The sequence below is a fragment of the Cupressus sempervirens genome, chromosome 8 (genome assembly GCF_028749045.1).
Source record: "Cupressus sempervirens isolate cs-2001-9-10 chromosome 8, ASM2874904v1, whole genome shotgun sequence".
Lineage (NCBI taxonomy): Eukaryota > Viridiplantae > Streptophyta > Pinopsida > Cupressales > Cupressaceae > Cupressus > Cupressus sempervirens.
Genome location: NC_143125.1, coordinates 16429676 through 16501764, shown reverse-complemented (window position 1 = coordinate 16501764; position 72089 = coordinate 16429676).

Sequence of the window (72089 nt, the reverse complement as noted above, 5' to 3'; positions counted from 1 at the left end):
TTATGCCATGATGGAAACATTTTTAAAAACTCCAATTCATATTGAGAACTCTCTACCAAAGGAAGTATCTAATAGAGTTGAGGAAAAATGACAATATAGTCTAAACATAGAAAGAAAAATCAAAGAAACTACAATTGCTACAATGATGCCAAAACTAGATAGAGAAACTATGGCTAAGGCATTAAAGAAACATACTAGAAAATTTGCATCAAAATATAGGGCATTCAAAATATTGCAAAACAAGGTTGAGGATGTTGTACAAAAGACCACTTTGATCTAGAAATCATTATGTGGTTTGAAAAGACCCAAGGAAATAATGCAGACACCTATTGAGGTAGGTGAGGACAAAGAAGAGAAACAAAAGGTGATTGAGGTAATCACAACTGGCACTGAGATAGTTACACAAGAAGAAGGCACTGAAACAAATAAAAATGCACAGGCCCCAGTTGAGGATGAGCAACAAACAGAACAGAGTGTACCAAATACACTAGTGTTGAGTGTTAGTCCTCCACATGAGGTTAACATAGAAAATGATACTATAAAAATTAAGGATGTTTTTGATACTATCACTCAGAACATCAATCCCATTACAAAGGATGACTTGAAGAAGATATTGGTAGAATCCACTACCCAAGCCAAACTTTGTGAAAATCTTGTACTGGTAAGTGTTGATGAAATTGAGAAGGTAGATAAAGTATCTGCAGTGGAGGAATTATAGAAACAAGTTACACCTATAGCCCCTCCTCAATTCATATTTTTACAACCTACATTACCCCTTGTGGTATATCAAAGGAAGGAGACAACTACTTTTACCATCATTATATTGGCACAAAGTACTCTAGTCTTAGCCCCTATAAAGGAAAGTGAAAATGACAAGGGTGAGACAGTTGGAGAACAGAAAGATGAGACAGAAAAGACTGAAGGAACACAAGTTCAAATAGGTCAGATAGATACTCCTACACCTACAACACAAAATCAAGGTGCATATGTGAATATAGAAAAGGAAAAGGATAAGACTAAAGAGCTAGGTATGACTACCAAACTTGAGGAGAAAATTGCAATACAAACACTAGTAACCTTACCAGAACCTGCTACTCCTCCTAGTCAAGCTCTTGATAGGCCGAGTATAGAAGCTATACCCCTACAATCATCATGGTTGAGTCCAAGGAAATCTAAGGAAGATAAATTTACATCACTTTTTGATGTGAACTTGGATGAAGTGATTGAGTTTCCCAAATTTGATTTTGAAACCATCACCATCGAGCAAATGAGCATACTCTAGGATGCTCTTGCAAGGAAGAAACAACAAGAACTATTAAGACAAGAGCAAAGGTAGAAGTAAGCTTTGATAGATATCAAGGACATTTTTCTAGATGCATTTAACCTGCCAACACTAGAAGAAACTAAGTCAATCTTAGAGCAGTTAACCAGCCTTGTTGAGAAAGTAAATGATGCAGACCCAGATACAAATGTCAAACTACTTGAATGGTCTAAAAAGAAGTTTCAACACAAGGTTGGTGAAAAGCTATAAGGTGATATTGCACTATCATAAGTTGAGTTAGCAACCAAAATTGACAATGTGAAGAAGGTACTAGAGAACATTTTCTCTTTGTACACCAAATTGTGTAATCCCACACTCTTCACACAAGAAATAAGGAGTCATATTTTAAGTTTGGAGAGTCATTTATAGTCATCTGGTATAACTCAGGCAAAATCTCTAGCTCAGAGTGAGAAACATTCAGGAACCTCCTTAACTCCCAAAGTCAGTTAGCAGTGTTACACACAGATGAAGCAAACATCAAGGCTAAACTAATCAACATCCAATCTATTCTGACTCCACATATGGAGATATTGCACAAGGAACTGGCCTTTTCTAAAATAATCATGAAGAAAGATCCACATCTTTCTACTCATGAAGGCTTAGTTCACCTTGCTACCGAGCTAGCCATCTAGATCAAGTCATTGTAGGTAGCTTGTGATAACTGAGATACAACATTGAAAAACATGCTTGAGGTCCACAAATAATTTCTAGACAAACACATTATTAGTGTATAACTCTTTGACATTAGTTTCAAAATGGGGGAGAAATAAGATGGGAGAAATAAAGATGGGAGAAACAAGAAGTATGGGGGAGATAATATTTTTGAGCGAGATGACAGACAAAGAGTACATAGATCAGTCGATACAAATCTACTTAGCAGGAGGAATGATTTTGATTTAGATACCGAACAACACAATCAACTCAGGGAAAGTTATTAAATGTTGAGGTATAACTGATGAGTCATAAGCTTTTGCAAAATTTTGAAGTTTTAAAATTTTGTATGAATGTAGATTTTATTTGAGTTATGTTCAAAAGGCTAAAGGTTATTCATACATGATCAAGTATTTTTCCACTCATGTAAAAGGAAGAGACTATTAATCTTATATTGGTTTTGACATATGAGTGACAATATAATTAAGTCAATTACTTAGTTCATGTCGGACAAGTAATACATGTCAAAAATAAGTTATCAGATAGTATATGTTGAGCGACAGATATTTAGTATGAGCCGAGTATCTAGTAAGTGTTGAGTCACTTAAGTGCCAAACAAATAGTATCTATCGAGCTATTCAGATGCTGAGTGATTAGTGGATGCTAAGTCATTTAGAGGTCGGGTTACAGCATTGAAGTTGTAGTTGATGCTGACCATTAGGGACTTCAAGTGTTGAGTTACACGATTTTGATATAGATGTTTGTAATGGCACAAACTTTTATGTAAACCATTTTTGGGCTGACTTAAGGATTGTTTTACCATCTTTGATGATAAGGAGAAATCTTAATTGTGAATCCCTATGCATTACATGCATCCAATTAGAAAAAAAAGGGAAGGTTTAAGCAGCGATATGGGTGAATCACTACCATTGATTCATACCTAACCCTAAGTCACCTAGGTCTTCTTAAGGATGAAAAGCCCTAGAAATTTTATGAATTCTTAAGGATAATTGAAGAGAGTTTGCATGTGCAAACTAAGTATTCATGGTGATTAAGGTGTTATGATTGAGTTACATTGCAGAAACAGTTAAAGGAAAATAGAGGAAAGGAATCAAAAGACAACAGTGACACATCTAATCAGAAAGAATCAAGTACACTCAATATAGAGGTGATTTGACATCAAACAACATAGTGCTAACTGAAGGATCATTGTTGAGACATTCTAACAGGTGAATCAGTTAAATCTCTTAATAGAGTAGTCTTGATAAGTTGTTATAAATCCTTTAACGGGGTAAGATCTAACAATCTTGTAAGCCTTTAATAGGGCATACCTTTCACAGGGTAGATCATGTTTCTTGTTCAAACATTATAACCTTTATTGGATACAATTTATTATTGTAGTAGTGAAAATTTGTGGGTGTCATCCCCAACCCATTTCTACCTTCTCCTTGGAGAGTTTCTGGGTAACCAAATATCTAGTGTCATACATGTGTTGAATATTTTACTTTCATGCTATGGATGTATATGTTTAATTTGGTATTTCAGTTTATATGCATAGATTATGAGATGGATGTACGATGAATAGTTTTAGAGGTTGAAAGTTTTAAGTGCTTATTCACCCCCACCCCTCAGAGTTTACTTCCCTATTGTATTTCCAACATTTGTATCATTAGGATAGTAGAGAGTGGATTACCCATGGGTTCTACTAATGTGGCAAAAGGAAGGGCTTTGTTATCTGGTATCTAGGGGATTTGGACCTTGGCATTAAAAAAACTCATGTTGAGGGAGATTCTCAACTTATTACTTTAGGTTTATCCACTGGGACGATTGTCAACTGGGAAATAATATACATCCTTTGCCAAGTTTCTAAACTTCTTTCCGTATTTGAAGACTTCAAAATTTCTCACTGCTATAGGGAAGCTAATTGCATGGTCGATTGGCTTGTGAATAGAGGTGTGCTCTGGGATTGTGGGTTAGTGGAATGGGATCAAATTTTGAGTTATTCGGTGCTCATGATTTGTTGGATTTGTTCGATATGGAAGTACTTTTTTCGTAGTCTTCCAATTGTCCCAAAAGTTAATGGGTTGTTGAAGCTCACGATAAGATGGTATAGTTGGTAGTCCTTTGTATCGTCTCATATATGTGGACATTAAAATTTGTTTTTTGTATCACAAAGAATGGGGGTTTTCTTCATGCTTCTTTCCTCCTAGAGTCTCACCAAAGTAGTTAATAAATTATAATGGCGATGCCATTTTTATCAAAAAAAAAAAATTAATTTTTAATTAATATTTTTTTTAATTTTTAGAACTAATAAATAATTCCAAACAATATTAAAAATTAAAAATAATAAATCTGAAAATTTAAATTTTGAAATTAATAAATAGTCATTTATTTTATTTTATTTTAAAATGATATTGAAATAAATTCAAAAATTGAATTTTCCTGAAAAGAATAAAATAATGTAATTTTCTGTTTTCACATGGCTAAGATCTTCTAAAATGAGCAATCATATTGTTTTTTATTAATTCTCTATCTTGAATGGATTTGTTTTCTAGAAAGATTCTCAATGAACAATTTTGTTTAAATCAGAGGCAATTATACATTTTGCTTGATGAATCTTTACGAGGGTTTCTATTGAAGTTTTCAGATAATTCTCTTTTAAACCCTAACTGATAATAATCATTATTCTTTAAAATTATAATTATTCTTTAAAATTTAATATTGAATTTTCTTTGGTTGCTTAGATCTTAAGTTTTCTAAATTAATTTTCAACATCACGATTCTATAGTTTACATCTGAATGTTGTTTTGAAACAATGCATGAATCAATGATATTTGTTAATTGCAAATCAAAATTCTCTTTCATATTTTATCCTATAAATTTTACCAAATAAATTTCAATAATATGGCAGACACGATATAGACAGATCTTACAATATAATTTCAACAAATGAGTTCTTAGACCCTACATCAATCTGATAGTTGAAATTCTAGACAATCTATTAAATGAATGCAAAACCAAACCCTCTAAAAATTTCAACAATTCTTTTGTTTCAATTCCAAAATTTTCTCCCCAAAACTGTGTAGAAATGAGCTCGAATCTTCTAATAAAGAGTTTAACTCTACTTAGGGTTTCTAGTTTTCAAATATGCAAAGGCCTCTCCTTAAAATAAAATTTAATTATTTAATCCTTTCATGCACACTTAAATGCAATTTTTAAATTAAAATATTGTTTTATATTTTTTTTCCTCCACTTCATTAATTAGTACAAGTATTATTTAAAACATAATCTATTATTTGAATTAATAATAATAATTAAAGATCATTATTTAAATGCAATTCTAATTTAATTATTATTAATTAAATAATTATAATAAAATAATATTAAATCTTTAATCTTTTAATATTCTAATTCTCAATTCATCTAGCTTCTTAAATTGAACTTTTAAATTAAATCTTTTAAGTTGAGGTACATATTTAATTAATTTCCAATTAATTAAATATCATCATATTCTAATTTCTCTCTAACCAAATTTTCAAATTAGACTTCCAAATTAAGTCCTTTAAATTAGAGTATATGTTTAATTAATTTTCAATTAATTAAATATTCTCATATTTTAATTTTTTTTAATTAAATAATATTTAATAATTCAATAATATATGATTAACCCAAATATTATAATTAAATCATTTACCCTATAAATCACATAGTCAAAGCCACATTAAAGTGACATTACCAAAACTAACCAAAACTCAAAAGTAAACAACATGACCAAAGATAAACTCATGGGTTTGAAATGGGTGGAAAGTCAAATACGTGTCCTTCTCAGGATGAGTAATTAAACTATGGTTGCAATTGGACCTGAACATTATCCCCTCATTCTTATTATTGAGTTATTGCGATAGGGCATGCTCATCCTGGCAATTCAAGGAATTTGATGCCCACTACTTGCAATCTGCATAAAAGATGAGCATGTATGTATACATATATGTCTAAGCTAAACAAGAAATGGAAGGGAGTTGTACATCATATAGATCTCGACTAGTAGGAAACTATGACTCCTGCCCTTAACCACATCAGACACATCAAATAGAAATGTAAAACAAACATGCACACCATACATATGCAAGTATGAGGTAAGTACTATAATAAGTCTTGAGTACAAATCATCACATATTCAAACATGGAAACTCATCATTGTGAATATAAATTACTCATCATTTGATATCATCATGAAAGCAACCACATTTATTAACTAAGGACAATTAAAGTATAATTAATGTGCTAGTAATCATAATCATCAATCAATATGTGCAATATAATCAACTAAGTAATTCTTTGCTGATATACATGTAATCCAAGTCATGAAATAATGTCATAATTATAAAGTCAATATCCTTGAAGGTAACACATGCATGGAATAGGCGTAAAAGAGTTTGGTAAATATAACAGAAAAGAAAAACTATGGGTGGGCATTACACATGGTCATGTATTGTTTTAGGGTAACCCGATGGACATTTTATGGGATTAAAAATGTGAATCTTTAATATAGGGCCCTCTCTACCAAATCGGATAATTTGTAGAACACTGAGACTAATGAGTGTGTAGTTGGGAAGGATAATGTTCTATGGACTACTCAAGAAAATAGATTCATCATGGACTCGGTGGATTTGGAAGGGTTTGTAAGGGGGATGCTAGAGAAAAAAATTAGATGATATCACTACCAGAGTCCATTAGACTAGGTACACTCTTAAATAAATAATGGAGCATAGCCTTAAGATCACAAGGTCTTTTACTAAGAGTATGAACACCCTAATAAATAGACTAGAAGGAAACACATTGTAATGATTGATGCAAATAAAGAGCAAGATGAATCTGTTGGCCTAGGCAAGCATACTAGATCTAACAAGAATAAGACTACAACCATTGCTACTTTGGATGATCTTGAAGACCTAAAGAAATTGGCAAGGATCATGGACAAGGTCAAGAATGAGTGTTGCACACCTTGAAGGAACTGTTGTGGCCTTTTTGGGTCTCTATGTTCTCTTTTTGTTGTCTCTAGTTCTTATTTCTTGTGTTTTGTTCTATTAGGTTTTATGTTGACCTACTGGCCTTTTGAATGTTGGACTTTTGTTTTTTATAGGAAATATGTTTGTAATGGACTTATCTTCTATAATCTTTCTTTTGATGTAATGTATTCTAGGTCCCTATAAAATATGGTTTTCCCATTAATAAAAAATAATATCATTGTTCCTAATCATCCTTAGGAATCTTTTAACTACATATTTTCTATTAGGTGATTATGATCCCCTAATATTCTAAGAAGCATGTTTTACTTCCATATAAAACTAGAGAGTGAGTTATTCATCTATCAAGTCCTTGAAGCTTTTAAAGCATCCATTCAATTTCTTTTTTGGAATCTTAGCTAGTTTGACAACTCTATTTAGAAGTCAGGGTCTCCCTACCTTCCTTTTTGAAGATTTTCCAACATTCCCTCCATTATTAGCATTAGATGCAACATGACTATATCCTTTGGGTATATTATATTTTTTATATTTAAAGGAGAATATGTCATTATTGTCAACCTCCAATTCCATACTGTCTGAGTCTTTATGCATCCCTTTAGATGTGTTGTCACTAGTTTCGTGAATCTCCTTACCTTCTTCCAAAATATTTGGGATAGAAGAGGGATGATTCCATTTGAAATTCATACAGTACTCCCCTCAAGATTAGTGACAAGGGATTAATCACCTACTATGAACTATAAGTTGAGTGGTTGTATTAGGAATTGACATATTGCTCTTTTGGTGCAACAAAAACTCTAGCTTGTAACAAGTGGTATCAAAGCTTGGTCACATGTTCACATTCTTAAACCCCCAGGTAATGCTAAGGTGGAGATTTTTGAAAATTCATTCAGCGCTCCCCTCAAAATTTTTGATAAGGGCTTAATCACCTCCTTTGTACTATAAGTTAAGTGGTTGTATTGCGCATTGACAGATTAGTCTTTTGGTACAATGACAACTTTAGCTTGTAATAGATTCTTGTCTACACTAGGTTGAACCCTTAATAGTTCCAAACAGGGGGGACAAAGTCGAGCTTGGCCTACAATGACTTCCAAATGAAATTTATTGATTTTTTCACAACCAACATCCTTATCACCTAAATTATATCCATCATTATAGTTAGTCTACCCATCCTCACCCATACTACTTGATGACTCCTTATTTGGAAACACTATTAGCATAACTGATTAACGATGTTGATTTATAAAGTAATGATGATACATTACATAAAGGGACACAATTTAATAGCAAGATAATCAACTATATTGTTGTCATTAATGTCAAACTATCTGGCATATTGTTTTGAATTGTTAGTGGACCTATTCATGAGATGAAAGTGGGAGTTACATAATGACTTAAGTATTGCTATTGTACATAGATGTTAAGTGATGAGTATCAATGCTAAGTCTATGATAGTATCTATTCATGTAAATAATTGAGAAAGTTATGGATGTTGAAGTTGGTGAACAAACAACCCCATTGCTTCCAATAATCACCTACATGTAAACACAGTCATAGAAAGAGAGAAGCAAAAGCTATGGAGGCTAGAATTCTCAAATCCATAATTGAGACTTTCTTGATGAGCAAAAAGAGAAATTGCTATAATCAAAGATGAATGAATGTTTAATTGCAAAGACATATTGTCCTTATAAAGGAGATCAAAACCCTAATAGGTAAATAATCTAGGTTGCATCATAATAATTAATAAAATAATTAATTTAATTATTAGATACCTAAAGTTTAGCTTGAGAAAACTAGAGTTAATTAGGAAATATCGAATTACTCTAACACCCCCCTTAAAACTTAGGCAGTAGCTAAAAACCAAGTAACTACCATCGAAAATAAATTTGGGTCCTGACAACAAAGCTTGATGAGGTACCCAAGCACAACCAAATATCTACAAAGAGAAGAAATAGAGAAAACCACATGGAAAAAACCCTACTCCAAAAAGAGATGAAAATAATGCTGAAAAGAACTAGCAAAGGACTGAAGAATCCTCAAAACTAGGGAATGTTCCAAAAGATAGGAACAAAAGATGATCATGAAGAACACCATTGAAGCATGAAGCTACGGAGCTCTGTCAAAAGTAATTGTTGATCTGAAGAACCTCCACTAAAATAGAACTTGACCAAGTAGAGAAAACTATAATCTACATTGAATCAGGAGGCACACAAAGGCAAACAATTGAACTCAAAGATACAGATATCATGAAACACCAAAGCCTAAAGAGTTGATCAATCAAACATGGAAGGTTGAAACCAAAGTAGGAATAAAAAGAAAGGTGTCTATATGGTAAATGATCCATCACTAAAATGCATAGGTACCCAGCCATTGCATCCACCTAGTACATAGTAGAAAAAACTAAATACATAGTTCACTCCATCGAACCAAGGAAGCATGAGAAACAACAGAAAAAAAATTCTAATGTAGACAAGGGTGAGGTGACAGGCAATTGAAAAAGTGGACCAAAAGAGCTGCATGTCAAGGAACCATGATCAAGATGCACAAAAGAATACATATCTATGTACTAAGGTGATCAATCTCAGACATGCTATGAGGCTAATTTCATAAAAGGAAAACTCATTGGACAAAGGAAGATGGAAAACAAAGTCAAAACATCAACCCCCCATGACACTTTAATTACAAAAGTGCATGTCCAATAAGGTATAAGGTATGTTAAATCCCAACAATACAATAATCTATACAAGTGCCCTCAAATGACATTGCTTGAGTTATAAGGAAAAACAAGGCCAAACAATTGAAATGAAAATACAGATGTAATATGGCACTTCATCTTAGTGTGTTTGTAAGAATGCATACAAATGATGTCTAAATAGACCAAAAGAGACATAAGGCTGATACAACATATAGTACAACCCATGACAAATCATCTAAAGCAATAAAATTGATCTCCAAACCTGAAACAACCGAGATATCCACTAAAATGCAAAAAAAATTTAAAAAAATGGTATGTGCCTAGAGCAGAATTTGGAAAATAGAATGTCTCAAGATATGTCTCCCTAAGTGAAAAATAGAACCTCTGACTTTGACTGCATAATATTGTAACCAACAACATCAAAAGTTTAAATAAACTACACCATCATGATGGGCTCATAATCATCTTTCTGACAATATCTTGTTTGTGAAAAATGGAGTTTGGATGAGCAAGTTATGACCAAAAAACCACAGGTAGGTCAAAAAAGAGCACAGGATTCGTGCCATACCACATTGATTTTTGTGTCAAAGTGCCTCAATTTGCATACCAAAAATCTTGATTTATGCCCCAAAAATCTTGATTTTCTAAAAACTCAAATTTTGTGCCAAAAAAACTTAGTTTTTGTGCTAAAAAAAACTCAATTTTCGTGCCCAAAAACCTCAATTTTCATGCCAAAAATCTCAAAATCGTCACCTCAAGAAATCTGCTCAATTTGGGAGCAAAATGTTTTGCCTCAGATTCAACTTTGTCCAAATTGGACATATTTTATATGAAAATAAGGGGTTTGGAGCGCACTAAGCTCAATAGTGTTGTCTATTTGGGCTCAAAGTGACCCAAAAATTAGTAACCCCTGATATCCAAAAAAATCGTGCTGAAAAGCCAAAACTTTCTATAAAAAAAAAGATCTGAAAGCCAAGCCAAATTTCTCATGAATAGAACAGGCGAATGAAGATCTGGAGCTTTGATACCATTTTGAAGTTGGTGAAGGATCAACTCCACATCTCGCAAGAATCACTTGCATGCAAACACTTGTCACAAAAAGAGAGAAACAAAAAGCTATTGAGGCTGAAATTCCCAAATCCATAGATGAGACATTCTTGACAAGCAAAAAGAGAAATTTCTATAATCAAAAGTGAATGAATGTTTAATTATAAAGAGAGATCATCCTTATAAAGGAGATCAAAACCTTAACATGTAACTAACCTAGGTTGCATCATAATAATTAATAAAAGAATTAATTATTAGATGCCTAAACTTTAGCTTAAGCAACCTAGAGTTAATTAGGAAATATCGAATTAATCTAACAATAGAAACATGAATTAATCTGGTTAACAGTTAAGATAGTCAATGAAGAAGAGTTGAATGTTTTGAATGTTTATCAGTAAATATAAAGGAATCAACTGATTTTATTTTTGGACATGTTACCTTGATGTTTATACCTAAGAAACTAAAAAAAGGTTATTTAAGGAATGAGAGTAAATTGAAATGTGAAAACCTTCTCTCTCCCCAAACTAAAACCTTTTTTCTCTGCAAACTTTCCTCTCTCTACGTACCATTTTTTAAATATTTGTACGTACTAAATTTTACTCTCTTTCTATCAACCTTAACTTCTTGAAAGTTAAGGTTAGAAAGTTTGACTTTTGAGAGTTTGAGTTATGCTCAATTTTCCTTACTCTCTCTGGACCTTTTTCTTTTTCTCTCCCTAAACCTTAACTTTTGATAAGGTTAAGAATAAAAGGTTTGAGTTTGGATTTGAATGTTATTTAAAAGTATTTTCCCTAATCTAAACCCAAACCCCAAAGTTGTATAACTACCTCTGAAATACAAAGTGAATATACTTAAAACCATGACAGGAACACTCAATCTTAGTAAATGAAACACAAAGTCCATCTGCAGGGCTCGAATATTGCGAAGGTGCACAGAATGAAAATCCATTTTCAAAGTATAATAAATTTGATTGCATGTGGTATAAAGATTGATGCCATTGATGAAATGAGCTCTCTCCGAATTGAAATACGAAATGTGAAATCATAGGTACCTGTGATATGTTTGATCAAATCCCTCAAGAGACATCAGTGCTGGAATGAATTTGAATGACTATATAGCACACACATAAAATGGAGAAAAAATTCAAATATTTTGACCAAAGGCCATTACAACACATGCACATTATTGAAGAAAAGACAAAAGAATGCACAGTTTGCAAAAGAAAAACTAAGTGTAATCCAATGGTCCCAATGAGCGTGTTGGCATTTCAACTGAAGAAAATCCAAACCGTAATGTGGCAAATGAATTAAACAATAAACCTGGATTACAGAGGGACTCGGCCTATCTTTCTATCCAAGAAAGGTGTGTAGCTAATATTTTGTTGTGGCTAGTGCATCCATGATACAGGGGGTCCAAACCGAGAATGAAGCACTATGGAATGCCTTCAAAGAACATGAGCAGAATGACGGAATTCATCAATGAATATCTTCTCAAATGCATACAACCTATTTGACACAATTACCGTATCTTCTCTCTAGCCCAGCGTACCCTTGCAAGATGTAATCTGACATGATTAAATCTGAGTTATGATGTGTATGGAAGGAAAGAATAAAAGAAAAAAGGAGACAATTTGATGGAATGTTTTTGTGCTTCATCCTGAGCGTGCGTGTGTAGGAAAATCTTCAAGAGTGTGCAATAAGTATTCAGGACAAGAAAATTGGAACCAACTATCATACCATTAAATGGGTAATATCCATTGGAGTTTATGTTTGTTTTTTCAGCTGAAGGCAAGCAACAGATGTGAAAGTTGTCTTCATATATACAGATTGTCATCTTGGTCAAACATTCAATTATGCTCCATGCTGAGTGAAGGAAACTTTTCATGAGATGTTCACTCCCTGATGGTCTCAAAAGATGCAGAGTTTTGCATTTGAAATACATTGTAGAATAATGTTGATAAGGCATATAACGGTTTGAAAAAATAACTCGAGAGATTTCAGTATGTCAAATCGATGGGTTTTTGCATGGAACATGTTCATGGCTCCTCTGTACAGTCATGTGCGCATCCGAAGGTAGAACATTTAATGAGAAAGATAGCCAAATTAGAACCAAGCAACTACGTCAAGGGAACATAAACTGTGATCTCAAATGCCTATGAACAATTTGACAAAATGCTTCAAGTAAATATTGGAGCCTATGCACAAAATAGAGATCTTGATAGTGTTTTATCATTACCTCAAGGAAATGGAATCCGTAGTTTGAAAATATGAAGTGAGAAGAATCTTGAATTCACATCTGACATCTCATCGAAACAAAGGGTTTTGTGAGCAATACAATGAAGTACAAATTTCAAGGCAAAGAACCTCCTGCCATACTAACAAGCACTCTTCCCGCGATATCAGATACGGAAATTAGACATATCGATATCACATATTTTTGGCAAATGATGAGCAGAGAGGATAGATCACCTTTGGTTGTACAACAAACATTGGATAGTGGGTTGGCTCATGTAGGAGGACATCCATTTGTAGTTCAGTATACCAAAATAGTTTTGGAATGTCAAGGCATATGATTAGACTTTTAGAGACATTAAGACTTCAGGAGGTAATGTTGTGGTGAGGCCAAATCTGGTATCTATCTCCATTTCATTCAGATTGCCAGTGAGGGAAAAATTCACAAGATGTATAGAGAAGGTGCTAAATGGTATTTCCATCAGAGTAAAAAGAAGTGTCTAAATGCTATTGCTACAAGTTGGCTGGATCAACCTAGGAGAGGATAGGAACAGTTACCAAGAGCTCTATGTAGAAGACATTTTAATGAAGACATTTTAGATATGATCATTCTTCTCAGTAGAATAGTGGGGAATCAGAGAGTTGAGAACTTTGAGGATTGGATGTTTTGTACATCAATACCATCACCACTAGAAAATGATTTATCAATTTAGGAGAAAAGATTAGTGATGCCCTTCATCGTTAGTTGATTGAATTCAATACGAATGAGGGACTTTACATGTCCTCGTACCTTATGAATGCAATTAATAATATGAAGTCATGCCCTAGTCTCAATCCATATGAGGAATACAATATGGCTACACAAATCTATAATTACTACCCCTAGTTGCAATTAAAACAAAGCAATACGCACTTCCGTAGGGTGAATGATGTTTTTTCTATGCTCATAGCCATGGAACTACAGGGGGACATAGGACTCCAAATTTCTTCTGAAGTAGCTGGTATCATCAGTACTTATGGTAGCTTCTTCATACAATATCATCAGTTCACCTATATTCTCATTGGATGTTTTCAAGATTGCCCTCTTATGTTGCCTTGCTTTGTAGATGACAAGTTGGTGCTTTCAAAATTTTGCAGGCAGATTTGTCAGGTAAACAAGAAATGTAGGAACAAAAGATCCATTCCTTTCCCAATCGGTATTGGACACTATAGTTGTCTTTCTTCCTCAGATGCCCAAAATATTAAAAGATCTATGGTGAAGATAACTTTGAGGTCTTTTCAAATTCATTTCGCATTTGATGGCAATGGGTACATTAAAAACAACTTGATACTAGGACCTAGCTATCTTCATTTTCCTATGATGGAAGATTATTGGGAAAACTATGAGAATGACTTTGAGGTGAGAAAAAGAGATTGGATGAGATTTATAGTGCAACAAATCATTGATTATAAGATGGGGTGGGATGTGATAGGCATAAAGGAAGATGGATCGAATCTATAATTGATCCCTTATTCTTTGACTGAATACAATTGTTGGAGTTACCATACATCAATTGGTCCTTATCAAAATTTAAAGATCTCAAGGAGGGAACCTTCTTTGTGATTCAACAAATAGAGAACTGGTTAAAAAGCAAAGTCAAAGAAGCCACAATCACTGGACCAACAGAAAAAAGCAATGCAAAGAAAAATAATAGCTTGCAAGAAGGTATGTCTATTTCAGCCATTCCATTTTCTCCACCTACTACTTTTGGTTCTTTACATGGCACACAACGTGAAGATGATAATGAAGATTCAGACAGAAGAATTGATCTAGTTTTAGCATGTGAGCTCAACACAGTCACTAGGAAGAAAAGGTCAAAACTCAAAGAGAAAGCTTTAAATCTGATCTTGAAAATGATAGATGAAGCTCATGAGATGAATGCTTTACCATCATTATTCATAGATGAAATAATTCAATCCATAGCATCTCCTACATGCTCTTTGTCTCCTAAAAGTGTGGAAGTGACTCAAGAGGTGTCATTTATGGAGAATACAAATAACCAGGATTTCTCACCTATAATCCTATAGGTGCCTTCAATGATTGATTCATCTACCACTATCTCAACATCTTGGTTACAAAAAAGTTTGGAGAGAAAGATGAAAAGAGTGATCCAATTGGAGGCACCAAATCTAGTACACAAGGGTGCGAAGGTAAAGAAGACTAGAATAGATTCTATATTGGCAGTGAATCCTACTTTAGGGAATCTATTTATTGAGATTGCACAACATGTCATCAAGAAGAACATAGATGAGATGAATGAGGTTGATTTTAACATAACTCAAGTGGATTTGGGTCAAACTACTCATGGAGGTAGGGAGCATAATTTCCAAATTTTAGCTATTGTCTTAATTGAATAGTAAAAGAGAGACAAGCATGCTAAAAATCAACTCAAGCATCAAGTTTGAGCCTTGTCCTCATGCATTTGATCAATGGTAGGTGATTCATTACCAAATCCTAGTGCTTCTACATAAATAATGGAAGATCCCAAGAAGATGTTTGATGAGGATCTCATTCAAAACATAGGAGAGTGTCATGTATACAGTAAGATGGTAAAGACATGGATAAAACACATGAAGGAGCAAGCCTCAATCCTATTTTAGGAGGTAAACGTCACATACATTAAGGAAAATCACATACAACAAAGAATTCAAAAGAAGCTACAAAATCTTAACGAACAACAAGCATTCTGGAGAGAAATTGATGGTAATTTAGTAGAGATTAAAGGAATGGACAACAATATAGTCAAATCTTTGAAATTATTCACAAATGGAGAAGAAAAGAAAATTGACATATGGATGGAGAAAATCAAATGGAAGCATGATGGAATGAATCAATAATTAGATGAAGAAGATAAGTTCTTAAACACTTGCAAACAATTGAAAAGAAAAACCTTGGGGAGTATACCGATAATTGTGGAAGGTATTCCTATCAGTGAACATACTCAGGATCCAGAAACATCTTCCATTTTGGAATGCATAGAATTAAAAATCAGCACTGAACTTGGTAATAAATACTATTGGATGCAGACATCATGATGAGATTGAGCACTCTCCCAGTGGCACTAGACTCTTGTATTCAAAACTTGATATTTTACACCCTAGACTTGGATGAAATCAGGAGGAGTCATGATCTAAGCAAGCTGAAAATGTAGAATTTGGTCATCATAAACAATAAAGCTTTGGCACAGGTAATTAAATCATTTAGATCATACAAAGAAAATTTGACTCAATTACTCACAACACCTCCAAATTAAAGAGGAAGCGTGGGAGATATAAGTGATCACAATTTAAAGTTAAAGTATGAATATATAAGGTTGTCTTAAATGTTTTACTTGTATATTTTACAAAGAAGTCAACTTTAGGATTGATTTTGGTTTTGGTCAATGACTTAGCTTTTTCATAGCTGTGGTTAAGGATTAAAAAGTTAGAGTTGTAGAAGTTAGAATTGGTTATGAACCATCTTCAATGTAGTCCAAACTCTAACTTTTTCAGTAGTTATGAACTCAAAAAGTTGGTTATGCTAAGATACATTATAAATTCATGAATAACACATGTAATAGGTGATGGAATTCTTTAGAATAACTGGGGGGGTGAATCAGTTATCCAAGGTCTAGATGTACAAATAAAACTTTTCACAGCTTAGTGAACCCATAATTTTTTTTTCCATTATGCATACATCCATAAGATTATGCAATAACTTCAAACTTGTAGCTTACTGTCAAATCAATTTGCAAAAATGTAAAGCATGAAACATAACATATTCAACAACACACATAACACAATTATTTACGTGGAAACCTAATTTGGGAAAAACCACCAGTAACATGCTACCACTTTTTCACTCTTCTAAAGTGATGCCCTATGAAAGGCCAACCCTGTTAAAGGTTACAATACACACTATTAAGTGTGACCCTGTTAAAGGATTTCAATCACCCTATTAGAAGTGAGCCTTGTTAGAGGACTTTAGGTCATTCACTTGGAATGCTACCCTATTAAAGGATTTACAAATGACTGTTGAGTCAACCTTAATCCAAAGGATTTACCTAAATTGATTACAATTGCCAGAGAGTAACAGTAAGGCTTGATCTGATACAAACTTACAACTATACTTGCAAATTTCAAATCTCAGTGTCAGTCCTCCATTCTGCTTGGCTTAAACTCATTGTAGATCTAATAGCTTGTTCGCCCTTCAAGCATTCATCTCCTTAAGCCTTCTTGCTTAACATGCCATTGCAGACTCTTCTCTTAGGTCACTTGATGAAGCAAAACCTTTTATCGCTTCTTCTTCCTTAGGTTCTCGCTCATGACAACCTTTGTTGCATGACCAAACATTCCTTATAAAGGAAATTAAGAAATTTTGCGGCTCATTCTCCATCATCCAAATTAGGGTTAAGATGGGTTAGGTAGGATACAATGTATCTACCCCATATCTTGTCTATTCTAGAAACTTCCTCTAGAATCCATTTTGAATTCACCTCAAAATGGTTTACCTAGAATTTTGTGCCACTAGCTCATCATCCTTATCTTCCACCTAGTTCACAAAATCTAAGAAAACAAACTTGTCGGCTCAGATTTGCCAAATTCATTATCTTTTAAATAATGCAATAGCTCAACACTATCTCATTTATGATGCTCAACACATAGTGGGTTACTTGACATCCACTATGAAATCACTCAGCATCAACTAAAGTTTACTGGTTCTCAATACCTACTAAACTTTAATTAGTACTAACTAACTTGCTTGACATCCACTAGAATTTTCATTTACTTGGCACTAACTGGATTTTTGCTCAGCTTGCACTAACTTTGCTCAGCTCCTTCTATCCACTCGGTCAAGCTTAGTAGACAAATTTTGTATCACATGTTCATCTTTTCTTTCTAAGTGTAGCGAACATTTTTAACCTTAAGTAGATAATCACTACATCATGTTACCACTATCTTAACTGATCCTTGTAATTCATTATATAATAATAACTCAACCTTTCCTCTAGGTGTTGTTGTTACATCTATTGATCAAATCCTCTTCATCAATCAACTAAGTGATAGTATTTAAATCTATAAGAAATTGTCTTACCAGAAAATAACAGATTTAGTAGATTTGACCTCAGTGACAAAATAATGATTGAAACATATAACAATCTCCCTCATAACAATTTTTTCCATCATTGATCTTTTCAAACAGATTTCAACAATCTCCCTCTTTGGTATTGATGGCAAACCAAACTGATCAACGCAAAAACAAATCAAATGATGAACATCTTATTCAATCAATCTAACTGGGTTAAAATAGTAAGACAATACCAAAAATAAATTTTGTATCATCATTACTCCATCTATCAAGAACTTCCATCTTTTGATTAGGTTACAAAAACTCTTACTTATAACTCCCTTTGGGTTTCTTCACTTGCATCTCCCTCTTACTAGGTAGATCAAGATCTCTCCCTCTTTCTTGTACTGTTCCTTCTATCTCCCTTTCTAATCAACATAACAATAAATTCTTTGTCTATCAATAGCCTTTTGATATCTCCCTCTTGTTCCTCTTCCATTTGATCAGTTTATGTACTATCTCCCTCTTTGACAACAATGCCAAAGACATATATCATCTTTACATCTTATCATGTAGATATAGATTTGTGCAATGTCTCCAATTTCTCCAATGGCTCCCTCTATCACCTTACAAATGATTGTTGTGGAAATTTTAACTCTTTGTTTTCTTTAGGCATATGCTAAAGTAAGATCCTCTACATCAATGTGTAACATATGTCAATCAGCTGATTTGATGCAGGGCATTTCCTTTGTTATTTAGATAGCCTTAGATACAGGTATCACCCCTAGTTTACCTCTTAGATACTCATGAACATCCTTAGGTAATGCTTTTGTGAAGATATCAACACTTTTTTCCTTTGTGTTAACATAGTCCATCTTCACCTCTTTATCTTCAACTAATTCTCTTACATAATGATACATGATTGCAATGTTCTTAGTTTTGGCATTCATAACTGGATTCTTTGATATGTTTATAGCACTTGTATTATCACAGTAAAGTATCATTGGCTCTGTGATCTCCTCCTTCATTCCTTTGAGTAGTTGTTTGATCCATGTAATGTTTGTACAATTTACAGCAGCAACAACATATTCAGCTTCAATAGAAGATTGTGATGTGTAGTTTTGTTTCTTACTAGTCCATGTAACTAGTCTCTTGCCTAAGAAAAATGCTCCTTCACTGGTGCTCTTTTTGTCATCAATGTTTTTAGCCTAGTCGGCATTAGTGTAGGCTCTCAATTCAAATTTCTTATTTTTATTGTAGTATAGACCAAACTCCTGTGTTCCTCTCAGCTATCTCATTATTCTCTTCACAACCATTAAATGATTCTCCCTAGGATTAGTAGAGAATCTTGCAACTATCCCTATAGATAATCCAATGTTAGGTCTGCTATGTACAACATATTGCAATTTTCCAATCATAGACCTATATAATGTTTGATTTACTTCAGCTAAATCATCATTCTTTGACAAATTGTGTGTTGTCATCATAGGTGTACTTACTAGTTTGGAATCCTCTAATCCAACAGTTTTCAATATCTCTTTCACATATTTTGACTGAGTGATGTATACACCATATTTCATCTGATATACTTGCAAACCCACAAAAAATTTGATCTCCGCAAACGTAGACATTTCAAATTCTTGCTTCATCTAATTTGCAAAATCCTTGCATAAAGCATCTTGACCTCCAAATATGATATCATCAACAAAATTTTTAGATATTAAAATACCTTTGCCTTTATCTATCTTCATGTACAAATTGTTGTTATCATCATTCCTTTCAAATCCAATCTTCACAAGATAGCTATGAAGTCTCTCATACCATGCTCTTGGTGCTTGCTTTAAACCATATAAAGCTTTGTGAAGTCTACATACCATGTTCTTATTATTAACATCAACAAAACCTTATGTCTATTCAATGTAAAATTCTTCCTCCAATATGCCATTCAGAAATGTAGACTTAACATCCATTTGATAAACCTTAAAACCTTTGTATGCAGAGTAAGCAAGTAGAGTTCTTACTCCTTCCATTCTTGCAACAGGGGCAAATGTTTCTCCATAGTCAATTCCTTCTTCTTGTGCATATCGCTTGCAAACTAATCTTGCTTTGTTTCTTGTCACTTCACCATTCTCATCTAGCTTGTTTCTGAATACCCATTTGGTACCAATCACATTCTTCTCTTTTGGTCTAGGAACTAGACTCCATGTTTTGTTCTTCTGAATTTGTTCAATCTCTTCTTCCATGGCCTTGTACCAATCATCATTTTCTAATGCATCTTTTAACAATTTTGGGCTCCTTCATGGTTAGAAAGCATGTATCACTTCTTAATTTGTTTCTTGTTATTGGCCTAACATCTTTGTCTCCACTGATTTAATCAGCAGGATGATGTCTCTTGACATATTTAGACAATCTTGGCTCAGCTCTTGTTTCTTCATTTTTTCTTTCAACTTCAGAATCACTATGTACATCTCTGTCAGATATCTTACCATTTCTCTCATGTATACTAACTTTAAAGTCAAAGTGTGCATTCACTTCATTCTGTAACTTAGCGTCTGAATGTAACTCAGTATTCACAGGATGTGACTCGACAGTCACTGAAACTTGTTCTTGATTTCCAACTTGATTGTAGCATCTTCTTCAGTAGGCATACCTTCATAAAAATATACAAATGATTTGTATACTTCTAGTTCTTTCATAGGTTCAGCTTCATGTACTTCTATATATTCATCAAAGTTCACATTTGCACTTTCCACAATTTTGTTAGTGTTAGTATTTAAACACTTATAAGCTTTACTTCTTATGGAGTAACCAAGGAATATACCTTTTTCAATTTTTGTATCAAGTTTACCATTCTTGAAATCTTTAAGAATGTAACATTTACTTCCAAATACCTAAAAATATTTCACATTGGGTGAGTGTCCATACCATAGTTCAAAAGGTGTTGAATGAGTACCTATCTTGACTTGCACATGATTCAAAGTATAGACAATTCTGCTTATAACTTCTCTCCAATATTTCAAAGCAATATTCTTCTCCATCATGAGTATCCTTGCATAGTCCATTACAAACTTGTTCCTCCTTTCAGCAATTCCATTTTGTGGAGGGGTTCTAGGTGCAGATGTATATCTTTTGATTCTTTTGTCATTACAGAACATCTCAAACTCATGTGATGTAAATTCTCCTCCTCTATCTAATCTCAAGCACTTCAAACTCTTACCTGTTTCTTTCTCAACTCTTGCTAAGTACCACTTCAACATTTGGAAAGCATCAGATTTCTATTTCAGAAATATAACTGTCATCATTCTAGAATAATCATTAATAAACAACATAATGTACTTATCTCCTTTGTAGCTTTACATGTCTATTGGTCCACACAAGTCAGTATAAAATAATCTCAAGTATTTCTTTAGAGGTATAAGTTTTACTCTTAAAAATTGACTTTGTCATTTTGCCTAGCTGACATTGTTTGCACATTGTATTGTCAGGTTTCTTCAATTTAGGAAAACCTCTTACTTTCTTCATGGTATTGATACTAACCAAGTTATCAAAGTTAACATGATGTAACCTCTTGTGCCATAGCCATACATCATCAGATTTAACAATTAGACAAGTAACATCATCTATATCAAGGTAGAATAGATTTCCTCTAGTTTGATCACTCTTTCCAATCAACTTTCCATTAGTATCAAATATCTTAGTAGTCTTATTCACAAATTCAACCTTACATCCCAAATTTTTCAGTTGAGACACACTCAAGACATTATAATTCAATCCTTCAACATAGTAAGCATGTCTATGGATTTGATGGAACCTTTTCCTTTTATTAAACATGGTGCATCATTACCAAATCTTACACTACTTCCTTCGTAATAATTTAAGGTAATGAACTTACTTTTGTCTCTAGTCATGTGATGTGAGCATCCACTGTCAATGATCCATCTGTCATTCTTGTTCACATATGTCACAAGTGCAGTTGCCTCATCTTCATCAGATTCGTCTTTCATTGCAACATACACGACTTCATCATCATGATCATTAGAATCACCCATAGTATCCTCTTCAACAATGTAGCATGACTTCTTTCCTTTTTCTTCGTAATCTCTGTTGTCATCATCTCTTCTGCTCTTATATTTATCACAACCTTTATATTTCTTCTTCAATTAACATCTAGTAGAAATATGACCAACCTCATTATAATTAAAACAAATGATAGGTAACTTACCTTTGAACTTGCCTTTTCCTCTGTAGAATCTTCTTGCCAAAAATGCTTCAAGATTATCAACATCTTCCTCATTAGTTTCACTGTGACTAGATACACATTTTTCCTATCTCCTCTTCTTCTACTTGTAGGGCTCTTCAGAATCCTTCAACAATAGTTTAGATTTGCAAGAAAATTCAAGAGCTTCAGGTTTGTAATTATCAAAGTTAGATAGCTCAAAAGCAGTGAGTCTTCCTACCAAACTTTCAAGGGTTAGATCATTTCCTGGCATACATCTTAGTTCTTGAATTGCAGAAAATCTAATATCATAGACAGGCAACAATGTCCTTAGGACCTTACTTAACACAGTATCATCATCTATTTTACCAGTAGCACCTCTTATTACACTCACAACTTCTTTTTTCCTAGCAACATATTGAGCAATATTTTTACCTTCTTCCATTCTCATGTCATCAAACTTACCTCTAAGACTTTTAGATTTGGCTCTTTGAACATTCTTGTATCCTCCATAGATAGTGATTAGGGAATCTGAAATTTTCTTTGTAGTGTCATAGTCTTTGGTATCATCAAATTTGGCATAGCTTAGGGTAGGGGCAATCTCCAACATCGCTTGGTTGTGCTCTTTCTTTTTCTTCAAATCCCCAGCAGTTAGGTCACCTGCTAGATCAACATGTTCAACATCAATGGTAGTTCTTGCATGATCTCCAATACCTCCAAGGTGTAGCTTTAGTAGACTTTTCCATGTAGGAAAGTTATCTCTATTGAGCTTAGGTACATCTCTTTTTGACATCTTGATATTTGTGCTCCTAGTACCTTCAAATTAGTCCTCTTAAGCATATGGCTCTGATACCAATTGTTAGAATTCTTTAGAATAACTGAGAGAGGGGGGGGGGGTGAACTAGTTATCCAAGGTCCAAATGTACAAACAAAATGTTTCACAGCTTAGTGAACCCATAAAATTTTTTCCATTATGCATACATCCATAAGATTATGCAATAACTTAAAACTTGTAGCTTACTGTCAAATCAATTTGCAGAAATTTAAAGCATGAAACATAACAAATTCAGCAACACACATAACACAATGAATTACGTGGAAACCCAATTTGGGAAAAACCACCAGTAACATGCTACCACTTTTTCACTCTTATGAAGTGATGCCCTGTGAAAGGCCAACCTTATTAAAGGTTACAATACACACTATTAAGTGTGACCCTATTAAAGGATTTCAATCACCCTATTAGAAGTGAGCCTTGTTACAGGACTTTAGGTCATTCACTTAGAATGCCACACTATTAAGGGATTTACAAATGGCTGTTAAGTCAACCTTAATCCAAAGGATTTACTTAAACTGATTGCAAATGCTAGAGTGTAACAGTAAGGCTTGATCTGATACAAACTTACATCTATACTTGCAGATTTTAGATCTCAGTATCAGTCCTCCATTCTTCTTGGCTTAAACTCATTGCAGCTTTGATAGCTTATTCACCCTTCAAACATTCACTCCTTAAGCCTTCTTGCTTAACATGCCATTGCAGACTCTTCTCTTAGGTCACTTGATGAAGCAAAACCCCTTATCTCTTCTTCTCCCTTAGGTTCTAGCCCATGAAAACCTTTGCTTCATGACCAGAAATTCCTTATAAAGGAAATTAAGAAATTTTTTGGCTCATTATCCATCGTCCAAATTAGGGTTAAGATGGGTTAGGTAGGATACAATGTAGCTACCCCATATCTTGTCTATTCTAGAAACTTCCTCTAGAATCCACTTTGAATTTGCCTCAAAATGATTTACTTAGAATTTTATGCCATCAAATCATCATCCTTATCTTCCACCTAGTTCACAAAATCCAAGAAAATAAACTTGTTAGCTTAGATTCATCAAATTTACGATCTTTTAAATAATGCAGCAGCTCGACACTATCTCATTTCTGATGCTCGACACACACTGAATTACTTAGCATCCACTATGAAATCACTTGGCATCAACTAAAGTTTATTTGTGCTCGATACCTACTAAACTTTACTTAGCACTAACTAACTTGCTCGACATTCACTAGAATTTGCATTTACTCGAAACTAACTGATTTTCTACTCAACTTGCACTAACTTTTCTTGGCTCCTCCTATCCACTCGGTCAATCTTAGTAGACAAATTTTGTATCAAATTTTCTTTTCTTTCTAAGTGTAGCCAACATTTGTAACCTTAAGTAGATAATCAATACATCATGTTACCACTGTCTTAATTGATCCTTGTACTTCATTACATAAGCATAACTCAACCTTTCCTCTAGGTGTTGTTGTTACATCTATTGATCAAATCCTCTTCATCAATCAATTAAGTGATAGTACTTTAATCTATAAGAAATTTTCTTACCAAAAAAGCAACAGGTTAAGCAGGTTTGACATCAGTGACAAAATAATGATTGAAACATATAACAATCTCCCTCATAATAATCTTTTCTATCAATTATCTTTTCAATCAGATTTTAACAATAGGGAACTTTTTGGATTTAAAAATAAGGGGACACTTATGTTGAAGTTTGATAGAAAAGTAATGTTTGGAAATTGTGTACAATTCTTGCTCTTGTAATCATCAAATTTTCTTATGTTCTTGGTGCAAAGAAATAAAAGGAAATGTATTTTGTGTTCTCTCTTCTACAAAATCTGAACTATTTGGATGTTGATTCCTGTTGTAATTAATATTTTCATGGTATGGTGTAAACATTAAGTCATCCATCAAATCACCACTGAGCTAATGCTAGCCTTCAAGCGTAGTTCTTGATCGTTCTTGTTAGCAAGTGGAGTTTATTTAGGAAGGCTTGAAAGTATTTTGGTGCATTTATTTTCAATAGCTTTCTTCATATCTTTCTAAATTTGAATACATCTTTATTTGAAAATAAAAAGTCGCATCTTACGAGGGATTTGCCCCTCTTAATGCAGAGGGAGGTCATGTACCTAGGGCCTATCCAACTATTGGAGGAATTGATTTTCCAAACATTCCATTGGGAAAAATTATGTACTTTCCAAGTGACAAATCTATTTACCAATAGGACACAATGCATGAGGATGTTGAGAAGACATAGTCAAGATAACAACCTATAATGAGTACAGGTTAAGGTGATTTGATCATTTGGAAGTGATATAGATAGGAAATGTTAAATAGGTAAACTCAAAAGTGGACAGGTGAAATAGAGGTCTTATCAATAAACTAATTCTTATAAATAAATTAGAAAGATAATTTTTATTGGTATAAAGGAATGATAGATAAACAAGAAAAAGACTTAGCATAAATAGTCGAGGTTTATTAGTATACGATGAATAACTAGTAAAGATTTGAGGCATGGTTATAGACTTTGAGTTATTATCGAAAAGTGTGGATTGTGTTAGACAAATGGAAGGCTAATGTGTGATTTAAGAAAAGAGGTGATGACACAAGGATCAAGGAAATATGTTTGAGGAATATTCTTCAAGAGATTTTTTACAAGGTCAAAACAACCTATGGAAAAAGATCGAATAGAAGGATGACACAATCAGAGGAAAATAAATGTGGATGGTCAGGTTTTTTATGGTTAATCTGGATTATTGCATTTAGGTTTAGGTTTTATAATTGAAGTGTTTCTATCTAAGACTGAGACATAGAAGAATTTTGTTGTGTGATATTGTGGCTAATATTGTAGCAAAGCAGATTATTGGAGAATGTTGTGATCATAGAGGAAAATATGAAGTTGAGTGCAATCATAACAGAGGATTACCTATGGTATGTTGATTTGAAGTAGAGCTTTATTAGATCTAATTTAGCAAAGATAGTGAAACTATAGATCATTTCTTATTTGTTACTCTCTAACCACTGTAGCAAAGAAAAATCCCTTAATCATGTATCCCTAATAGGTCTTTTGTAAAATTCTCCAACCAAGTGATATTCTCAAAAGAGTGTTTGAAATCATCTTAAAAGGCTACTTCTAATAGGGTATAAGACTTTATGGGTCTCCAGGAAAATCCCTTAATTGAGTAGCACCTAACAGTGTTGTTGTAATCCTTAATTGGGAAAGTTCCTAATAAATTATATTCTAGAAGAATACAAATTTTTTTAGAATCATTATCATACAAAAATTTTCACCCTAACTGAGGTTCCACAAGATATATCTAGTGTTATAATTTTTATGGATATTTTTCATATGTTCTATGTTAATTAAAAAATTTCTTTACCAATAGTGTTGATAAGAGATTGAATAAGTTTTAAAGGTTAATCTATTTGGTAGAGTTTGTTAGGCCTATAAATTTTATTGGGTTGGTGATTAATAATCCACCCCCTCCCCCCCTCAATAATCATTCATATACCCATAACCATCAATGGAATATCCTAGATAGATGCTTTGACTTCTTCGTCCTCCATCCCAACTAGAAGAGGGACAAAGGGTTTTGGATTGGAGGAGTTCACATTGGGGATGAGGGGAACAAGAGAAATTTTTATGAGTTTTTCCACTATTACTACTATCATATTTTCTCTTGATACTACTATCTAGTGCCAACTTCTAAGCATTCTTGATCCTAGGATTTCTATTGTGAGGGTTTTGGTTAAGGCCAAAATCAATGTTCAATGTCTTAGGGATTTTCTTTTGTTTAGACAAATCTTATTCTAGAATGGTTGAGTCATCAAGGACAAAGTTAATCTAAAGAGCATTGAGAGATGAACAAATCTCCTCAACATTCTCCAAGAAGAGAGGGGGATAATGGGGAGAGTTTTATTATTGGTTTTAGAACATAAATTTTGAACCTAGGAAGCTTGTGCTTCAACACTATGGAGACCAAATTCTACCTTATGGAGGTTAGGAATTTATGGGGGTTTCTTGCCAAGTAGAGTGCAATTTTTCTTCTTGTGACCCTCTTTCTTGCAAAAATAATAGATATTTAAACCTCTAAACAAGGTAAGTGACAACATATAAGGGCACCATCTATTTCAATATAGAGTTATTAGGTATATCCTTCCCCAAGTTGATAAATATTGACACTCTATCATTTGTGTTAGAAATAAGGGTGTTGGATCTATCTACATAGACTACTCTACCAATTGGTTCCAGTGCTTGTGGAATAATGTTCCTGATGAAGGGTACTCCCTTAATACCAAAAATACACAAAAAAAAAATAGAGAAACAATTAAGTTTTCCCAAGAATAGAAGATGGGTTTCTTATTATCTCCACAAGTGCAAGATTACATATTTTTATAAATACAATATGCAAAGCCACATGGACATTTTCTTTACAATATTCTTCAAGATAGAGCCACAAACTACCACTCTGATTGGCTATTGTAACTAATTTCAAGAAACAGAAGCTTATGATCGTCTTTGACTCATTGATGCTCCAATCAACTGAGGTTTGACCTCATTCTAGAGGGTTTTAGGCCTTCAAAATTGAGCTCAAACTTTTTGTACCCAAAAACCTCAATAACTTAAGCAATACATGTGGTGTGATTATGAAGATCCTTTGGTAGGATGATATGACTAAGATGAACCTCCACTTGTGAAAAAAAAACACTCTTAGATTGTATGACTAACATAATAAAAATAGTAAGTTTCCACAAATAGTAAATATACACTAAAATAACCCTTATTGTAAAGACAAAAACATCAAAAATATTTTTGGGTTATGCAAGATTTACCTTACACCCAAGATGCTCCTTCATCAGACACCCAAGATAATTTGAGAAGTGACCTTGTCACATCTCAGGTTTTCAAAGGAAAATAAAGATGGTCAACCTCCTCCCTTGTCAGCCATTGTGAAATTCTATAGTTCATCCTTTTTTTTACTAGATATTCTTCATATGGTCTATTCCTTGTGCTTCTACCAACACAACTCTCCAATATATCCTCAATCTCTTTTGTAGTTGAAGTAGTTACCAAAATACTCTACTGCATTTTTTGTGATCTCATCTTCAACACGTCCTTCATGAACCTCTATCAAATCTAAAATGTTAAATATTGGTGAAATATTCAATTCAATGGAAAACTCAACTTCATAAGCATTCCTTGAATCATGTTTCAATAGTATCTTTCATGGTGCAAACTTCTTCATTTTTGACTTTTTATATGTACCTACTGGAAAATATCCTTACTCAAATGAACCATGACTTCATCCCCAAGGTGAAATTCCTTATACCTCATTTCATCATCTATCTTAGCCTTGTATCTTGGGTGAGAAACTTATGTATCTTTTGATGCCAAAAGGTTTGGAAGTGATGGAGGCTAATGGATACTAGAATTCCTACTAGAGGAAGTATTAGGACATGATAAGGAAGTCAAAATTTTATTATGTGAAGAAGAACATACATCATTTTTGGCCTCAAAGCCTACCTAATGTGGATCCATACAATCCCTAATTAATGCTCAATAACAACATAGATAGGCTATGCACACAATTTTCAAAGCCTGCCTCTCCCCTTTTAGGAGTTTAAAGCTTCGGTGAAAAAAATAAGTGGCTTACACATCAAGGTATTGTGATCTGATAGAGGTGGTGATCTAGTTCTAATGAATTTTTTTATTTTTGTAGATGTCATAGAATTAAGAAACAATTTACCACATAGTACACAACACAAAAAAATGGTGTAGCATAGAGGAATAACAAAACCATAATGGGAATGGCGAGTATGTTTGAGGTCAAAAATTTATCCAATAATTGTTGGGTAGAAGCAACACCATGCATTGTACACATATTGAACAAAATTCCTATGTAAAACATATTATGAACATAACACCAAAGGAAGCATGGAATGGTAAGAAACACAATGTAGCTTATTTTATATTTTTTGGTTGTGTTTCTTATTCATTGGTGTCATTTGAATTGAGAAGAAAATTAAATGATAAAAGTGAAAATTTTATTTTTTATTGGTTACAGTAAAGAATCAACATCTTATAGATTGTATAATCATATTTCAAAGAACTTGATCCACAACAAGGATGTCAAATTTAAAGAATAAGATTAATGGATGGAAATGATAACAAAAATACTATAGGAGAAGAACAAATATTCAAATTGAATATAGGTTAAAAGAAAAAACTCAAACACCATCGAGTACTCCACCAAGGAACCTTGTGCAAGGAGCACCATCTGATCATCTAGAAAATTCTACTCCAGATTCAAATATAAGTGATGAATCAAATTCTACATACACAAGAGCAATGTATAGAGGTAAGAAAACAAGAAATTTAAAATAAATACATGATCAAGAAGAAGAGAGTGTAGACATGTTCTCACTTTTTGCTTTATCTTCTCATGATCCTTTACATTTTTAAGAAGTAATTAAAGAAGATAATAGGATCAAAGAAACAAATAAAAAAGATTGACTCTGTTGAAAGTAACCAAACATGGGAATTAGTGGATCTACCTAAAGGAAAAGAATGTATAGGAGTAAAATGGGTCTATAAAATTTGATGCAAAAGGTTAAAAAATTAAGCATAAGGCAAGGCTAGTTGTTAAAGGATTTTCACAACAATATGGGATTGATTATAATGAAATGTATGCTCTAGTTGCTAGACTTGATTCAATTTGAACTATTTCAGTCATTAATGTACATAATAGTTGGAAAGTGTATCAAATAGATGTAATTTCAACATTTTTGAATGGTTTTGTTGATGAATAAGTTTATGTTAAACAAACAATAGGCTATGAAATTTGTAGGCATGAAAATACAATATATAAATTAAAAAGGACATATATGGTTTGAAACAAGTACCTAGATCTTGGTATAAAAGGATTATTCATATATGATAAGTAATTAGTTCAATAGAAGTAACAATGAGCCCTCATTATATGTATAGACTAATAAAAAAGGTCAATTTTGATTGCATGTTTTTATATTGATGAGTTAATATTTAATGGAAACATATCAATATACATGTTAGAGTTAGGAATGATGAGATAATCTGAGATGATAGAGTTGGGGTTGATGAGACTCTGTTTGGGCATTGATGTTATTCAATATGACAAATCTATCTTCATTTGTCAATGCAAGTATGTAAAGGATGTTTTGAAGAGTTTTGAAATGATAAATTATAATTTAGTATCAACTCTAGTTGCAATAGGAAAAAAAATTAGCAAGGAGGATAAGGGTCCAAATGTTCATCCATCTATGTTTAAAAGACTTGTTGGAAGTTTAATGTATATGAAAACTATCAAGCTAGATATCATGTATGGTGTGCATTTGATCTCAGGGTTCATGAAGTCACCGCAAAATATTCATTGGAAAGTTGACAAAAAAGGATAAATTAAGATATATTTCATGAACAATAGGATATGGAATCATATATTCCAAAGCTAACAATTTTAGTTTGATTGGTTATACTGACAATGATTTTGTTGGTATGCTCATTAATGACATGAAGAAAACTTATGGATATATCTTTCACCTTAGATTAGGAGTTGTGTCATGGGCATCAAAGAAGCAACCTATAGTGGCGATTTCATTAAGTGAAGCAGAATATGTAGTCACAACTACCATAATGTGTCAAACAATATGAATACATCAAATTTTGTTGAATCTGCAACAGAATCAAGAGGAACCTGTTAGAGTAATTAGATATTTCCTAATTAACTCTAGTTTTCTTAAGCTAAAATTTAGGCATCTTATAATTAATTCTTTTATTAATTATTATGGTGCAACTTAGGTTAGACCTTTTTAGGGTTTCAATCTCATTTATAAGGATGATCTCTCTTTGTAATTATTGACCAATTCACTTTTAATTATAGCAATTTCTCTTTTTTCTCATCAAGAATGTCGCATCTATGGATCTATCAATTTTAGCCTCCATAGCTTTTTCTTCTCTCTTTCTGTAACAAGTGTTTGCATGCAGGTGATTCTTGGGAGCTATAGGGTTGAGTTTTCATCAACTTCAATATGAAGCATGAGAAATAATAGAAGAACCCCCTCTTTTGTGTATCTTGATCATGGTTCCCTGACATGTAGTTCTTTTGGCCCACTTTTCCATTTGCATGTCACCTTGCCCTTTTCTTCATTAGGGGTGAGGGAGGGTTCTTCTATTTTTTCTCATGCTTCCTTGGTTCAATGGAGTGAGCAATGTATTAAGTATTTGTTCCTATGTACTAGGTGGATGCAATAGTTGGGTACCTATGCATTTTAGTGAGATAGATCATTTACCATATAGAAACTCTTCTTTTCGTTCATACTTTGGTTGCAAGCTTCCATGTTTGATTGATCAACTCTTCTAGCTTTGGTGTTTCATGTAATCTATATCTTCAAGTTCAGTTTTTTGCCTTTGTGTGCCTCCTGATTTGATGCAGATCACAATCTTCTTTACCTAGTCAAGTTCTATTCCAATAGAGGTTCTTCAAATCAATAGTTACTTTTGACTGAGCTTTGTAGCTTCTACATTCTTTAGTGGTGTTCTTCATGATCATCTTGTGTTCTTATCTTTTGGGACATTCTTTATTTTGGAGGCTTGTTCAGTGCTTCACTAGTTTCTTTCATCATGTTTTCTATCTCTTTTTGGAGTAGGGTTTTTCCCATGTGGTTTTCTCTATTTCTCCTCTTTTCAGAGATTTGGTTGTGCTTGGGTACCTCATTAGACCTTGTTTCCTAGACCTAATTCTACTTTCAGTAGTAGTTTCTAGATTTTTAGCTACTTCCTAAATTCATCTTAAGGGAAGTGTTAGAGTAATTAGATATTTCCTAATTAACTCTAGTTTTCTTAAGATTAACTTTAGGCATCTTATAATAAATTATTTTATTAATTATTATAATGCAACCTAGGTTAGACCTTTTTAGGGTCTTGATCTCCTTTATAAGGACAACATCTCTTTGTAATTATTGATCGATTCACTTTTGATTATAATAATTTCTCTTTTTTCTCATCAAGACATTTATGGATCTAGTAATTCTAGCTTCCATAGCTTTTTCTTCTCTTTTTCTATGATAGGTGTTTGCATGCAGGTGATTCTTGGGAGCTATGGGGTTGAGCTTGTTAGAATAGGGTTGTCGTTGCACCAAAAGACCGATATGTCAATGCCCAATATAACCACTCAACTTATAGTACATACGAGGTGGTTAAGCCCTTGTCACGAATCTCGAAGGGAGCACTGAAAATTTTTCCAATTGAACTTTCATCAACTTCAATAGAACCAACATTGGCCCTTTAAGATAACAAATCAGTAATTGCATTATCAAGGAATCATGTATTTCATAAGAAGGAGCAAGTACATTGATACAAGGTACCATGTCTTCGAGGAATTGGTTAACAATGGATAAATCTACCTTGACCTCTGCAAACTTGAAGAACAAGTAGCAGATATTTTCATTGAGACATTACCAAAGAATAAGTTTGAATATTAGGGGAAAAAATTGAGTATTATAGATGCACAATTTATTAATGACAAAAATTAAGGAGGAGTGTTGGTGAGCATTAATTTTCACCACCAAACTATCTTATCTTCTCACCACCCATTTTAGTCTGTAATCACTAGTTAGTCATCAACCTCCCATCATCGTTGGTTTCCCATAGCTTACTACAATATTTAATATGAAATCTAATATATAATATAAAATTTATATCTCTATCCTTGTTTTTATCAAACCTCTATAAATGATTTGAAGGATATTTTCACCAAAAATTGAAGTATCTTGAAAACTCCAAAAACTAGCACCATGTTAAAGTTCTCAAAATTTTGAATCCAATGCAACTCGAATGGACAGAAACATAGTTTGTATGCCTGGGTTATGGCCAGTCAAACATTGGTCAAACATTGGTTCAAAAGTTGTCAAAAAGGTAAAATTCTAAACTCTCCAAAAGTGGTTAAAGTCAGCACTAAGTTGAAGGTCTCATCAAGAGCTTTCCAACAACGTTCATTTCGTCAAAATCAGAGCCCAGATGCAAAAGTTATACATAGACAAAGTTAGTTGACTAGAAGGAGTGATGATGTCATCATTGACTGATGTGGCAAAAAAATTGGCATGACATGTGTCGACCATGTGGCAAGGTATGAAAAGGGCACTACCAGTGGTCCATTGCGGTTGAACCCCCAATTGTCAGTCTCCAAGATGTGTTTGGTTCACTAAGCAGTCTTTTTCTATTTGGGGGGAGCTTGAATATGTTCAAAAGGCATTTGTAGACTAGGTCATCACTAAGAATTTGAAAAAGTATACATGTAACATTGAATGTTCCCTACAAATGAAATAGGATTCTAATGGCCAGGAAATACTTCCCAAAAGTAAAGCCAATTACCTAATACTATCCCGATCTGAACAAGCCACTTGTGAAAAGGAAATTGTAGAACTCCTTTCTAACCAAGTGATTCGGCCAAGTTCAAGTCCATTCTCATGCCATGCTATGTATGTACCTAAGAAAGATGAAAATGGTAATGAGCTAGCAGAAAAGAGGCTTGTTGTAAACTACAAACCAATAAATTCTTTTCTTGAAAGCAACCAACATCCACTGCCAAGTAAAGACTATATCTAGTAATGAATTCAAGGATGCAATGTTTCCAATAAATTTGATCTAACAAAAGGATTCTAGCAGATCTATCTTTAGGAAAGAGACCGATATAAATCAACCTTTTCGGTTCCCCAAGCTTTGTTTGAATGGAATGTTCTCCCTTTTGGCATTAAAATAGCTCCATCAATATTTTAGGGTTTTATGGATCAGATCTTCACTCCTTATGAAAAATTTATCCAACCCTATATTGATGATATTCTTATTATTAGTCAAGATCATAAATCCCATTTGGAACATCTGAAAAAATTCGTATCCCTATTCCTGACACATGGTTTATGTCTCAACCCTGCTAAGCTTAGCTAGTGCACTGAAAGTTTAGTATTCATAGGAATAAGAATTGAACCAAAAAAAAATATTTATCCTCAAAATCATCTACTTTAGGCCATCCAAAAGGTTGAAGTGAAAGATAGGAAAAGTTTATAAAAGTTTCTTGGCATGGTTAATTATATTGCAGGGTATTTTTAAAACATAGCAAAAGCTAGGAAAGAACTCAATAAGCTTCTTAGGAAAAATGCTCCACCTTGGACAGATAAGCATAATATGGCTGTATAAAGTATTAACCAGCAATTTCAAAAGTTGTCACCTTTGTGCATCCAAAAGAAAGGGAAAAAGATTGTTCAAACATATGCCATCCAAGAAGCATGGGTTGCAGTTCTTTTGGAACAAGTAAAGATTAATGGCCAAATTAAAGAAGAAATAGTCAGATTTGAAGCTGGTGCCTTTAAAGGATCTAAAGTAAATTATCATTCCACCTATAAGGAACTTTTAGCTATGGTAAATGCTTTTCAAAAATTTCAATTTTTCATTGGAGATCAAAAGCTCATCCTATGCAATGATTTGCAAAACCCTCCAGGTTTCTTCAAGAAGGAATCTAAAAATAAAGTTGATAGAGCATGACTTCTCCGATGGGCTAAATTCTTAGATACCTTCAAATTTGAAATTGAACATGTTGAAGGTACTAACAATGTTCTTATAGATTTCCTAAGCAGAGAAGGATGCTCAAAAACTTTTTATTCTATAAATAGCTTGAACCAGATGAATATGGATGAGAACAAGATTCTATAGCCTCACCTATGAAGTTCTGATACATATAGCCAACTTGATATCCTTCATAACCTTCATAATGTCTTCTATAATGAACCATCCTCTATGGAAATGTATATTCAACAATGACAGATAATTCTACAGGAACATGTTCGCGGACATCTTGTCGAGAAATATCAACAGCAAACACTACATCATGTTCATAGCTTAAACGAGATTATGTTAGGAGAAAATGATAGACAGTTAGTTCTCCAACCAAATCTTGTGATAGAAAAAGAACAATCACAAGAGGATGTTATCCATAATCTCAACTACGTGCTTGCTAGTTTGTCCAGAGATACATGGTATGATGAAGACATTTATGATAAACGAAGGTGTGTTCTTGTTGAAGAATTTAACCATGTCCCTCCACAGAATAATATCAGAATGATCTATGAAAAAAAAGAGGTATATAATTTTACTAGTCATGTTCCATGGGAAAGTAATCTCTTTACACTTACCCAAAAGGTTTATCAGGAACAAAGAGACCATTACTTTGTAGCTTCTAGAGTATTGCTGACATATTATATTATCCAAAAGGAACCATGCCAACTGTGTAATGACCCCTTTTTTAATTCTTCAACTGGTAATCAAAATTTAGTATAGGTTTAGGAAGTCATTCAAGTTAAACATGCCTTGGATCCTTATTATTATTCAAAGTTGAGGAATTGAGCATTATAATTTAATTAATTTAATTTACTTAGGAAGTTTCACCCTATAGCGCCAAGCAATCTTCTCTCTTCTAGTTATGACTATCTGAAGATGGTAGATTGATGGTGCAAAGGGCGCGTGAAACAAGCTACAAGCAGGTCCCTGGAGGATATCGTCAGGTGCTTGAATTTACTCCGCCTCTCCCTCCACCCACTCCCTATCTGAAGATGCCATAGCTTAGATGAGAGAAAAGCTTCCTGGTCTATAGTTGAAAATACATTTTGATGGTAATTCTTAAAATTGTTGTAATTGTAACGATATCTCAATATTGTTGTATACATTATTACAATTTGAAATATTTAACATTGTGTATATATATATGTATTGAACTAATTTCATCTTATGCATTATTTCTATCACACTAAAGTTGATAGATGAAAAAGCTATTATAATAAGTATGTTATCTACTGTCAGTACGTATGGCCCATTAGAGCTTTACAAATAATGAAATCCATCAACGATGGTATTAATGCTTTGCAAAACTTGTAAATACATTATTGTGAGTGGTTCAGATATCATACCTTATGGAATGCGAATGCAGTTTGATTAGTTTAAGTAAAAAGATCAATTATCTCTCATGTGTTATGCGATCTGTCGCCGAGAAGGAGGTCTTCAGACTAAGTGCAGTTTTTAATATTAATAATCTTCCTTCTTTACCAGAAATGCGATGCTAAGTTCAATGCATTTTCCCTGACTATATTGCTTGACTTATATATATACTATATCCGTTGCTTCCTGTCCTCCCCTTTTCTGACCTAATCCTAATAATGGGTATTTATATATCTTTTGGTAGTCACGTATGTAAAGTTGTGACTTATATATATGATTTATAGTTGAACTTTCTTATTTGCATAATTCAATGCTTGAATTATCTTTATTCAAATAGCATTATTATATTTATGTAGTAAGCGTTTTGTAATCATACATGAGTACCAAAATAATAATAATTAATTGATTAGAGTCTTCTTTCAAGGAATGTTTATAATAATCAAATTATATTTATTGAACATAGATTATATTTGTAATAAAAAGATTAATATATTGAAAGTTAATATATAATAATATATTTATAATGTGAATGTTTTTATGGGACTTGGAGATTATGGATTTAATATTTTTTTACAACTTGTATGCTATTTGATGGAAACAATTCAAAGTAATGCCATTATAGAAATAAATGGATTATCTCAATTTTTAAATATTTGAACTTAATACATAATATTTCTAATAGAGAAAAACATATTAATCCAGGTTCATTACAAATTGGATGATGAAGAAAGCAAAAGGTATCTTAATCACACAGTCACTAGTGCAACCTCATTTGAATAGCCAATGCATATTCTAAGCAACACTCATATTCCAAACCAAAAGCCATAGTTAATTCATATAAATCCTATTGAGGACTACTTTAGAGGTTTATATCCACATTCTCATGCACTCATGCCAATTACTTGTAATTACAATTATTTTCATAAAGTAGTCTTCCACTCTTTTCTTTCCAATCCCATCAATCAATGTATTTTTGACAACTATGGTCCCACACCAACTCAAGAAGACATAATGGAATTATGAAATCTCCATTAGTTCACTCATCCATCCACTCACAAACTAATTTAGATCTTTAAAAAATACCACATTCATTAGAGACCCTTTGGATCTAATATTGGTAATTAACTTTCCTTTGTCGACCTTGACTGTAGCATTTTGTTGAAGGAAGAAACTATCGAAGAGTGACTAGAAAGAACCCTATGTATAAGGACTACATCTACATCTATTTTAGAAAAAGGTTTTTATTGGGATGCTCATTCTCCCAGGAGTCATCACTATTAATACCTAATAAGTGGGGTTGTCACTTATCTAAGTTACCCAACACTTAGTTAGTAAAATTGGGTATGGACCTTACCATAGTTCAAAGGAAGGTTAAGTCACTCCTTTCAAAAAGTAACTACGATTTATCCTTCTCATGTCAAAAAAAGATGCTCTATAATAATGTCCTATCCCCTCACATTACTATTCACACTCCTTTCCCCCTATGGAGTTATTATGTGAGATGTTGTTTAGATAAGGTTTCTAGAATTTGGACACGTGTCCATCTTCTATGGATAGATTTTGAAACTCTTCAAACCAAATTGAATTCTCTGAGGCTACCATTTTCCTATAAAAGGAAATCAAATGCTCACATTCAAGAATAAGAGATAAATAGAAGAGAAGAGTCTCCAAAAGTCAAAGCTAGTCCAGAAGTCTACAAGTATTTTGCTAAGTTGATAGTCTTCCAGTTGTCAACTAATGAAATAGAAAGTATGCTCTCCTCATGTTTTGAGGATCAGAAATCAAACCTTTCTTGTTGATCTAAGTCAATATCTAGTATGTGTCAATTTTCATATGTAAAGAACATGATGTAAGTAATGAATAGCAATGTGCTTTCATTCTCATAGCTTTATGTCAAATTTGGTATCAGAGCCTCTTAATAAAAGTTTTCATCGATCATTGTGTTCCTTGTTTGAGAAATACCTTGTCTCTTTGTTGTTCCACTATGTTACTATGTGAAGTAAGTCCTAGTATTTTTAGCTATTATGTTTAGGTGCTTTGAGCTAGAGAAGATAGCACATCAACAACTCTTGTACAATGAAACAAGATGGCAGATTCTCATAACACTATGAACATCAACAATGGAAATGAAGATCAACTTGTAAGTCTCAACTCTATTTTCCATACAATAAATGATGTGAATATAGAAGATGAATATTCTTATCAGGATAAAAGTAATCAGTTTGAACATCCATCTCAACATTTTAAATTGCTTGAAAAGAAGTGGAATGAGATTTATAGTGATTTAGGATTTTTGTCTTATAAGTCTAAGTATGTTTGTAAGCTAATTGAAATGCAAGTAGTGGTTAAGAATGATTAGCCTTGTAGCTTTATTAATCTTAAGTCTAATAAAGAAGTTCAAGGCCTAGTTAAACAAGCTAAATAGAAGAATGGTTTTAAATACTAGCATATTGGTACCATAGTGGTTGGATGTGAACCATTATACCGAAAAGGTATTCCCACTATTTTTTTCATGACCCTATTAGATAATCATCACAATAGATATACTGATATGCTAATGGGGGTTATATCTGCTCCTATGGATTTCAGAGCCACAACTTTCAATGTTGTTCCAAATTTTGATGTTAATCTATTGGATGACAATCTGGATAGAGTTCTAATGTTTAAGTTTGGAACTTAGTATTTGGATATGAAACCTGGATCTAGGACTCGTTCTTTATTTTTTTCCTTGCATGGCCATCTGTTTAACACCACTATCCCTATAGTTAAGGATCCAAGATCAGATAAATCCAAAGCTTGTTACTCTCTTCTATGGAAAATTGAGACCAAGGGTGCTCAGTTGATAGTTCCTAAGATGATTTAGTTAACTGATATTAAAGTGCCAAAAGAATGGATCATAGATGTATGAACCTTAAAGCAAATGGATCACCCAAGAAATTTGACTACTATAGCTAGTATACAAGATAATAAGAGTCAAGCTTGAATTTCTTTTAATGATAAAAGATCTTCTAGCTATTCTAATCATCCTTCAATAATAGGACACTTCAAATATCTACCTCCACTCTGAGTAGAAAACCTCTACCAGGACTAGTTTGTAATCATGAGAAAGTAATTCCAAATCCTATTGGTTCTCTTTATTGTACAACATTTCAGGAGTCTTTCGAAGAAAAAGATTCCCTATCAATTTCCAAACCTTTAACACAGTCTATAAATATGTGTCAACACCCTCAATTCATTGAACTAGATGATGGAAGCTTATAGTATAATCATTGCCCATATGTTCAACCTATTTTCCACTGTAGAATGATGTTTTCTGGACAAAAGACTTCTTTCGCAGAAGATCATTTTGTTGAACTAAAAATCCCACCATTCTATGATTTTATGTTGAAAACCTCTAATGATAAATTCAACATTCCTTTTTGGCTGCAACATGGCATTGGCTCTAGACAACTTGATGCCACCACACAAACCAAAATGCTTAATTACACCAATCTTTGCGTTCACAAAGCCTTGCTCTTCCAACAAGATATGCATCAGTGTCTCCTCCAAGTTGAAATTCAACATCAAAAATCTGAAGCAAACACAAATGCTAACTTTCATACCATTATTGTTTCTCTCCAATCCCTCAAAAGTTATCTGGTTGCTCATTTGAATTCTTCCCTTTCTACTAATATTACCCCTTTACACTCCAATTATGTTAAATTTTGGACTACCATGGAAGCCTGGTGGACTGAACAATCCTGACAATCCCAACAGCTACAAAAACTCTCCAAAACCACCAATCACATTGAGCAAACCACAACTTAGATATGCTCCCAGCAACTAGCTGATAGCCAACATTTATCTCAGACAATAACCATTGTAACCACCAAACTTGAGCACACTATCTCTACTCATACTGCAGAAATTCAAGCCAGATTACAGACTCCAAAATGTTCTTTCCCTAATTCAACCCAGGGTCTTGCAAGACTACAAAGCCAATTCAAAGGGAAAGCATTAACCTTATATGTGCTTAAGCCTAAACTCCAGGAGTTTGATGCTAAAACAAGAAAATGGCTAAATGTGAATATGGCTAAGCAAGAACCAGGAGGTCCCTATGATCAAATTCATAATTTCTCTAAAAATATTCTTCCATTAGTAAACTTTGATGAATACAATCCTATTAAAAATAAAGCAGCCATAGATGCTATACGAACGTGGAGTGATAATGCAATTTATATAGCCAATATTTTCCAAGAACAAGCAATCTGTAGAGCCTTGAATGCTTTAACGAGTATAGCCTAGTCTGCATGGAATTCTTTATCCGCTGAGTACAAAGAAGACCTTATTAGCAATGGTGTCAACATGGTATGCGAAGCTTTGTATAGGATGTTCATTGGTCAACATGACAATGAACAACGAGCTACTCATAAATGATTCAAGGAGAATCATATTTGTGACATGAAATACTTTGATGAGTATTGCAGTGAGCAATACAAAAAATTATAGTTGTCAAGATAGACCAAAAATAATGTCTAGATGTATAATACCTTCTTGGAAGGTTTTCTAATATAGCTGCAACCTTATTATAGGGAGAAGATTTTGAACAACATTCTCAACACTCTAGACATGACTATTAATGATGTCACTTTCCCTCAACTGGTACAGTTCATTAGGGAAATAAATAGTGACCTTTGTAGTGAAAGAAAGAATTGAAGGAAAAAGAAGGAAGTTCTTCCTTACTTAAAATCTAGCATATGTGACTGTATACAAAATAGTTATGGATGCTATCAAAAAAAGAATAGGGGCAAACCCATAAATGGTATCCAACAAATAGATCCTATAAAGAGAAAAGTCCCTGAGTTTTCAAGAAGAAAAAACATAGAAAAATATTTTTGAGAAATGAGAGAAAGGTCAAGAAAAAAGGTTTTACTCCAACTTGCTACATCTATAAAGGATCTCATTATGCTAATAAATATCCACAAAAGGGTAAGAAGGACTCTAAATGAGTTTGTACTCTCATAAAGGCTCAACTAGATTCTCTCCCTCTAACAGAAGTCAATGAACCATCTAATTCTAAAGACATTTGTATAGAAGAAAGTAGATCAAAAGTAGAAGAGATGGACCCTCAAATCAGACACTATGTACAATAGCCTAAATCTGAATCAAGTTCTAATGAATTTCATTCTCTCATATTCTGAATCAAAAATTTATTTTATGTGTTTTATGCTTTCCAGAGATTCCAGAAGTAAATATGATTATTCTTATGGATGAGGAAAATATCTCTCATGGGAAAATCCTCAATGGCTTACTAATTCACTACAAGATCAGCTTTAGAAAATATTAGTCAAGGCTTCTCAACTAGAAGCACAGAAGGGAAATTTTCTTACACCTCATCAACATCAAAAGGTTCTTATTGAACTTTCTAAGTTAGATGAGGAATGACTGAAATTTCTTGAGGATTACCTAGAGCTACAAGATGAAGCCTATCTCGCACACTCACAAGATATGGAACACTCAAGAGGTTATTCGACCCATTTCAGCTCAATAGCCTATGCATGGGTATGTATCTAATCCTATTGCTCAACAAGATTTTGCCAAAAATTCTCGATATGAATGGTTATTTGATTGGCTTTCATTCTTGTACAATATCAAAAGTGATGTTATGAAAGAAATAGTTTGTATCCAAAGAGAATTGCAAGAACTTTAGTTTGGTACTAGTTCTTTGAGCTCACTAGATAAATTCCTTGCAAAACTAAAACATATAAAGTTGAATGAGGAAACTTGATCGCATAAGCCACATAGCCTTGATAACCTCCAATGTGATGAACCACCTTTTTATCCTATTACTACTCAACTTGAACCCGGAATGCCTATATCTGATAGCAGCCAAGTGTTTTCCTATCTCAAAGGATTGTCTAATCCTTGCCCTGCGTTCCTCCTAACAATCAAATTGCCTAGTATCAAACCTTACAATCTTTGTGCATTGCTCGACTCTGGTGCTGATTTTAATATAGCACAACCTCAATGCTTTCATCAAGATTTGTGGTTTCCAACTACCACTACCATTTGCTCCATTACACATCATGGAAATCATGTCTGTTTCCAAGCAATCGTCCTAGTCCAATTTGATATTACCACATATAACACTACTTTCTTATAGTTTCCTATTGACCACTATGACTACATCATTGGGAGTGCTAATTTACAAGCTTGGAGTCCATACACCTTCGGATTGTTTGCCACACATATTGCCTTTAAATTAAGTTCAGTTCCTCAAATTAATGGCATACTAAAGATATCGTATTTCACCTTTTCAATGTCGCCAAGTCTGATTAGAGGGACTACTAGCAGGGTTGGAACCACCGACTAGCAGCCTAACCAAAAAAATCTCGAATGTTGCACTATTTTAGCACTTAAATATACATATGCACAATGTTATTTTTAACTTTTAAACCAACTCTCACCACCATTAGCAAATAAAGGTTGTTTGCTAATTTTTTGACTCCTATAAAAATAAGATAAGCCAAATCTCCTAAATGAGCAAAGGGGTATTTATGAAATGTAATTAGTTGAAGGACCTATTTTTATACTTTATGGTTATAGCCTTATTTTGGCTAATTTTTTGTATAAAAAGGGGGTTAGGAGGCTCTTAGATTCATTCAGGAAATGGAGAGAATGTCCAAGTGCTAAGAAGGAGAGAGAAATTATGAAGGTGTGATTAGTCTTGTACTTTGGAACAATGTGATGCTATTTTACTTGAAGGGAGTGATTTTGTAAACACTTATACCTGATTTTGGAGTTAATCAAATTGGTCCCCCTATTGGAGCAAGACCCAGAGACGTAGTCCATACAGACGAACTTTGAGATCAAATTGTTTTGTGTCTTCTATCTCTCAATTTTCCTTGTTAGTTTAATTTGTGTTGTTCCTTTATTTGAATTATTTTAATTGCTTCATTTAAAGCTCTAAAATTAACTTTATGTAATTAGTTAGCATTCCTCTGTAATAGTCCTAGATCCTGAACATCAAATTTGGTATTAGAGCTCTTGTGTGACTAGTATTGTAGATTTGAATGCTAACAAGAGCTAGGATTGAGAAAGGCAAAGGAAAGCTCAAGGAATGCAATCCTAAGATTATAAAATGAAGGAATAAACCATCATCACAAATGGAAGATGAAGGTGGTAGAAATTTTTTTCAAGATAAGAGTTTCTAGAAGAGTCTTCAAAATTTGCAAACAATGGTAGAAGTTTTGGTACAAGAAAGAGAAGAAAAGATGTGAAGACGTGCAACTTAGAAGGGCAAAGGAAAAAAGAAAGGAGGGGTTGTGATCCTCCAAATACACCTCCCTCCTCTCCTTCTTCTCCCTCTTCTCCTTCTTCCCCCTCTTCTCCTTCTTCTACCCATTTTGAGTCTTCTAATATTTTTAAGGGTGGACATAAGCCTTGAATCAAGTTGGATGTAAAGTTTGGCTTACCAAAGTATTGGGGGGAGTTAAATGCCAAGAAATTAGATGACTGGATTGAGAAAGTAGAGGTCTACTGTAGAGTTCAAAACCTTGTAGATGATGTTGATAGAATTCAATTAGCGACTCTTCAGTTAGGTGATGTAGAGTAGGACTCTAGATGAAACTTCACAGCATGGTAAGTTCAGATTGTCTTGGTCAAAATTTGTTAGTGATTTAAAGAAGAAATTCTCGCCCTTCGGCCATATGTAGCAGTTAATGATGACCTGGCAACATTTTAAGCAGGGAAAATTTCAGTTAGTCGAGGAGTACACACATGAATTTTGAAAAATGGCTATCTCATTAAATGTTCCATTGTATACCTAGGATACTTTACTCAAATACATAGGTGGTCTTCATTATTACCTTAGAAATTCTATTTTGGTTTTGAATCCATGTAATTTGGATGAAGTAAGTATACAAGTGACACACTTAGAGTCAAGAAACATGCTCACATTGCAAGAAAGAAGGGAATGATGATTCTAAGTGTTGGAAGTTGCACCCAGAAAAGAGGCCAAAGAGATATGGTGGAAACAAAGGAAAACAAAAGACTACTGTTGTAATTCAACAGGATCTTGGATCTGACTCTAGAGATGAGACAAAGATTGTTGCTATCGAAATCCAAAGTAAAGGAAAAGGTATATCTCTTTCTCTAGCTACAAGATCTTCAAATATAAGTGCAAGTACAAGTAAAGAATATTCTCCTAAGAATGATAAGCAAAGGAATGAATTATTTCATATTCAGGTTGTTATCAAACATACTAAGGTTAATACTTTGTTTGATATGGGTTCTCAAGTTAATTTGATATCTGAAGAGGTTGTTAAAAAACTTAACATGACTATAACACCTCATCCAAAACCATATCCACTTTGATGGGTTTGCAATGATGCATAGTTACAAGTAACTAAGCAATGTAAATTGAGATTTGCTATTACTACAAACTTTGTAGATGAGCTAGTAGCTGATGTAGTCCCTTTACATATTTGTAGTCTTGTGCTTGGGAGTCCATACCTATATGATTGGAAAGTTATCTTTTATGGGGGGGGGGGGGGGGAATGTCATATTTTCAAAGATAAGGTTTAATACATTGTATGAGCACATATGATAAAGAGTAATCTTGCACTAGTTAATGTTGATCAGATGAAAAGGTTAGTCAATTCCAGTAAGAACTTTGTATTAGTTCTTGTAAAAGCCAAAGAAGATGAAACATTTGAGGCATTCAAGGGGTGTGATCCTAATCATAAATCTGAAATGGTCAAGATTATTTCCACTTATGATGACTTGTTTCAGGAACCGAATGGGTTACCTCCTAAGAGAGGGATTCAACATGAAATTCAATTATAGTAGGATGTGCCACTTCCTAATATTGGCATGTGTCATTTATCAGTTCTACAGAATGAAGAAATTAAAAAATAAGTTCAAGAGTTGGGCGAGAAAGGAGTTATTCATCCAAGTACTTCTCCTTGTGGTTCTCCTATTGTGTTGGTTCTAAAGAAAGATGGGACTTGGAGAATGTGCATCAACTACAGGGCTCTGAACAAGATAACAGTAAAGAACATGTATCCTCTTCCTAGAATAGATGATTTACTTGATCAATTGAAAAATGCAATTTATTTCACTAAGCTAGACTTACGTAGGAGATATGATCAGATAAGAATTGTAGAAAATGATATTTGGAAAACTACTTTTAAGACAAAACAGGGACCTTATGAGTGGTTGGTTATGCCATTCGGGCTTTGTAATGCACTGGTTACATTCATGAGAGTCATGAATGATGTCTTTCATCCTTTTATTGATGATTTTGTCATAGTCTATTTAGATGATATTCTTGTATTCAGTAACTCTTGGGATGATCATGTAATTCATGTAAAGAAAGTATTTGATATACTGAGAAAAGAAAAACTCTATCTAAAGATGTCAAAATGCAAATTTGCTAAGACATCCTTGGTATACTTAGGCTATGTCATAGGAGATGGTCAATTGAAAGTAGACCCTGTGAAGGTCGAATGTATTGTCAAATGGACTAAGCCAAGTATAGTTACAAAATTCAAGTGCTTTCTAGCTACAGTTCAATATTTGAGGAAGTTTGTTGCAAACTTATCTTACATTGCATCACCATTGCATGCGTTAACTAGTACGAAGGAAAATTTTCAGTGGGGAGGTCCTCAACAAAAGGCTTTCAATACTTTGAAGGAAAAGTTGAGTACTGCACCAATTCTAGCTCTACCTGATTTACATCAACCATTTGAAATCAAGACATATGCGAGTGGGTTTGTCATGGGAGCTTTATTAATGCAAGGAGATAAACCAGTCTGCTACCACTTTGAAACTTTTTTAGGAGCAGTAACTATCCCACTTATGAAAAGGAACTTTATGATTTAGTTCAGAGTGTTAAGAAATGGAAACACTACTTAATGGGAAAAGAAACTATAATCCATGTTGATCACCAACCACTGCAATATTTGCACTCACGATCTAATTTGCAACAAATTAGGCACTTTAGGTGGATGAATTTTCTACAACAGTTTCATTTGGTAATTAAGTATAAGAAGGGTGCCCATAACAAAGTAGCAGATATGCTCTCTAGGCCTCCTGTTAAGAATACTTTGATAATCCTCAGAATAGTTCTATGGTTCATGAAAGTTTTTAGGAATAGTATGCTAATGATGAGAACTTTAAGGATATCTATGCAACTTTAATCCAGGATAAACATGTAGAAAAGAAATATTACTATGTATAAGATAATTTGTTGTACGACTTGGGAAACTTATGCATTCCTAAAGATGAACAAACACATGTAATCTAGGAAGCACATACCTCTTTGATTGGAGGACATTTCGGGCTAAGTAAAACATTGGCTCAATTATAGAAATATTGTTATTGGCCTTGTATGCAAGAAACTGTAACTAACTCTATAAAAGGATGTGTAATTTGTGCAACTAGAAAACCAAGTAATAGGAAATTGGGTTTGTACACACCCTTACCTATACCATCTCATCCATGGGAAAGTGTATCTATGGACTTTGTGGGAGGTTTACCTATGTTTAGGAAGGGTCATGATTATTTGTATGTAGTAGTTGATCGGTTCAGCAAAATGTGTGTTTTAATGCCTTGTAAAAAGAAGGTCACTACTGAACTAACAGCTCATTTGTACTTTCAAAATGTATGGGTTCATTTTGGGTTACCCACTGCTATTGTATTGGATCAAGATTCTTGATTCTTAGGAAAAATTTTGTCAAAATTGTGGGGCCTCATGGACACCAAGTTAAAGAAAAGTAAAATCTTCCATCCACAGACTGATGGACAGATAGAGGTAGTGAATAGGATAGTTGTGCATCTGCTTAGAGGTTATTGTAGCAAGCATCCTAAGTTTTGGGATGAAAGTATTCATTATGTGCTACATGCTTACAACCATGTGACACACTCTTCTACAAAGAGGTCTCCTTTTGAGACTTGCTTTGTTTACTTGCCTAAGACACCAATGGATTTTTCTTTTGGGAAGGATGACATTATCGATGGATTCCATGATGCAGAAAGGGCTTTGAAATTCATCCAGAAAGTCCAAGCAATCTACTAGGTAGTAGAAGCACAGTTGGAGTAGAGCCAAGAAAAATATAAGGCTCGCCATGATAAGCATCGCATCGATCACCATTTCCAAGTTGGCGATAGATTTTGGTTATATATCAGCAAGGAAAGAATGCAAGGTAAAGGAAGGAAGCTCAAGCCTATCAGGTATGGCCCTTTTGAGATTTTGGAAGAAATCAGTACTAATGCTTTCTGCCTTAATCTTCTTCCATACATGCAAATTTACTCAGTTGTCAATGTTGAGAATCTGAAGTTGTATGAGCCTCCAATGATCTTGGATGAAGACGTCAGTGTTCACATTCCATCATTTAATGATCTTTCACCAGAGTATATGTCAGAATTGCCAAAAGATGTTATCCTAGGCAGGAATGTCATAACTTCATGAAGAGGACTAGTTGAATACCTTTGAGTAGGATTGAAGGGAATGCATCCAAGCAAGGCAAGATGGATGGAGATTGGAAAAGTGAGGGAACTATACCCTCACCTACTTTTCGAGTAATCCAAACTTTCGGAGGTTTGAAAGCTCTTCAGTGGGGAGGATTGATCCAGAGGATATTTTCATCAAAAATTGAAGTATCTCAAAAACTCCAAAAATTAGCACCATCTTAAAGTTCTCAAAATTCTGAATCTAATGCAACTCGAACAAACAAAAATGGAGTCTGTATGCCCAAGTTATGGCCAGTCAAAGGTTGGTCAAACCTTAGTTCAAAGGCCGTCAAAAAGGCAAAATTTTGAACTCTCCAAAAGTGGTCAAAGTTTGCACCAAGTCGAAGGTCTCATCAAGAGCTTTTCAAGAATGTTCATTTCATCAAAATCAGAGCCCGGACGCAAAAGTTATACATAGTCAAAGTTAGTTGACAAGAAGGAGCAATGACATCATCATTAACTAATGTGGCAAAAAAATTGGCATGGCACATGTCGACCGTGTGGTAGGGTATGAAAAGGGTGCTACTGGTGGTCTGCTGGGGTCGAACCCCTGACCGCCGGTCTCCAAGACATAGTCGATGGCCAGTGCGCCACCGATACTAGTGATATTTCACCTTTTCAATGTCACCAAGTTTGATTAGAGGGACCTCCAATGAGGTTGGAACCCCCGATCGACGCTCTAACCTAAAACATCTCGATCATTGCACTATTTTTGTACTTAAAGATACATATGCACAATGTTATTTTTAACTTTTAAATCAACTCCCGCCACCTTTAGCAAATAAAGGTTGTTTGCTAATTTTTTAACCTCTAAAAAATAAGATAAGCCAAATCTCCTAAATGGGTAAAGGAGTATTTACAAAACGTAATTAGTTAAAGGCCCTATTTTTATACTTTATGGTTATAGCCTTATTTTGACTAATTTTGTCTATAAAAAGGGGGTTTAGGAGGCTCTTAGATTCATTTGGGAAATGGAGAGAACGCCCAAGTGCTGAGAAGGAGAGAGAAATTATGAAGGTTTGATTAGTCCTATACTTTTGAATAGCGTGATGTTGTTGTACTTGAAGGGGGTATTTTGTAAACACTTGTACCTAATTTTGGAGTTAATCGGATCAGTCCCCCTATTGAAGCAAGACCCAAAGATGTAGTCCATACAGACTAACTTCGAGATCAAATTGTTTTGTGTCTTCTATCTCTTAATTTTCCTTCTGTTAGTTTAATTTGTGTTGTTCCTTTATTTCAATTATGTTAATTGCTTCATTTAAAGCTTTAAATTAACTTTGTGTAATTAGTTAGCATTCCTCTATAATAGCGCTAGATCCTAATCATATCATAAACATAGGCTTTCTCTAATACATTATGTAATCGATAATATTGCTTTTTCTATGTAGTTGTCTTCCTCTCTTTCTTTCAATGAAGAATGTGTCGTTCCTATATTCATAGAATTCACATTGAATATAGAAATTGAGAAGACATCGATTAATGGGAAGGAAGACATGGGGCAAGGAAGATGCCCTATAATTACACTACCATCAACAATCAAAAGGCAAGCAACTAGGTACCATAACTCAACACATGCATTTGCAACATGACCATATGGAGCTTAGTTATATATTGACCTACACTTCATGACTCTAGAAAAGAGTGGCAGTGTTTGAACCTTAGATCAAGTTCATTGACATTGCATAGAAAACCATTGAATGTCCAAAGTAGTAAACACTATACTAGCCATGAAAAAAGAAAACATCTTAGGGTCCATTTGGTTCGTAGAATTGTAGAAATTGAGATTTGTATAAATCTTGATTTAGTCAAATCAAGGTTTTGCAAATCTTCATTCCTATTTTTGAGATTTTACTTGAATCGTTTGTTTCACGTTGAAGATGAGTGGGAACATACATTTTTATGTGTAAGATTGGAGTTGTAGGCAATCTCCAAAAAATAATCCAATCTATTATTTTTACACTCCTCAAAAAGTATAACCAGGTTTTGATTTTCAATTCCTAGTTGCTAGTGAGAAGTCCGATAACCTGGTTTTGAGACAAAAGTAGAAGTTTGGTATTCTAATTCCCTTTTGTCAATTTTGAAATAAACACAAAATTTTCAAATTCCAGACTACGAAAAATCCAATTCCCATCATCTTCCACGAACCAAACGGAACCAAGCAACATAGAATACTTGGTGCCAAGAAACAATTTAGACACAACATATAACCGAACGAATTTATTTTTAAACAACACTCCAGATATCTAACCAAACCATGGAAGAACGAGAATACGTTCCAAAAACCTTACAAATTGAATTCCCCGACCCCTTTTTTGTGAATTGTATTCTAAGTATATTTTTTAATAAAACAAGACTATTCATAAAAAAACAATTTATTACATATTGTGATCACACCGTCCAACTAGAGGGCTATACGAATTCCAAGTTTTGCGAAGAATCTCAATGAAATTGAATACATGATTGAAAAAAACAACTTTAAAAATTTGGATAACGTAGATGATGAGATGATACTACCACTGTGTTTGATAGCTTTTCTTAAAGAGAAAATTCCTTGCATTATCCACCCATAGTTAATGGTCGTATAATTATTACTCTTAATGTGATAAATCATATTGAATTATAAAATCAAATTGCTGTCGGCATCCCAGTATCAAAAATATTGTTGAATGAGTTTTTTTTTAAGTCGAAGGAAAATGGTATAAAATATTGCAAACGAAACATGATGAAGTGTTTTATAGAAGAAGGAATTTCGTTTGATGAACTCTTTTACATGGCATAAAATATTTCGTTTGCAAACGAAACATGATGAACAAGTATTAAAGTTATAATATAGATGGTCTAATCTATAGTGATGGTTGATATGAAAAATGGATGTGTAGAAAGAAGTTATTTTTGTTTAAGTGATTATATGGCCTAGGGCATACTTGTTTTTATAATGTAACCTAGGATATCATGAATGTTTATGAATATATGGTAAAATTATGTTATGAAAAGAGATGAAAGAAATGTGAAGTAATTGAACCAAAAATAGAGATGTAGATGAATAACTTCTTTCCATAATTAGCTACAAAATGTGATTCTTACGATGTAGAACAATAAATTATGTACAATATTTTATGCTTAACATAACTTGAAAATAGCTCAACAAGAGCTCTAACAATCCTTTACCATTTAATTTTCATATTTTAAAAAGTTATTAAATATTTCAAACAAAAAACTCTATAATTCAATAAATTAAATTAAATTAAATTATGAAATTATATTTGAAAACAAGAAACAAAGATAAACATTTAGTTTCTTTATAATATTCAAATTTTTAAAAATATGTGAAAGATTGAGTTACTTAGTATTTGCCTTTAATAGTATTAATTTTAATTTGGTATGTAAATTTAGTTGTAATTTTATTATATATTTATTATATGTATTAAACTTATTAATTTTTATTTGTTATTTTTATTTCTCATAGTTATATTCAATGTATTTATTTATTTATTTTTTTTAGACTGCAGGAATCGATAAACTGCAGTGTGCCTGATAAACTCCCCCTATAAACTGCAATGCGCCTGATAAACTTTTTAACGTGACTGGTAGGTTGGCGCGACACGCCCACCGGTACCACGAGGACGGGGGAGACTAGAACCCGTGACCAACCCCCTGCAACAAGGAAGATTTAGCCAACCGAGCTAGGGCCCCCACCCTATATTCAATGTATTTATTAGGTGAGAAAGTAGTCTTATTTTTTTTGACAAAGTTTCACATGTTGTTATACAAATATAAACGATACAAGTCGAATAATGATTTTGTTGTTTCACAAAATAATATTTTTCAATTGTCTTTGACATAGTTATTTTTAGTTTATATAAATTAATGGACATTATAATATTAAATATGATTATTGAAACACAAGTATTTTAACTATTTGAAAAAAAAATGATGTATTCATTTTAGTTTTATAATATTTTATTCTTGAAATAATATGATATTAAAAAATAAATAAAGAAAATCAAAAGAACTATTTAATAAATTTCATATTAGTAGTGGATGAATAAAATAATCACAATTTATTTGTAAATTAAACATTTAAGAAATGTGTGTTTGTGATATTAAATTTTTTAATTTTATTAAAATATATATTCTAATTTACAAATTTTTAATCACTAATTAATAAACATTGAATTCAATAGTACTCATCTAAGAATTCTAATAAGTAATTACACTAAAAATATAAAAATATTGTTTTTCAATGTATTTCTTAATAATTTTTAAAAATACATTGAGTTTATAGTGTATAAAACTAAGGTAAATATAATAAATGATTATTAATATTATAATTATATTAATTATGTAATATATATGCATGATTATAAATATAGCTAATAATAGTAAATGGTATTTAATGATTTAATTAATTAAATAATACACACACACACACACACACATAATAAGTAATAATTTTTTATATTTTTTACCTTTAACTTATAATCTCAGATATTTCATAAACCTTCAAATTGGCATATATGACTTCCTTTGATTCTTCCATATACAAATTATAAAGTTAAAAGTTTAACTTCTATATTTTAGATAACATAATATCTATATTAAAAATTCAAAAAAAAAATTCTCATCAACTAAAACTCATTTAATCACTAGTTAAGATGAGTAATTCAAAAAAGATACTAGTACTTAGCCTATTGATAGGTACTACTAATAATAATCATAATATTGATATAAGTTACAATGATCACTAGTCCACAAAAATAATACCATTATAAACTAAAACTAACTATGATAAAGCTCAACTTATCCTTTAAACCATCATTACTTCACCATTAGTCACATATTAATAATTTAAGGGAACTTTAAAATATATAATATGAATTAAAAGTAACATTTTTTTTCAAGATGTGCCTTTAAAATTTCAACCTTGGATAACAATTTATATTAAAAATAGGAGGTTGGGACCACTAGAAGGACTAGATTGATAAAATTGTACTTATCACTCACATAAAATATTTAAAAGTAACTTTTGAGATTTTTTAAAAAAATTGTAAGGCAAGATTAATTCTTTTACTAGAAAACTCTTGATATTTTCTTAATTTTGAATTATTATTAATAATGACAAACATAATAGCAAGGTCTCATAGAAATATTTTCATTCCATGATAAGCACAAATCTCTCTCTCTCTCTCTCTCTCTCTCTCTCTCTCTCTCTCGATATATATATATATATATATTCTTATCTCCATCCTAGGATTTAGTGAGTAACAGAGGGAAAGAGGGTATGAGGGAGAAAGGGAGAGAGATAGACGATTCAAAATAAGTTAGCATTCATGTTTAACTATTGGTTGATTGTTTGGTAAATAATGACTACCTATTTTAGACTATACTTAATTCATTTCACAATAGTGCGTTACACTTTTTTGCGTAAACTGACACTGAACCATGAATTTTTGAGAAAACTTTCACTTTCAAATACAAATTACCATTTACGGTTAGGAATTTGAAGATGAAGTATATTAGAGTTTTTTAGGATTTTCTATCTAGATTCTAAATATAATTTATTTTTTAAAGTTGAATTGATTTTTTTTTTTGAATTATTATTTCTCCCACAAAAATTGGTTGGTAAAAGTACAAAGTTGTGTCACCTTTTAGGCTAACTTATCAGAATGACTAAATTTGAGTATTTCTATCTAAAATTCAATTTTTCCAAAACATATGATCTAGATAAATTGATTCTAGCTAAGTTATATATGGTCTCACACTTTTCCAGTTGGAAATGTCTATTAAATGAATGTTTTACACTAGTTTGTATGCAATTTCTAAAGAAATAAAATTATTTCATAAAAGTGCCATTTCAATAACTATTACTATTTTTTATGATTTTTTTTTAATAAAATATAAACACCATTTTATGATTTTTTTTAAATAACATATAAACACCATTTTATAGAGCTCAGAGTCAAGAATATTATCATGTAGAGTTTGTAGTGTTTTAATTAGATATAGTATATTGAAATTAAAAAATTCCACAACCACGTAACTTAACACTAAAAAAGATGTCGGTTTTGAAAAAGAAAAATATATTAAATCATATCAAAAAAGTCTAAAAATTATATGATGTTCTAGAGGAGTTGGTCCTCTTCTAGAATGCATAATTTTTCTCTTGGTTAGAATAGATTTGTTTTGAAAAATGTGGTGGGAGATGAAGACTATCGATTTCACGTGAGTTGAACTTTCAATCTTTATAAAAGAGAAAATATAGTTCTAAAGCCAATTTTTATTTTTTATTGTTCTAGATATATATGTTATCTATAACAAAATATGAGATCAAAGGGAAATAAGTTTATTTGCATATAGTTTTTTGGTGGGAACTAGACCCCTAATTTTCAACATTTTTTAGCACCTAAAAAATTATCTATAAAAATTAGGAAAATATATCAATCCTTATTCCAAATAATTATTAAAAATTATAATCCTAAGATTCATCCATTTCTACACATTTCATTAGTTTACTTCATTTCCAAATTCAAAAAAATAATACCAATTTTATGTCATTGAAGGTGAACAGTAATACTTTTGTTAGCCTTTTCATTTACAAAAGGGTGACACAGGTTTGTTATCAAAAACCTTATTTTGAAAGAGTGACACTATTTTTGACACACATAACTTTTTTTCCAAAATGGATATCAATTTGATTCTTTCAAATTTAATTTTATAACATCCATGTCTTCAATGCTCCATCTAAACCTAGTAATTGAACTTGGAAGCCATGAAAACACTGGATATCTTCTAGCATTTGGGGAAGATTTGTAATTTTCTAGTTTTGATAGAGACTAAATCTTAAATTTTCTATCAAAACTAAGAAAGTGGGTCACGTGTGTAGTTAGCTAACCCTAGGTAGTTTCGATCAAAATTACTTATGTAGTTTCAATCAAAACTCTTGTCGTCCTTTAGGGGTTTATTTTTATTTATAAAACTTGTCATATAAATAATTTTTGATTTTTTTTTTTAAATTTTAACATTCAAATCTAATCAAATAATTTGCACTTCAATTAGAAGAGAGGAAATATTTTGCAACTTTCTATTTACAAATTTTGGAAGAAGATTTTGCAACATGGGCAATAATGATAAAAGAGCAAGTAAATATGCATGAAGAAAAACTCATGAACAAGAAGATGAAAATCATTGAAAAACTTTAGCAAGATACTATAGGAGGCAAGATATACATGTACAATCATTTTTCCAATGCATATTTAATGTGTAGTGTATAATTGTATTTTAGACTTTTTGTACATATATTTAGGATTAGGGTTTATCCAATTAGGAATAAGGTAAATATTAACTTAGGGTTACTATTAACTTAATATTAGGGGTTTATTGAATTATGAATATTGAGGATTAGGTAAAATTAAAGAGTTGAATATTAGGATTGGGGTTTATTACATTATGATTTTTAAATTATGAATATTTAGAATTAGGGTTTATTTTAATTATGGTCTTTTAAATTATGAATTTATTTAGGATGTAGTCAACTAGGACAACCTACTGCGGCAAGAGAAGGTTTATCCCATGTTCAAACAAGTATGCATCCATGCATCTCTTGCAAGTACAATCTCTCTCTAGATTTCTAGGTCTAGGCAAACTTTATATCGTTGATTTTTAATTTTAGAGACAAACCCCCTTACAAACTTGTTTGTTTTTATTTGTTATAGATCATGTACGTGCAGTAGTAGATGATGAAAATGTTAGACATGAGGAAATTAAAGATGAAGCAATGGATATCGAAGAAGGATCATTTGAACATTAGAGAAAATTCTATTTAATAGTTCACTTGTTATGTATATACACATATGTCCCCTAAAAAGAAGTTGTATCTTAAGTCTTTATTTTAATTTTTCTTGTAGCCTGAGATCAAACAACGGATGAGAATGTTAATCTAGCTCAAAGATTGAAGAGAAAAATTAATTATAGAAACATAGATCATTTAATTGAAATGGATGTGGAAAAATTGAGAGAATATGCTTGTCAACCTACACATACTATGAAGAGGAAATTGAATAAAAATTCTATTGAAATAATTGCACAATTTGAGAATCTTGATACAGTGGAGAAAACTCAATTATTATCAATTTTACTTCTTAAAGATGAATTAAGAGAGTCATTGAAACTATTAGGTATAGATACAAGTATAAAAAAGAGGAAGACTGCTAAACTACAAAAAGATATTGTTGAAATTGTTAAGGAAGGATTACATTCCATTGGGGAAAATAACTAGATCTAAAAATAAATTCATTGCATGAAGAGTGATATTGACATCTATTTTATATAAGAAATTGTGGAAAAAAGGAAAGATCTCTTCACTCTTATCTCATATTGGGTATAGTCAAAAGATGATATTACATTATCTGAAAAGGAGAAACAACTTAGATGATAGTACATTAGAAGGAAATTGGGCACTAATGTTTAGAGTTCCTCAACCTGATAGGATTGTGGAAACAATTAAGAACTTAGTCATTCAATTTTGGATTGATAATACTCATCCTTCACCAAATAGAGGAGATATCATCGAGCAAAGGATTGAGCCTAAGGAGTATCTTCAACATGCAAAACATTGGTTAGATGTCACACAACATGAATTGTATCTCTTGTTTTGTAATTTAAATCCTAACATAAAGATTGGACAAACAATGTTTGAAAGATTCAAACCCTATTTTGTGAAGATAAATAGATCGTTTGAAGATTCTTGAAGCCACGATTCGCAATTAGAAACCCTAGCTTTTTTGAATTTTTTTCTTCAAAAGGGCGAAGGGAAAATTTTTGGGGCACTTTGGGCTCAAACGGACGCCGCCATTAGATTTGAAAGGCCGTTTGCAGTCAAAATACATAAAAAACTTGTCATTTTTTGCTTCTGGGCATCTAGAAAAAAATTTAGCCCCCCCCGAGAGGCCGTATGGACGATATTTTGCATTTATTGCCAAAAAAATTTTAAAAAGAAGGTGCCACCATAGCAACACCAACGTGCCATTGCCATCACGGGGCCGCCCGTGCTCCACCAGCGCTCCACTCGAGCTCTGCTCTCGAGGGTAGCGCCACCCGCTCAACACCCCATGGCCACCGTGGCCCACATGCCACCAATCCTTCGCCTCAGCCAGAGGGTGTCGCTAGGTTCTCCTCCTAGGCTCCACCTCTGCCAATAGCACCGCCGCAGCAGAACTATCGGCTGATGTTGGCATCCCATCGCTAATGTCATAAACTGACTGTTGACGTCACTTCACGGTGACATTTTCAGGCAATTGTTGACGTCACTTCTCGGCATGCTAACATCACTACCCATCCACTGACATCATTTCCTAGCAATCAAATTTTTTTTCAACGACTGCCTGTGACATTCGTACGGGCGTCAAATTTAAGCCCATCTCTGTAATTTTCTAGAGAGCTCTTTTTCTGGACCTACAGTCAGTTTTTTCCTCATAACTTGAGCATACGAATGTATTTTTGTGATTCGAAAGAAGTGTCGAAAAGCTGACTCAAAGATGAAGACAATGATGCTAGTTTCTTTTAAATTCCAAATTCATTTGAGCTTCCAAATTTGGCGTTGAAGTAGAGGCTTTTGTTTTCCTCTTCTCTGCATCCAAATTCCAAGTTCTTTTCTCAGTTTTTGTGTTTTTCCATAGTTGTTGCTTTGGTTTTGGAGGATTTTTTTATTCACTTGTGGGGGGGAGCATTTTCTATTTTGTAATTTTCTTTAGAATCAGACCCTTCTACTTCCATCTTTTCTTTCTCTCAATGTCAGATCCTTTTGTGATCTGGCTCACGCTACACAACTATCACACTTAGAAGACACAGATGACTAGGCTTCTCATGTCAAGAGGCTTATGGTCATGCCTAGATGTGAACCAACCTACTCTGCAGTGCCCTTATGAGGTTCTTCAACATAGAAACAAAATGGATGAAACCATGGGACTAATTGCACTGAACATCTCCAATAGTCTACTATTTCACTTGGATGGTTTGACCACTCCACGAGCTTATTGGCTCAAATTTTAGACTTTTTTTGGCCAAGTGAATGAGTTTTGGGCACTTCAACTTGATGCAGAGTTGACTTCTTTGACACCTGAGAGCTTCCCCACCATTAAGGACTTCTTGATGAAGTTCAAATCTCTGCGCACAGTTTTGCAGGGATGTGGTAGAAACAAAACAGATGATGAGTGTATTTTTTTGATACTCTCAAAGTTGTGAGGATAGTATCAGATCTTTTCTTCCACTTTCTACTCCACTATGGATGCCTTGAGTAACAGACATCAGATGCCCTCTTTTGACATTTTCTATGATAGGTTAACTCGTGAGCAGTCCAAGCTCACTTAGATGGATTCACTTACAGGTTCACCATCACAAGCATTACTTGCTAAGGATACATAGGAGCAAAAGCCAAAGCAGATATCTGATTCCTCTTCTCAACACTCTATCAGTCCATCCTCTTCTTTGAAGAAGAAGGAGAAAAAGAAGACGGAGACTCCTTCCTATTCCTATTGTCAAAAAGGAGCTCATGATGAGGCACATTGTTTTCAGAAGAGATTTGATGGCTATGAGAAAGAGATTGTAGATTTTCAAGCTCTTCTTCAAAAGAGCTCTATTTCATCCCCATCCTCTTCTACCTCTTAGGGGTCTGCCTTTTAGTCTTCATCCACCTCTTTGACATCTTCACCAAATTTTAGACAGGGTCATGCATTACGGGCTTCCCTTGCATCCCCTTCCCAGGTCCCTTGGATATTGGATTTAGGTGTTTCTCACCATATGGCATCTTCTCAAGGGGTCTTCTCCTCTATTGAGGCTTCTTTGATTCCTCATATTCTCATGGGGAATAACACTGCTCTAACAATCTACGGGAAAGGTTCAGTTTGCATTCAGGATGGCACATTCAATGATGTATTGTATGTTCCATCTCTCTCTGCAAACCTTCTCTTGATGTATCAGATTACACATAGTGGATCAGGGAAGTCAATTGAGTTCATTGTAGATTTAGTCTACATTCAAGATAGTACAATAGGAGGCCTTATTGCTATAGGGATAGTTGATCATACCACCCATCTCTACACCTTCTCGCACTTTGGTCCACCATCTCCATTATTGAAGCATACTTTTTCTCTTTCGCGAGAGCATCATGTGGTGCAGTCAGGAAACATGAACCTTTTTATTGTTCCTAAGATCACCACACCTCATTCCATTGACATCTTTTCTTCTTCAGCTCTACCAAACTCTCCACCTCCACTCATCGAGCCTTTAGGATCACTTGTTGCAGATTCCATAGAGGATGTTCATCTCTTCTTTCATGACAGTGTCAACACACCTACATTGGGGATTCCTTTTCAGCATCCTCATGTCTACTCCTTTGAGCATCAGTTAGGCCTTTCTGTTATTCAGTGGTTTCCTTGTTCTATGCCCTTGTTCCTTCCGCATTGGAGTTCCATTGGTTCGTTCATTTCTATAGGGACTTCATCATTCTGGGGGGGCTTTGATGTCTCATCTCTCTCTCATGGGGGGGTTGTTTATGGTTTTGAGAGTGTCTCTTGAGCCATTTTATTTCTATTTTTTTTTCAGCATGTTTGTTCTATCTCTTTTTGGAGAGGGGTTTTTTCCCACTGGGTTTTCTCCTTTGTCTCCGATTCATAGAGATTTCTTTGTATTGGGTACCTGATCAAGCCTTGTTGCTGGGACCCTTTTTTCTGCTTTCATAGCTTTTCTAGGTTAGCTTTCTCCTAAGCTTCACTTAAGGGGTGGTGTTAGAGTAAGTCATTTATTACTCTAGTTTCTTTAGCTCTCTTAGGTGCATATAATTAATATTTTATATTAATTATAATGCGCAAACCTAGTTTTTCTTTCCTTTAGGGTTTCATTCACCTTAAAAGGTTGAAAATTTGTATTTTGTTTTCAATAACTTAGAATACATTTTCGCTTTCACATTTTTGAGAACTTATAAGCTCTGCTTTTTCCATTTTTCTAGCTTCTCTTCATTGCAGGATATTTGCATGTAGGTGTTCTTGAGGATCTGTGAAGTTGGATTTCTCAACTTCTACAGATATCATGTTGAATTTGATTTGTACTATCAAGGTTTCCTAAAGAGGATAGAATAATGTGGTGGGTCTCAAAAAAAAATTCATAAATGATCGAGCCAATTCATAACATCAATCTTATGTGACAAACTAAATGATCGTGCAATAGGTGAAGTAGACTGCATAAGAGGAACTTGTGAAACATGTGGTAACCTGACTAAATTTCCTTTAAGAGATGAAGATACTAATATGATGAGGATGATAAAATTTAAGAGATATAAGTACATAAAGTTGGAAACAAAAGTTGGAAAAGAATTAGCAAGGTTAGAATATGTAGAGGATGACATACCCATAGGAGAATTTATGTCAATTTTTTGTAAATTAATTCAACCATATATATGTCATGTTTTTTTAGGCTAAGTGCCAAGCAGAACAGTTTCAAACACTAAGAGAAACTTTCCCACTCAAAAAAAATTTATTTGTGGTTGATTTTGCAGATAATTACTCTTTCATTTCTCAAAAACAACTTCAAGTGGAATACTACCATTCAGAGAAGGTTACTATTATGGTTCAAGTGTCTTATCGACATGCACAAATTGATTTGGGTGGTGTGGTAAGTACAGATCAAGCAAAAGTCATTAAAAAACAACATCACTTTTACATTTGTGATGACAAAGAACACGACACACATTTTGTGGAATATTGTTTTAAGACATTTTTTGAATATTTGAAAAACAAAGGTATAAAAAAGGAAAAACATTTTGTATGGTCAAATGGATCTGTAGCACAATTTGAATTAGCTAGACCATTTTATGCATTATATAATGAGTATAGATAGTAATGTGTGGTCATTGTGCAAGAGGGTAGAGAAACACAATCTTCACATTCAATTATGAGTACAAATAGTAATATGTGGTCATTGTACAAGAGAATACTCATGTTTCTATCCTAATTGCATTGATGAAAACTATGACAGTTGCATTAATCAAGAACCTAGATATGAGGGTGAATGGACTTTGGTGCCACTAGATGTTATCAATACAAATGATTTTGAGGATGAAAAATATGATGATATTCCATTGATTTCTATTGATTATGACCATATTTCAGGATTGATCAAAATTGATAAGTGTATTTGTTTCATAATTTTGGTTAATTTATTTAATATATATACTCATGTACATGAAACATGGAATTATATACATAAAATTTGTGTAGGAAATGGTTATTGCAATCATGGAAGAATATAAAAATGTAGAAGGTGTTAGCTATTATTTATTGCAATGCACCATACAAAGAGAGAAGCTAACAAAGACTAAAATAAGTGATGAAATTGTGTTTCCCACAGGTTAGTATATAGTTGAATCATGTATGTACATCTATATTTTTATGAATTCAAAATCATTGACTTATCTGATTGATTTATAAATATGGACATGCATACATATATTCAGTAATTAATTAATCTATGTGATATTTTTTAAATGTTTATGCAAGTTCTGTTGTTGTACATGGAACATATTTGAAGCAAAGTAAACTACTAAAAAATGAGATTCATTTCACTAATTATCAACCTAACAATAAGGTATATCAGTATAGTAACCATGTTGTTGCCACTGGTCTAACTCTTCATCCAGTCAAAGGATCTGAAATACATAAGTGGAGGCTCGATATTGATGATCACAAGAAAATATTAAATGTTATCCAACAATGAGCTGACCCACTTGATACGAGCTAGAAAAAACTTTTAATTTGAAATAACTTTAACATTTTGAAATTGGGTTGAACTATATGAAATTTGAAAATTGGTTCAACAATTTGAAATTTGGTTGAAGTTGATCATTTTAAATTCTAAAGTTGGTTGAACTAATTATATATCACTTTTACTCTTTCATTTAACTTGTCAAGTTTAAATTGTGATTTGTAACTAATTATAGAAATTGAAAACTTATATGCAACTAATTAGGACATGTGCCTTGAGGGGAAGAAATTCGAACACTTGTCTTAAGGGGATGAAATTAGGACTTGTAACTAATTATATATTACTTTTACTCTTTCATTTAACTTGTCAAGTTTAAGTTGTGATTTGTAACTAATTATATAAATTAGGAACTTATATGCAACTAATTAGGACATATGCCGTGAGGGCAAGAAATTCGAACACTTGTCTTAAGGGGATGAAATTAGGACTTGTAACTAATTATATATTACTTCTACTCTTTCATTTAACTTGTCAAGTTTGAATTGTGATTTGTAACTAATTATAAAAATTAGCAACTTATATGCATTATTAGGAATTGGGAATTATGTAGCTAATTAGAAATGAACCTAAACATAAGCACATTTGTCGAACATCATTCTCAAGTCACAATATATGTATCAATCATCGAACAAATAAAAAAAACATGTATAATCTGGATGAAAGTCTACATCAAATAATATATAATAAAAAAAAAACTATAGATCATTAGGTGTAGGACTATCATCGTGACGTTTCCTCATAGTGCGGTCTAAAGACTATCATGATGAACATTAAGATGTGTTGACCCCTATATATATTCAAGAGAAAGTGATATCAATGTACATAATTTTATATTAAACTAAATCTCTTTTAAATTTATAAATTTCATGCAATTTATATATTACATTTAAAAATCACATGTCCACTACTAACATCATCAAATGAGTCTCAACAACATACATGATCTAGCATCAAAGATGGAGTAAAAAGAGGCATGTCCCCCTATAATACATACATACATGTGCAAAAAATCAAATTAAAAAAAAAGTATATTTAAAAAGGCACAATATGTATATATGCATAAATTATTAGTTGAAAAAACAATTAAAATTTTAACATGAACAAAAAAATTATAGATTTACTTGTGTAGATGTTGACATCTGATAATGCTCAGACTGCCTAGCATCGATCATGTCCACCAATATATCTAGATTTTGTTGGGCCTCATCTAGCTCCATCTCTACATCTACGCTAGCATGACTAGTGACTGACACACATCCTAATATTGATGATCCAAGTGGATTGACTAGATGAGATGACATAGAAGTAGAATCATCATGTGTCAACAAGTCCATCTATCCTATGGTCAACAAGATGAAGTCAACATCATCAAGGCCCACATCTAAACTTTGACCATGCCCTAGACTGGCTAAAGGTTTTGTACTAGTATGTATATGTCCCTCTGCAACAAAAGAAAGGTTAGTAGATGGATCATGATGTGTACCACTAGCATGACCACTACCATGAGAGGAATATGGTTGAGGATCATGGACACGATGTTGAACATCTGATATGGGTATGACAAGATGCTCTGATATGAATCTATATGAATATAATAGATCCTTAGCAAGACCAATCATAGTATCTCATGCCAACACTCCAGCGAGACCCTCCAAGCTAGTTAGTGAAGGGATGTTTGCTGCATTGTACAAGTCTCATGAAGATGAAGCACTAGACAATGATTTGGAATGTTGATGAGACATCAAATAGTAGCCAACCTCATCACTCAAAATAGATCTGACAGTTGCAGAAATCTCTCCAACTCCCTGAATCACCACTTGCAAATGGGTGCTATGCATGGCCTCAACAACTAACGAACCTAATATAGGGAAAATAGTAGGTGCCCTCTCTCTAAAAATTGACCTATGTGTTCATGGTGGATGACCTAACTTCCTATCAACTAGTCTACCATACCCTTATCCTAAATGTGATGGTAAATCAATGTAGTTCATGACCTACCTAAGTGAACCTCAATATAAATTTATCATGCAAGATATAGTAGAACTTGGTCATTATTTGGATAATGACCATGAGTAGCAAGGAAGTGTGGGTATATAAGAGCATCCATCTGTGAATATATACAATTAAGGGGATAATACCCCTTCACATAATTTAGTGTAACATAATATGGAAAAAATTTCCTCCTCAGTATCTCTTTGGGCACTAAGCCTTGTACCTATTGTAGTGAAAGACCTAAAGAGACCTCTTATCTCTTACTATCAAGGACAATCTGTATAGTTCATGCTGAATATGGAGCAACACCATGGATCTCATCTCTAATATCTATGAGGCTCTGTAAGATGCTCTAACATCTACTAGTGTATACACTAGAGCATGTGTCACTAGCCAAGTATTCATGAAGTCTCTCAATCTCTTGGTTAGTGTGATCATAGAGCATGCTAGGTGGGATAGGTTGTTGATCTGTGGGAGCAGGTCACTATTGTGGCAGGGGCGGGGGGGGATAGTGATGCAAGAGCATCTAGTGGTGTTAGGGAAATCTTGTATCACCCAAAAAATTCTTAGTTTTAGTTTTCATTTAAAGTGCTTTCATTTATGGATACCCATTTGGGTCAAATAAAGATTCGAACTCTCATAGTTCCACTATTAGTTTTTAGGTTTAGAGTTTTTGAGCAACTTGAGATACATGCCAATGTAGAAAATAGGTTATTTTATAATTGAGACATAATTATAATGAGTTGGAGGGATGAGTAAAATTATAATTTAAAGCACTCCAAAAAAAGAATCAGGTCAAAAGGTTTTATGGATTGAAAGTTATTGTAGTTTTAAGTTGCATGGGGACCTCATAAGAGCACTTCAAAGTTAGATTTGAGGCACTAAATGACATTGTACAGGCCCAAAAAATGCGAGACAAGAAAAGCTCTTACATAAGGCTATAGAGTGATTGGAAAGTTTTCTAGAAATGTAAATGGTTCATCATTCAGAGTGCCAGATCAAAAGTTATGCCTCCCAGAAGCTGGACTACCATTTCTGGATCCTTCTAATTCTACACTGACTTTTGACGTGTTTTCTAGAACCTTCTATTTTGGCAGTGGATGTCGAATGGAATATTCTAAAATTTATTCCTAACCATAAACCTAGTTTGTTTTACTTAAGGACATTTCTAGCATTATAAAGGCAATTTTTGGGGGAGTTTGGGAGAAGGTATTGTGAGAAGGGTTTCCTCCAGAATCTGATAACATTGTAAGCCCATAAGGCATGTTCTGGAGTCTATTTTTGTTATACTAGATGTAATAGCATATCGCTTCTGATAATAATATTCCCCTTTTCCTGTTGCATTCATTTTTGTCTTGGGTTGTGTCCCCATCAAGTGGTATTAGAGAAGGTTTTCCTAAACTATGAGCAGTTTGCACCAAGACTATGTGGTTGTGGGTTTTGATACAAGAAGATGCATCCATGAAGGGAACATGGTGGAAGGGCTAGAGTTGTTACTCCTGAGGTTAGAATCCTCTAGAGATAGGTCCAGGCATTATAGGAGGAGATTCATACAAGCATGAATGTTGTCATAGGCAAAAAAAGTGAGGAAGAAAATGAAGAAGAAGGAAATATTGGGCAGGAAGGGGAAGGAGACAAAGAAGTCCTAAAATAGGTGGAGGAGAGGACTTTTAGAGCCATTTCTAAGCTTGAAAAAAGACCTAAAATTAATGTCAACATGTTTTTAGGAAATCTAAAGCTAGATGAGTTGATCGACTAGATCAATGAACTGGAGGAATATTTTGAGTATGAGGATAGTGGGGACCCTGATAGGGTTAAGTTTGTGAAGGCCAAAATGAAAGGCCATGCCAAAATCTAGTGGCAAGAGATTTAGTTGGAAAGAAATAGAAGAGGAAAGAAGAAAGTCACAAGATGGGATTGCATGGTGGACAAACTAAAGAAGCAGTTCATTCCTATTGATTACAAGCTTGATTTTTTCAAGAAGATGCAAGGGTTAAAGCAAGAAAGAAAATCTATCCATGAATAAAAAGAGGAGTTTTATCGAGTCTTACTAGGTCGAAGCATGCAAAAGAAAACAAGGAGAATGTTTCCCATTACCTTAGTGGGTTAAGACCTAGCATTTAAGAGGAGTTAAGCTTGGTTAGATTGACTAGCATTGAAGAGGCATACTAATTTTCCTTGCAAGTTGAGGGGAAGCTAAAAAAAAATTTTGATGGAAGGAAAAGAGGATGTAGTCAAGGAGTAAGGGGCAATGACAGGTCATTTGGATGAAATGAGAATCAGAAGAAAAATGAATATGTGGGAACTAGCTGAAATCAGAGGAACGAGGGTTTCAACCACTCCCATGATCAAAACTTTGGAGATCATAGAGGAAGAGGTAAAGGATGTAGACAAGGTTTAGGAAGAGGAGGCTTTCATGCTACCTATTTTCATTGTAATGAAGAAGGCCATCGAGCATTTGAATTCCCTCAATCCTAAGGAAGGACAGATAGGAGAACTAATGGTCAAGTAAGGGTTGCTCATGTGGATGATGATGCACAATCATCACATTCAGAGGATGCAGAAAGAGGAAAGGTTCTAGTTAATGAAAGGGTCTTATTGAGTGGTGAGACTGGACCTAGACAAAGGAGGAGTTTGTTTCATACTAGGTACAAGTTTGAGGGTAAATATTGTGGTGTTATTGTAGATGGTGGAAGCACTGACAACTTGGTGTCAGAGGAGATGGTCTCAAAGCTAAAGCTCAAGAAGGAGAAACACCCCCAACCCTATTAGATTTCTTGGGTGTAGGATGATCATAAGGTTTTTGTTAGTGAGCAATGTTTGGTAAAGTTCAAGATTGGGAGTTACCATGACGAGGCTCTCTATGACATCATTCCAATGGATGTCTTCCATTTATTGTTGGGAAGGTTTTGGTAGTTTGATAAGCATGCTATACATGATGGTCATGCAAATACATACTCTCTGAAAAAGGATGGAGTTCACTACAAATTGAAGCCCTTGATAAAGGAGGGTGAAAATGTATGCAATAGTGCTAGGGTATATTTTTTTGATGGAAGAAAATTTCTGGATGGCATGAAACATCAACATATGTGTTGTGCTTTAATTCCTATCAAAGATAAGGAAGGTAGTAGTGAAATTTCACTTGAAATTTTAGGTTTATTAAGTAAGTACGAAGATGTCATCTCTGATAATGTTCTAGAAGGGTTTCCGCTAGTAACGAAAATCAGTCATCAAATAGATTTAGTCACTAGAGCTAGTTTTCCTAACAAGGCTTCTCATAGGATTACTCCTAATGAGACTAAGGAGCTAAACAAACATGTTTAGAAGCTGTTGAGGAAAGGTTTGACTTGAGAGAGCCTAGGTCCATGTGTAGTACTTGTAGGCACCAAAGAAGGATGGAGAGTGGAGAATGTGTTGAAACTCTCAAGCCATAAATAGAATAACCATCAAGTATCATTTTCATTTTCCAAGAATGGATGATCTTATGGACTATTTGAGTGGAGCTCAGTACTTCACAAAGATAGATCTCAAGAGTGGTTATCATCAGATATGGATACGAGAGGGAAATGAGTGGAAGACTACATTCAAGACCAAGGATGGTCTATATCAGTGGTTAGTCGTGCCCTTTGGACTGACCAATGTGCCAAGCACCTTCATGTTTCTTATGAATGAGGTACTAAAGAATTTTTTGGGTAAATTTTTTATTGTCTATTGGGATGATATTTTGATTTTCAGTAAGTCTTTGGATGAACATTTATTGCACATTCGTAATGTCCTTGAAAGGTTGAGGGAAGATAAATTTTTGATTAATTTGAAGAAGTGTAACTTTGTTAAAAGGGACTTAGTCTATTTGGGGTTTGTTGTATCAGCTAAAGGTCTCAAAATGGACCTAGAGAAGGTGAAAGTCATCTTGGAATGGCCTACTTCAAGGTCTACCACTGAGGTGAGGTTATTCCATGTTTTGGCTAATCTTTACAAGAAATTCATTAGGAATTTCAGCAGTATATGGGCACCCCTAACTAAAACAATGAGGGGAGATAGGAAAGAGTTCAAGGGGACTATAGGAGCTATCAGGAGTTTTGAATTACTAAAGAAGAAGTTGATAGAGAAACCTATGTTGGCACTTCCTAATTTTAACAAAGTGTTCTAGGTGGATTGCAATGCTAGTGGTAGTGTTATTAAGGTTGTATTGAGCCAAGAAGGTAAACCTATTGCCTATTTTAGTGAAAAATTGAATGATGCAAAGAAGAATTACTTTGTTTATGATCAAGAGTTCCATGCAATAGTTTAGGCCTTAAAGAAATGGAGGCATTATTTGTCACCAAAAGAATTTGTTTTGTATAGTGATCACCAGGCATTGTAGTACCTAAATAGACAAGGTAAATTGAATTAGAGGCATTTGAAATGAGTAGAGTTCATGCAAAGCTATACATTTGTATTGAAACATAGAAGTAGAAGGTCTAATAGGGTTGCAGATGCATTAAGTATGAGACAGTTTTTGTGGACAGTAATGCAAGTTTAAGTGGTTGGGTTTGATGAACTCAATAACCAGTACCCTAAGGATCCTAACTTTGCAGAGGCTTGGGAGGCTTGTAAAGAGCTTGTTACTCTAGATAGGACCAGGTGGCTAGATTGCATGATTTAGGATGGTATGTTGTTCAAGGGAAGTCAATTGTGTATTCCAAGGAGTTCCATGATGGAGAACTTGATCAAGGAGAATCATAGTGGAGGGATGGAAGGACACTTTGGTCAAGATAAGACCATTGTGATTATTAGAAAACATCATTTTTGGCCTCAATTGTCATAGGATGTGAAGAAGTTTGTGCAAAATTGTCAAGTATGTCAAATAGTCAAAGGATTTAATCAAAATACTAGACTGTATCAGTCATTGCTTGTTACATTGAAGCCTTGGGAGGACATAAGTATGGAATTTGTTCTTGGATTGCCAAGAAAACAAAAGGGTAATGACTCAATATTTGTGGTGGTTGATAGGTTCTCTAAGATGGTACATTTCATTCCATGCCACAAGACTCATGATGTAGTGCATATTGCAAATTTTTTTTTTCAGAGAGGTGGTAAGGTTACATGGTCTCCTAAAAATTATTGTTTCTGATAGAGATACTAAATTTGTTGGGTATTTTTGGAGGACTTTGTAGAAGAAGTTAAAGACAAAATTGAAATTTAGTTCTGCACATCATTCACAGATTGATGGATAAACACAAGTAGCAAATAGAAGTTTGGGCAATTTTTTGAGGTGTTTAGTAGGAGATAGACCCGAGGGATGGGATTTGGTTCTACCACAAGTAGAATTTTCTTACAATAATTATGTAAATAGGAGTATTGGTAGATCACCATTTCAAATTGTGTATGGGAGTAGTCCAAGGACTACATCAGAGTTGAGGAAGATGGACCAAGGGGAGAGGACAAGTATTGAGGTAGAAGACTTTGTGGAACATGTCAAGAACCTATATGAGGAGGTGTGAGAAGATATTACCAAGATGAACCTACAGTATAAGGCTAGGGCAGATCAAAAGAGGAGACATAAGGAGTTCCAAGTTGGAGATTAGGTTATGATATATTTTAGAAAGGAATGATTTCTAGTGGGTACGTACAACAAGTTGAAGATTAAGAAATTTGCCCCCTACAAAATTTTGAAGAAACCTGATTCAGGGAATGCATATGAGGTGGAGTTGCTAGATGGGATTCACATTTTTCCTCTTTTCAATGCTACAGACTTAACAGAATATCATGATGATGGTGTAGATGAGGAGTTGATGCTGGAGCCATGTCCAATTCCTACTTCTGCAAGGGAAGAAATTGAAGAAATTTTGGATAGTCATATGGGCCAAAGTACCAAAAACATGCAGTATGAAGAATACTTGGTGAAGTGGAAAGGATGACCAATAGAAGACACAACTTGGATATACGCAATGGAGGTTTCCCATATGGGGTTTCCTTTGCCAGATAGAAAGTGACAGGGTCACTTTTCAATCTACCTTGGGTGTTTGATGTAGGAGCATCTAGTGGTGTAAGGGCAATCCTGTATAGCCCAAAAATATGCTTATTGTTAGTTTCTATTTAAAGTGTTTTCATTTTTGGATACCTATTTGGGTCAAATAAAGATTCCAACTCTCATAGTTTCACTATTGGTTTTTTGGGTTAGATTTTTTGAGCACCTTGGGATATGTGCCAATGTAGAAATTATGTTATTTTGAGGTTTAAGTTAGAGGGATGATTATAATTATAATTTAAAGCACTCTAGAAAAAGAATTAGGTCAAAAGGGTTTATGATTTGAAAGTTATTACAGTTTTAAGTTGCCTGGAGACCTCCTAAGAGCACTTCAACGTTAGATTTGTGGAACTAAATGGCCTTTTATGGGCCCAAAAAATGGGAGAAGAGAAAATATCATCCATATTTCTATAGAGTGCTTGGAGAGATTTCTAGAAATGTAAACATTTTGTCAATCGAAGTTCCAGATCAAAAGTTATGCCTCCCAGAAGTTGGACTAGCATTTCTAGATTCTTCTAATTTTACACCGACTTCTAATATGTTTTGTAGAACCCTCTATTTTGGTAGTGGATGCCAAATGACATATTCTAAAATTTATTCCTAACCCTAAACCTAATTTGGTTTACTTATAAACATTTTTAGCATTGTTGTGAGAGTTTGGGAGAAGGTACTGTGAGAAGGGTTTTCTCTAGAATCTGATAACATTGTAAACCCATAAGGCATGTCGTGGAGTCTATTTTTGTTGTACTAGATGTAATAACATATCACTTCTGATAATAATATTCCCCTTTTCCTTTTGCATTCATTTTTGTCTAGGGTTGTGTCCCCCTTAGATAGGAGGTTATTGATCTACCATGTGGAGGTCAATGTATGTAGTATGCACATGTATATAATGTGTAAACCTGAAATTTAAATTTAAATATGACATTTTTAATAAACTTGAAACTTATTGTACAATGACATTTAAGAAACTAGAATTTTTTTAACATAAAATTAAACATATAAACGTGTAAATATGAAATGAACATAACATACATACTACATGTGTGTTTTACATCTTACATTAAAATATGACATTTAATAAACTTGAAATTTATTGTACTTGATGACATTTAAGAAACTAGAACCATAAACATAAAATTAAATAATACATGTAAACATGAAACAAACATATTTTATGTACATGTACATAGAATTTTGTAAACATGAAATGAACATAACATACATGTGTGCATTATGTGTTTTACTTCCTAAGAGTTTAAAATTTGAATGTTGTATGCGTGCATGTATATGTTCACCCTAATACTTAAGCTTAATATTTACCCAATAAATCCTAATATGAACCCTAATAAAAGCCTAATCTAAACTCCATGAAAAGTTTAATTGTAGTCCAAAAATAATTCTAATCAGGTGACCTAAACACTCACTCTAGAACCTAGGTAACCATTATTTCAATTCTTCGTCAATTTTCATGTCATGTGTGTGTGCGACAACTTCATAATTTATTTCAATTAAGTCTAGATAGAGTCTAGATCACATGGGTGGACTAGTTGACACATAACTAGGTTAAATATAGAACTAGATTCACTATATAATTTAATAGATATATTGTCACGATCATGGCTAAGGTTAGGAAAATAAGTAGGACTATGGTTAGAGTTTTTTTGAGTTGGTGTTAGGTTTAGACTTAATTTAAGGGTTAGGATTAAAATTAAAACATTAGGGTTAGGTTAAGACTTATTAGAGTTATAAAATTAGTAGTACATATATTATTCTTGTTGCATGTGCCTCATAGCATAAATTAATTTGATTAGGGTTGGCATTAAAGGTTAATTTTATATCATGATTATGGTTTATATTATGGTTCTAGGGTTAATTTTAGGGTTAGGGTTCAGTATTAAGATTGGGTTCAGGGTCATTATTAGGGTTTAATCATGGTAAATATTCATTAAGTTAGGGTTAGGAAAATATTTAGGGATAGGGTTAGGAATGTGTGTTCAAATATAGTGTTCTATGTTGAGTAAGCTATTATGGTTAGAATTAGTGTCAGTGTTATAATTGTGTTTATATAGTTAGATCATTAGTGTTTAATATCAATGTGAGACTTATGTTAGCATTACGGGTAAAATAATGATTAAGTTTAGGATTTAGTGTTAAATATTGAGTAAGTTAATATAATTAGGGTTAGGGTTTAGTATTATAATTAATGTTTATGTTATGGTTATAGTTATGGTTAGGCTTAGAGTTAGGATTGTGGTTAGGATTTAGAGCTATATTGTTAGAATCATGATCATTGTTAGGGTTAATATAATATTTAGGGATCTTTAGGATTAAATGTTTAGGGTTAGTGTAAATAGATTAAATATTTTAGTTAGGATTCATATTAGGGTTTTTTAGGGTTAAGAAGCTAGAAAATTTTATAATTTGTCTTCACATCATGGTTAGGTTTAGGATAACTTTTGGGTTAAAATGATATAACTTTAGGTTTAAAAGTTTATTATTAGGGTCATGTTGAAGTTAGAGAAATGGTTATAATTATGGTTATAATATAGCCTACATGACTAAGATTAAACAAGTATGATTATGGTTACAATTTAGACTTTATGGTTATGGTTAGAATCAAGGTCAATTCTAGGGTCAATTTATAATGTTTAGAGTTAAGA